Here is a 72,089-nt window from a genome sequence, read left to right as displayed (position 1 = left end):
TTCATTACTCACAGCAGTAAGGGTAAGGTTGTGTCTCCTCCGGAACTCCCACTTCAATTGCAAGATATCGTCCATCTTTAGATCGATGATCTCGGTTGGGTCATCAGTGCTGTTTGTAATGTACGTGCAGCACTTTACACCATACTGAGTTGCCAAAGTGACACAGTACCCGCCTGTCACCGCTGTGATGTAATTTAGAACCATCCTGTGCTGGATCAGTTCCGTTTTGTAAGCTTGCAATTCCCTTCCTGTATACCTGAAGGTGTCATCATACATCTTGGTGATATTATCTATCAGGTTCACTAGCGCATGAATATACCTAAAATGTATAATTCCTCTGGCGGTACGGGTGATATCTAATGCGAGTAGGAATTGAATCCCAGTGGATTCGTGGATCAAATCAGAGGCTGCGTGCTCTGTCCTATCTATAAGGTGTCTCTTAACGATGTGTTCATAGTGAGTGTGTGTTAGGCGCCGGGGTCCGCGTTGTCCTCGCGGGCCGGCGCCTAGCTACTAGGGACGCCGAGCGGGCTAGCCGCCGAGTTCCTAGCAACGCTGGGACGCCGTGCGTGCGTAGCCGCCGGCTCCCTAGCAACGCAGGGACGCCAGGCGTGCTTAGCCGCCTGGACCCTAGCAACGGGGACGCCACGGGTGGACCGCGTTCCCCGTTGCAGGGTCAATCAAATAAATCACACACACACTTGTCTTTGCTTGTGCAGCCTGGCAGCTGCAAGGCATGTTGATAATCTGGCTCTGAAACATCTGATTGGAGGACTCCTTGTTAAATACTTTCTCAGTGCTTCACACAGACGCCGGTAATAGCTTCCTGCATGCTGCTTAGGTTTGCTGAACGTCAGTTCCTGTCCTGCTGTGTCCGGTCATTCCTGTCTTCAGAGTTCCCGAATCTTGGAGTTATCATCTCATCCCAAGAAGTCTCTGGTCCTGTATTGTCCGCCACGGTCGCCAGAGAATCTCGTGTGGTGTTCATGAGTTGCGGCTCTGCCGTGTGCTGCGGCTCAGCCCGCTATATTTTTTGTATTCTGTTTCGGAGCATTTGCGGAGGGTTCCGCTTCCACAAGTCCTCTCCGGAACTCGGCGGTGCCGGGTAGGAGAGTGGACAAGTGGTATTTTGGTTGTCCTTTTCCCTGGCGGTATTTCCGCACATATTCTAGTTTTAAGTTACCTTGTAGCCCCTGGCCTTGTTGCTGAGTTAGAGGGCCCCTTGTTATCACCCTGTCTCGGATTTCCCTTTGTCTCCCATTAAGACCTGAGGGGGCATCGGAGTTGGGCAGACGTAATCCGCCCTTCAAACGCGGCTGCCATGGGCTCAAGCAACCATAGTCTCGCAAGGGATTTCTGACAGCACGGGCGAGACAACGGAGTTAGGGCGCCAGGGGCTATTTTCCATTCCCGCTTCCTTTCCCAGCATTACGTTCCAGTGCTCAGGTCCTTGTTATAAAATCTCCTCAGACCAGAGTGCTGGAATCATAACAGTGTGAGTGTAAGGAGCTTGAGCATTGCGGTGAATGTCTTTCATCTTATTATGGGTTATGGTCATAACTTCTGGCAACACTCTTCCAATGTAACACAATCCCTCTGAGTTTGGGGCAAGCCACTTATACGCCTTCCTCCCGCATATGAAATATGCATCATCGGGGAGAACATATGGGACAGAATATGACATTACCATATTGCAAACCTTCCAGGTGAAAAATCCTATCCCTAACTCTCTCATCTGTTCAGTACACGTATCAGGCTGTATGATATGCGCACAGTACCCTGGAGATACTTCTCCAACCCGCATGGTCCTACTTCCTAGCATATTCCTGTACCGAAAATACCTCCCACTGTCGGCTATTTGGCGTATAAGTTCTGTGTCTACGGGCATTCTGTCGGCTCTGTGTGAAAATGCCATGGTTTGGTTATTCCATGTCACTTCCCAATTTCCCGGCTTTCGGGGATTGGAAATGTTGAAACATACTAAGGATCTATCCACATGATATTGGTGGAGCTTCAAACTAGGGGGCCTAGAAATATTAAATTTCTTGTCCACCGGTCTCCCACCCATTAATTCAAGTACCTCCATCTATTGTTAAAGGATACGGTATTAGTCCTGACTTGCTCTGACCTTGAGGTACTTGTGAGCACACCCAGCATTCTTTTTGGTTTAAAACCTTACCCACTAATGAGTGATAGTCACTCAATGGATGACGGTCCATGTTGATATTAAGGCTGGACTGACATCTCTGGATGCACCCGTCCTCAACTATGTTTTCACAGTTTCTACAAATACAATTTTCCTCAGCCAATAAGCCTTCACAGTGCCTCCTAGTTTCTTGACTACCAGATCGTTTTCTGATACTCGCCTTTGCTCGGTGAATGTGTTGCTCTTGGAATTCTACAAATCCGTCCTTGCCATCAGAACCCATTCCAGATCCTTTCTCGACCTCTCTGGTTCTCTCACCGAAACAGACTGCTCTGGTCAACAACAGGGTCAACAGGAAAACCCGGAATGCAGTCTCTTGGGGTAAGTCCATCTTGCTAAGGGGAAGAGAAAAAGGAGCAAGGAAGGGGGGAAAGGAGGGTAATGGAGAAAATAATAAAAAGGAAAAAAGAACTTTGGTGCGACAATCGCCTCTGGTCTTGTAGTTCTCTGTGCTCAGGTGCCGTGACAACAGTCCTGCCTCTCAACCTTCCCGGAACAGACACTCCAGTGATACGATTTCCTCTACACTCTGTTCTCTGTCACGGGCTTTCTCTGGGTCAGCGACCTTCTTACAGTGGGACGAGTGGACACAAGTCTCTCTCTCGGCAACCTTCAATGCTGTCGTGCTGGTCAGTAAGACTTGGTACGGTCCTTCCCACCTGTCAATAAGGCAACCTGAGCATAGAAAATTTTGAATCATTACATAATCCCCAGGTTCAATGTCATGACAATTACTGTCTGGTAGGTCAGGAATCACCAGCTTTAAATTGCTGTTTTGATTGCTCAACTGCTTGCTCATCTTAACCAAATATTTCACAGTCACTTCATTATTGCATTTCAAATCATCCTGGGGGTCAATCATTACATGGGGTTGTCGACCAAAAAGAATCTCAGAGGGTGATAGATTAAGGGGGGACCTGGGAGTGGTTCTGATGCTGTACAATACAAGTGGCAAAGCTTCTGGCCATAACAATCCTGTTTCAACCATCACTTTGCTCAACTTGTTCTTAATAGTGCTGTTTACTCTTTCCACTTTCGCACTCGCCTGTGGGCGGTACGGAGTATGCAGCTTACTATTAATTCCCATTAATTTGCACATAACCTGAAAGACTTCACCTGTAAATGGGTACCCCTATCACTTTCAATCATCCTAGGGATACCATATCTGCACACAAATTCCTGCACGATCTTCTTTGCAGTGAACGTAGCAGTATTTGTGGCAGCGGGGAACGCTTCTACCCAATTTGAAAACTCGTCAATACAAACCAACACATACTTTAAATTTCTGCAGGGTGGCAACTGTATGAAATCAATTTGTATTACCTGAAAAGGGCTGTCTGTTGGCGGGATATGGGATGGTTCTGTTGGTATTGACTTTCCAATATTCTTCCTCAAGCACGTAAGACATGTCATTGCTCTCTTACGCGCATGAGAAGAGAATCCTGGCGCACACCAGTAGGCTCTTACCAGCTTACACATACCTTCTTTGCCCAGATGAGTCAGACCATGTGCCGCCTCAGCTAAACTTGGAAGGTATGCTCTGGGGGCTACTGGCTTACCCTGTCCATCTGTCCAGAGTCATGAGGACTCCTGGCCATATCCTTTTGACCTCCAGACTGCCTTTTCCTGTGGAGAACACAAATTTTGCATTTCACTTAAGTTTTGTGTGTTGACGGTATTGAATACCATCAGTTGTGTGATGTCTGTATGGGGGTGCTGGCTGCTGATTTAGCAGCTTCGTCTGCCCGGCTGTTACCAAATGACACTGGGTCTTGGCTGTAAGTGTGGGCTTTGCACTTGATAACAGCCACTCTGTCAGGTTCCTGTATCGCTGTTAGAAGCCTTTTTATATGGGATGCATGCGCTACCGGTGTGCCAGCTGCCGTCATGAAATTTCTGAGGCCCCATAGGGCCCCGAAATCATGCACTACTCCAAAGGCATACCTAGAATCTGTATAAATAGTGGCTGACTTACCCTTAGCCAATTCACACGCTCTGGTTAGGGCGACCAGCTCAGCAACTTGTGCTGAGTGCGGCGGGCCCAGGGGTTCAGCTTCTATGATACCTTTGTCATCTACGACTGCGTATCCAGTACACAAGTCTCCCGAGTCCGTCTGTCTGTGGCAACTACCGTCAGTGTAAAAAGTAAAATCTACGCCTTCCAGTGGGTTGTCACTAATGTCGGGTCTTGCAGTGAAAGTTTGGTTCAGATATTCCATACAATCATGTGTGTCAGTGTCTGTACTAAATCCTCCTTCACCATCACTCTCATCCTCCACCCTTTGTGCCTGTCCAGGCACACCTGGGAAATACGTTGCAGGATTTAGTGCGCTGCATCTCCTTATGGTGATGTTTACAGGGGCCATTAGTGCTAATTCCCACCTTGTAAACCGTGCTGATGAGACATGTCTGGTTTGGGCAGAATTCAGTAAGGCTGACACTGCATGAGGTGTATGGATGGTCAGGTTGTGTCCTAACACTACATCTTCGCTTTTACTCACTAGCAATGCTATCGCTGCAACACTTCGCAAGCATGTGGGGAGAGACCGTGCTACGGTGTCCAACTGTGCACTGTAGTAAGCTACCGGCCTGCTGGCATCACCATGTTTCTGGGTTAGAACACCTGCCGCACACCCAGCACTCTCTGTACCGTACAATTCAAAGGGTTTCCCATAATCTGGCATACCTAATGCAGGTGCCTGTGATAGGCACTGTTTGAGTCTCTCAAGTGCCAGTTCAGACTCATCTGTGTGCGAAATCCGATCTGGTTTGTTTGACGAGACCATCTCTTGCAAAGGTAAAGCCAGTATGGAGAACCCTGGGATCCAGTTTCGGCAGTACCCACACATTCCTAGGAAAGTGCGGATCTGTTGCTGGGTTTGTGGCAGAGTCATGTCGCGAATCGCCTGTATTCTATCAGCGGTGAGGTGTCTCAGTCCTTGTGTTAAGCAATGTCCAAAATATTTTACCTTGGTCTGGCATAACTGTAATTTATCCTTTGAAACCTTGTGTCCCGTATTAGAAAGGTGAAACAGAAGCTGTTTTGTGTCTTTCAAGGACGATTTGAGTGAGTCAGAACACAGCAGTAAGTCATCTACATACTGTATTAATACTGATCCGCTCTCAGGTTGAAAGGATTGTAAACAGTCATGCAAAGCCTGGGAGAAAATACTTGGGCTGTCAATGAAGCCTTGGGGTAAGCGAGTCCAGATGTACTGTATTCCTCTGTATGTAAATGCAAACAAGTATTGGCTGTCAGGGTGCAGAGGGACCGAAAAGAAAGCAGAACAGAGGTCAATGACAGTGAAAAATTTCGCAGTCGGAGGAATTTGCATGAGGATGACAGCTGGATTTGGAACTACTGGGAATTGGCTCTCAACTATCTTGTTTATCCCCCTTAGATCCTGCACTAGCCTGTAACCCCTCCCCCCACTCTTTTTCACAGGAAGATGGGACTATTGGCAGTGCTGGACGTCCTAACTAGGATGCCCTGTTGTAGCAAGCGCTCTATGACTGGGTACACTCCTAATTCCACCTCTGGCTTCAGAGGATACTGTGGGATTTTTGGAGCTATCCTACCATCTTTTACTTGCACCACTACAGGAGCTACATTTGCCATCAATCCAGTGTCTTGTCCATCTTTGGTCCAGAGGGATTCCGGTATCTGGGAGATCATTTCCTCTACCTTGGATGGACACCTGTCTATAACAGCAGAGTGTGACATTAACCTTTGTGGGGTGTCTAACATATCCTGCACTTCCTGAACATGATTCTCGGGTATATCTAAGAAGACACCCTCAGGAGTACAATATATGACATACCTCATCTTGCACAATAAATCTCTCCCAAGTAGATTAGTCGGAGCCGATGCAGCTAGCAAAAAGGAGTGCTTGGTCTGCAAAGGCCCTATCGTAATCTCTGCTGGTTTACTTAAAGGGTAGTGTTGCACTACTCCTGTTACCCCCATTGCTGAAATTGTTTTACCTGTTGTTTTCATACCTACCATTGAATTTAACACTGACCTGGCCGCCCCTGTATCTACAAGGAAAGGTAGTGATCTACCAGCTACATCAACTGTAACCTCGGGTTCATTTCCAAGGCTAGCAATCAACTTCACTGGCTGCAAACTACAGGTGTGGCCTAACCACTATTGTATGTTGTGACCCTCCCGCAGCGCGCTGGCAGCTACAATATGTGAGGGGGGTAGCTGAGAATTTCCAGAGGTCTGCCAGTCCCTTCTAGGTGGGTACCTCCTAGTTTCCCCTGCATGTGGCTCGTAATTCCTCCTATGCGGTCCCTGATCCCAATTACGTGTGTCATACTGTGAGTCATGTTCCGGTCTAGGGGGTCGATTTACCTTATGTGGGTCTTTAAAATTACAGTTCCGTGCGTAATGTCCTTCCCTCTGACATTTATAAAATTTTACCACATACGACTTACCATCAGGGGTCTGGGGTTTAGGCTGATGTGGCTTCGTTGTCAGGGCTTTTATACTTACTGTCATCAGCTTATCCCCCTGTGACTCCCTGTGCCTAATGATGTTCCGATCATGCTCAGTAGCGGACTCGCTTAATGCAGCCACCGAAATACCTCTCCAGTTAGGTTGAGTGGTCTGTACCCTTGTTCTCAACGTTTCCTTCAAGCCGTCCATTAATACGGACACAGCTACCTCCCTATGATGTACATTTTCCTTAATATCCTCGACCCCATTGTATCTAGCCATTTCCTGCAGTGCTCGATGGAAATATTCAGAAGCAGCTTCACCTTCTTTTTGTCTAATGAAGAAGATTTTATTCCACTTGACAACACTTGGGAAATATACTCCTAATTGCAGATTGATCTGTCGTACATTCTCCTGAGTGTATTCATCAGTGAGAGGTACCTCTGCGTCTAATTTACAATCAGCAATGAATTTCACAGGGTCAATATTAGAGGGCAAACATGCCCGTAGCACTGTCCGCCAATCTTTGTTTGTGGGTTCGGTGGCGTTACCTAGTTCTCTAATATACCTCTGACATGCTAGATCTTTTCTGGGATCGGGAAATTCAGACATAATTGTCCTCAATTCTGTCCGGGACCAGGGACAATGCATAGCAATGTTCCTGACGGGAGTGATTCCCTGAGCGTCAGTCTTCCCATTGGGGACTGCGATCACCCTGACAGGATTCAGTTCAATTACATCATTCTGGGTTGCTTCTACAATGTGAGGTGCAATTGATTCTGCATAATGTACTGTACCGTACTTACCTGTAGACACGACCTCACCTGTCCCTCCGCTAGGGGCCTTTGCTACTACTCTTACTGGTTGGGCCGTGCCCACTTGCGTCTCTTGTATGGTGGCTGCTAGAGAGAGTGCCGATATCGTGCTGGGCTCATCTTCTTGGTCGCAGTCCTGAGGGAAGTTTAAGATGGGATACAACTTGCACGGGTTAGCATTCATACATTTATCAAGTTCACTCTTATCATATATTAGTATGCCATTCTCTGTAGCTACTTTCTCTCCTGTAATGTACGGTGGTGGTGGTGCAGTTGCTATCAGTTTCCTGCTAGGGTTGGAACCAGCTGTTTGAGCTAATCCCCTTTGCATATCACCCTCCTGTTGCCATAAATGTAAACAATCATTATGTCTAATCCTTTGTTTTCTGGATCTAATTAGACATATCTTTCTCCTTAAATTTTGCAACACCTCTGGACTAAAACTGCCTATCTTCCGCAGTCATACGTTCCCATTCATTGCATAAAACCTCTGCATGTGATCCATATTTCTCACACATTATGTACCTCGCCGACCCTTTGGGCTGCGGAATATCAACCTGAACCCTGGTTGATCGTCCCTTACTTGAGCAACTGGCCCCCATTCTTTGCAGGTATTGCCTTCTCAGCTAATTCCTTCAAAAACCAAAATACTCAGTGGTAAGGCAACGGTGAAAGTTCTCAGAGCGCTCTCACCCACTTGGCCAATACACCTAAGCACTGTCCTCAGCACCGGTCGTACCCAACCTAGGGCCCTATGTAACCTCTATTTACTGAGAGTGTGCGGGAGTGACTTACCCTTCCCAGTAAATATTGGTCGTTGGAGATTTCCTGAGTGACCAGCGAAACTCCCTTAAAATAAAAAAACTGTTACACAAATCACGTTGCGTGTGCTACAATTAGCGTTTAGATCCTGCGATTTTACGCAAATGGCGTAATGGGTATCAAGTTGAACTAAATATTGCACACACTAACGCGCGGTACAATCGCACGGCGTATCAGTAACTGTTACTTATCCGCTATACGACCAATGGAATCGTTTTTCAGGCTGCAAAACCTTAGCCGGAGCTTTTCAGAAAAGCCCTATATGGGTACTACGCCAACCCCCGGGGCTGCGCTCTATATACAATTCACCGCTGACCTTTTAGGCCACGGTATTCAGAGCTTCGCGTGACTTTGTCAGCGGTTTTCTGACTTCGCTGACCTCTTGGTCTGCTGTTATACTAATTGCTCCTTTGTACCTTAATCAATGTTAACGTGAGAAAGCCACTCCCACGCCACCAAGTGTCCACTCACCTGATGTGGTCTCCTACGGGATCCCGAATTCTGGGTTCACAAAACCTTTATTTGCACACTCACGCTTGTTCACTCATATACACTTTGGTTTTTCTGTACAGAAAATTAACTTTCATTCAGATAAAACAGCCTAGTCCCAGAGGTGACACAGTAAGAGAAGGTCCTTTTAAACTAAATATTGGAAACTGAACAAATTTGTGCTATTATCGCGTGGCTACCGTCTCGCCTAAACTGAAACAATGCTATTGTGTGATTTGTATTCAGTGGGCGTACCTGTACGCACATTGCGTAAACACGCCACGTGTGTAGGCCTTTACGTTGCGTGCGCAGTCCCGTACGCTATTCAAGACACGTGTACAAAGGCCATACGTCCGCAGTACTACAAATCCTACACTTCTATAAATGTAAGCGATATTTAACTATAATCACTTACTTAACACACACACAGTTTCTACTGTATAAACCTTTACAACTAGGCCAGGCTGTGTGTGCGTCTTACTCTTACACCCTTAAATATTAACTCTATATGTTAACTAAATAGCAACAAATTTTTCAGTACAGGTCAAAATAAATGTAGTAATCAGTAATTATGGCAATAATGCGAGCAGATATGCAAAGTACAAAATACCGGTGTGTGCGTGTGTTGCGTGCGCATTTGGCGCCAAAACAGACATTTACAGATTTTAAAAAGAAAAATAGCTTTTGCGTTCTTACCTTACGGATCCCTCCAGCATCCCTTCAAACCGTGCAGGGCAGACGCTTATCTTATCAGCACTTATTGTATCCCCCAACCAAGAGAAGGTGTACAGGGGATACCCTTCCGCCCTTTGCTGATAGATAAAGTCTGCGAAAACTCTGCTAGGCTGCGGGTATGAGAAGGAACCGGACGAGCACTCAATTGATAATGTCGATATTATCTTAGACCGCAATGCTATACCTCTAAATACACCTTTACCGTTGAGCCGCTATGGCCCTTTAAACTAAAAGCACGTGCTATGCATTTTGTACGCTATTTGCGTACAGAGTCCTGCACGTGGTACGCACTTGGCGTACACACGCCGCGCTGAGTGTATGGAGTACACACAGCGAGCGCACACACAATTGATAACCTTTAAACCTTGTTAATGATACAATGTAATGATATGCTTATACTTTAAACCCTTAACAGCAAAGTACTGTAATGATGTTATACCTTTAAACCTTAAGTAGCGCTGACGGTACAAAGTACCCGCAGTGCGTACACCTTATCAATGCTATACACCTTATACAGATAAATCTACTTTAAAGCCCATGCAGGAAAGTGAAAACACAACACTGATTTGTAGTTGCAACCACAGGGTTCTAAGGCCTCCGTGGATTAATTCCAAAAGGTAAAAACAATACAAATCATACACTACAGGCTAACAAGTAAATCTAAACAGAATAATGGCTACAGAGAATATACATACGTGAGAATGTTCGCAAGCGCAACCCGGCTCGGTCCTCCGCTGGTCATACAGATAGCGTTTAGAGTCTTCTGACCGGCCAGGCAACAATGGTCTTTTTATACACAACAAGCATACGCAATACAATGGTCACTGTAATCTCATTGTTCATTGGACACAGGGATGTCTACATTACAGCAAAGGGCATAGGTGGATTTGAAAGGGTGGGCGATGTCTTTCCCCAACTGCTCTTGTGGGTGGTATCCTCTGGATTCCCGCCGCATACTTAAAATACAGTAAATACAGTTAATGTTCATATTCTACTTTTGTACATAACTATACGCAGGAACAAGCGATCTTTCTCTAACTAACACCGAAATGTTACCCTCAAAATACCCTACAGCTGGATACTAGACATCACCTTCCAACCTTTATCTGACCCTTCCTATCATGCAAAGGCGAATCTCTCTGTCCAGGAACTGTTTAAATTAATAATACTCGCTGACATGGTCTAGGGGAACTATATCTAAAATGTACGCTATATGGGTTAAATATGTAATGTTCTAATAACACGCTACACGCTCACAAACTCTACCGTAAATGCGCATACCACGCGATAAGGCGCATGGCCGTGAAAGCTCCGTTACGCAAATTGCGGATATGCGCACGCACGGCAGAGCGAGTGCACGCGCAGCTGGCATGTGCATGGGGTTAGTACAAGGCATAAGCATTACAATATTTTTCGACTTTGACAGTGTGGGCGCAGTCTTGTCCCAAGTGGGAACTGATGGTAAGACTCACCCTTGTGGGTTTTTCTCTCGTAGATTTTTGCCCGCTGCAATGAACTACGCCATCAGAGACCAGGAGCTGTTAGCAATTAAAATGGCCCTTGAAGAATGGAGGTATTTGTTGGAGGGTGCGAAATTCCCTATCACCATCTACACGGATCACAAGAACCTTCTCTACTTAAAGGCAGCGCAGTGTCTGAATCCTCGGCAAGCAGGGTGGGCCTTATTTTTCTCTCGATTTGACTTTAAGTTAATGTTTAGACCAGGCTCACAAATTGGTAAGGCAGATGCATTGTCTCGCTCTATGAGTTCAAGTGAGGAATTGTCAGAGCAGACTTCTCGACCAGTACTTAATCCTGTGGTATTTGCAGCAACAAGTGTGTGCCAAGATCCACCTCCAGGCAAGATGTTCGTCTCTCCTGAGCTTCGTCCAAATCTTTTGTCCTGGGCTCATACATCCAAATTTACCGGTCACCCTGGAGTCTTAAAGACTTTTAAGTTCTTATTTCAAACCTATTGGTGGCCCCATATGAAAGCAGATATTCAAGAATTTATAGCTTCTTGTCCAAAATGTGCTCAACACAAAGTTCCTCGTCAGGCTCCCGCGGGCCAACTTCTACCAAATTCTATTCCCAGTCGGCCTTGGTCTCATCTGTCGATGGACTTTATTTCGGACCTCCCTCCAAAGGGTATGATACCATCTGGGTAGTGGTCGACAGATTTTAAAAAATGGCTCACTTTGTACCACTCATGGCTTCTGCTCCAAAACTGGCACAGTTATTTCTTCGTGAAATCTTTAGATTACATGGACTTCCAACAGAAATAATATCTGATCGAGGAGTACAGTTTGTGGCAAAGTTTTGGAGAGCTCTATGTTCAGCGCTGCAAATTAAACTTAAATTCTCCACGGATTATCATCCTCAAACAAATGGTAAGACAGAGAGGGTGAACCAAGAGCTTGAGACCTATTTAAGACTCTATATCTCTTCCTCACAGGATGACTGGGTAGATTTATTAACTTGGGCGGAGTTTGCCCATAATTTTCGTTATCATACTTCTACAGACACTACTCCTTTTTTCGCAGTTTATGGTCAACATCCTAGAGTGCCAGATTATTAAGATTTGCCCATTATAGATGTGCCTGCAGCTTCTTCAGTTCTACAACAGTTTTCCCAGATTTGGAAAAAGATTAATTTGTCTCTTAAGAAAGTATCTCATCATTACAAAACCTTTGCTGACCGGAAAAGGCGAGCAGTTCCTAGTTTAAAGCTGGGTGACAAAGTCTGGCTATCTACCTGAAATCTTCGGCTTAGAGTTCCTTCAATGAAATTTGCTCCACGGTTTACTGGGCCATTTCCAGTAGAGTGTGTTATCAATCCAGTGGCTTATAAGTTAAAACTGCCTTCTTATCTGAAAGTTCCCAACTCATTTCATATTTCTCTCCTCAGACCATTAATTCTCAACCATTTCCAGAGAGTTCTCCCAGCCGCTCCTAAGGTCCAGACTCATCGGGGTGTGGAATATGAGGTGGAAAAGAACCTGGACTCCGGCATCGGTATGGTCGTTTGCAATATCTGATCGACTGGTCCGGGTATGGTCCTGAGGAGAGGAGTTGGATCAACGCTACAGATGTTCACGCTCCACGGTTGGTGCAAACTTTCCACACACTTTTCCCTGCCAAGCCTCGAGGGTGTTCGGTGTCCACCCATAAAGGAGGGGGTACTGTCAGGAATCGGCGTTAAGCAACGTCTCACCTAGCAGCGCTGGTGTGCAGGCTCCCGGAGGTCATGGCCCCAGTCGCGGTTGCATGGATGTGCTGACCGCAAGCGCCGTTTTCCGCATCGCTGAGTGCCCCTGATTCAAGTCCCAAGTATGCATTGCCGTGTACCGGTGTCCGGCCGTGTGGGTGCCGCCATGACACCTGCTCTCAACTGATCCAATCCAGTCCTGTGCTTACTCTCAGAGTTCAATAATCAATCACCACAGAGCAAGGGGTATAAAGTTGGGTCCGTGGCTCAGACACGTCGCCTCGGACGAGTCACATTGGTGCCTCAAGTTCTCCTGGTTCCCGTGTTCCTGTCTTCAGTGGTTCCCTGTGATTCTTCTCATCGCTTCTTTTCATCGTCCTGCATTTTCTTTCATTCAGCTACAGACTCCAGCCACAGCCAGCCGCAGCTCATCAGCAGTAAGACTCTCCTCAGGTGTTTGTTCCACTGCTTTACCTGTGCACCTCGTTAAGATCATACAACTCCTGCATGCTTGTTGTAATGGGACTGTCTCCTGCCTGAGCCCTGTGTGGTAATAAGAACAAAGCTATACAGAGACTGTGTGTTTTATCAATATTTCCGGAGTACTGTTTTCCAACTGCATTCAGTCATCAAGTTGTTTTTCATATATTTTCTGTTGCCTGAGACTTTATACCTTGGATTCAGTTACCGTTACTATTTCTTTTCTGCCAATATCAATGCTAAGTACCATCTGTTGTTACATCTCTCCTCTGTGACCTCTGTCTGCATTAAACATCAGCGCATATGCGCAGGACTTTTATTTTGCCTCCACATTTTATATATTGTACCAACACTGACCCACTAGTATCCCCTCCGGGGACAGACAAAATCAGAAACCTGACGTAGCCACAGCATAACCCTCCCCCCAACCACAGTCTAACCCTAGCCACAGCCTAACTCTCACCCTAACCACAGCCTAATAGTTTCCCAAATTACAGCCTAACCCTCACCCTAACCACAGCCTAACCATAACCACAATCTAACCCTCACCTAAAAAACAGCCTTACTCTTACCCTATCTGCAGCCTAATAGTCACCCTAATCACAGCATAACCCTCACCATAACCACAGCCTAACCATAACCACAATCTAACCCTCACCTAAAAAACAGCCTTACTCTTACCCTATTTGCAGCCTAATAGTCACCCTAATCACAGCCTAACCGTCACCCTAACCACAGCCTAACCATAACCACAATCTAACCCTCACCTAAAAAACAGCCTTACTCTTACCCTATCTGCAGCCTAATAGTCACCCTAATCATAGCCTAAACCTCACTCTAACCACAGAATAACCCTAGCCCTAACCACAGTCTAACCCTCACCCTATCTGCAGCCTAACCCTCACCCTAACCACAGCCTATCCCTAACTCTGTCTGCAGCCTAACCCTAACAACAGCTTAACACTCACCCTATCTGCAACCTAACCCTCACCCTATCCACAGCCTAACCCTCACCTTAACTGCAGCCTAAGCCTAACCCTCACTCTAGACACAGTCTAACCCAATCTGCAGCCTAGTGGGCCCTACACACTGGCTGATTGCACTGAAAGATATGAACAATCTCATTAATTAATGAACAAGATATCATTCATATCTTTCAGTGTGTATGCACCAACGATGAATGATGCACAGCCCTCATACCTCTCAATGGTTACAGAACTCAACTTAATTGTAATTTCCTTATATTTAATAGTAGAAGATACTTTATATTATTTGAATTATAAATGCCAATTCTGTAGTATCACTTTTTTATTTTAACAATAGTGGGGCTTATTCCAAGTTGGGAGTAAACCAAACAAAGAAAATTTACATCTGGAAAGAATTCTTTTGAATGCAGGGTAAATACTGTCTGCTTTTGCATGTAGCCCACAAATGCTGGACAGCTTTAATTATATACTGCAGTTTAAATTTACGTTTGGACATAACCCCTCTCAATTCTGAATCCCTCTGCACATGTTATATCTGGGGCCATACCTTCTGAGGAAGCATGTGATTGATGATTAAGGAGGGGAAACGCATTAAGGACTGATTTGTATGCTGGCATTGGTCTCCTTTTATAACTGCTATTCTTATGGACAATCATATGTGGTAACTCCGGATAGGGCTGCAAATTCTGGAAAGTACTAGCACCCGGAGATTCATGATCTGTCCTAGTGGAACAGAGGGCCCAGCCACTCTGCCTGTTTGGTACTTCTAAGTTCCTGATATAGCACATGTGGGGTTGGCTCTGCACTGGACTCGGGTGACAATGGGGTCAATTCATGAAGCACTGAAAAGTGTGGAGAAGTGAGCCAATGGAGAAGTTGTCCATGGCAACCAATCAGCATTGAAGTAAAATGTATAATTTGCATACTATACAACTGTACAGAGCAGCTGATTGTTTGCCATGGGCAGCTTCTCCACAGGCTCACTTCTTCACTCTTCTCACTGTTTCATGGACCCCATCTTCTTAGAGTTAGTGTCAAGATGACCTACGTTAACAGTTTGTTATTATACCCTCAGGGGTTGTGAGCAATTGCGCCTGTTGGTGGTGCTCCCACAGTCAGTAGTTTTGGTCAAAAAGCATGCCCCCAAAAAAGAGCCTTTCTTTCCTCTTTTTTCTTTTGACTTCAAAGTTACTGGCCAGGAACTAAAAACATTTAAATTACCTGTAGTATAACTTTATCTAATATTGGAGACAATCTATATGTCAGTTACTAACAGACGGTACTGTCTATTAACTGAGACTGCTTTATATTGCCTTCTTTATGACAGAATCATAACAACTAATGCTAAAAACAGAAACAATTTGCATCACAATGACTAACAGATGATACAGACTATTTCTACAATTGGGACTCTTTAATATTGCCCGGTTTGTGACAGAAATGTAACAATCGACTGTTACAAAGATAAAGTTGTGGAACGTGGACTGTAAAACAAAGTAACCCTTGTCTTTAGGATGGAATAGTAAGTGGATAGGGTTGCTGTTTTAAACTGTATTTGTATGTTGACACCGGTTGGTAATTTTTACTCATCTACCAGCACTGTCTTTCTTTTATAATATTGTTCTTCCATAGAGATGGTTTGCTGGGCCACGGTACTGTATGGGGTGCATGGCATAATTAGGGGCGTGACCATACCTTCCCCACCCCCCACAAAAAACAAAACATATATATATATATATATAACACAGAAACCTCGTAGACACATACAGCAACGCTGAGTGTATAGAAGTGATCAGCACAACCAGTAGCAAAAAACTTTGATTTTAATCCAAATGAAAAATTTCCATCAAATGCTCAAATGCACAAGTCAAATAGTATATAAAGAGCAGCAGCGTTTACAAGCATTTTACCACTCCTGGAGACATTCCTCCGTTACCCCTGACAGCCGTTTCGGTGTCTGCGCACCTTTCTCAAAGGATGTATAGAGATAGTGACCAAGACGAGCATTTAAATAGAACAATACATAATGCCTCACCTGTGTGTAATGTGTAATCTCCAAACCTCCGTTGCACCACGTCCTCCCGCCACTCCCGCCATCTCTCCCTGTTGCGGCTCCGGCGCCTCCGTCGTGACGTCAGCAGCCGGAACCAACATTCAGGGAAAGACGCCGTGGGAGCTGATCGGGGTTCCCGGGTGCCGGAAGTGACAAACCGGAAGTCGGAGTTACCATGACTCCCTATATACAACAGCGTTATGGTGGAAAATAAAGAATCATTATGAGATAACAATCCATCCTGTGTACAATGGCGCAATACAAAGTATATAAAATAGAAGCCATGTGGTGATTAAGTAATATGTTCACCACAATCGCCATATAGACAGGATATAAAGACGTGTTATGTTAAAAACACCAACATTAAACATGTAAACAAATAAATGAAGACAACAACATAAACACACACAATGGATCTAGAATATGGGAACAATTATTGTGTTAACATGTACCAATGTCCATACCTGGGTCCGATGGCTAGCCTAAGAAAACTGACATATTAAACTCTTCATTAAGACCTAACGGGGTCATAGATTTTAGGTCATAAATCCACTGACACTCCCGTTTAAGTAATAATTTGTGTCTGTCACCTCCTCTGCGTAAGGGGGGGATATGGTCGATCGGTATGAAGCTAAAGTCTTTGATAGTATGTCCTGCCATGGCAAAGTGTTTGGCAACTGGCGGTGTGTTTGTTTCCAATTTCACCAATGCTTTCTTTATTGAAGATCGGTGCATTCCGATTCTTTCTTTCAACATTCGAATTGTTTTGCCCACGTAGATGAATTTACATGGGCACTGGATCATATAGATCACGAATTTTGTCTCACAGTTCATTCGATGTTTTAGATAGTACGTACGGCCTGTCAGGGGGTGTTGAAAACTCGTTCCTGTCAGGATAAATCGGCAATTGACGCATCCAGAACACTTAAACGAGCCCTTGGTAGCGGTTAACCAATTTCTACCTTGTGCAACTTTAGGGCTGATGTCCGAGTACGTAACTTGTTGTTTTAGATTATTGCTCCTCTTGTAGCAAAATAGTGGTTTCTCTCCACACAGTTCACCAATAACTGGATCTGATCTAATAATATGCCAGTGATTCAAAATCGCTGATCTTAATGCACCCGATGTTATTGAGAAGGTCGTTCCAAACATCATTTTGCCATGACTTTTGTTAGTACTAACTCCCTTTGGAATTAGTAGATCTTCTATTTTCAGTTTCAAGCATTTTTGTTTGGCAGCTTCAATCTCTTTTGAGTCATAACCCCGGTCTAGGAAGTTATTCCCCATTCTGGTAAGTGACTGTTGTAATTCAGTTTGATTTGAAGTGATTCTCACCGCTCTAACAAGCTGTGAAAACGGAAGTCCCTTCTTCAACGGTTGGGGATGAAAGCTCGATGCAAGGAGCAAGCTATTTTTATCCGTCAATTTCCTAAATAAAGTGGTTTCAAAATGTCCATTGTTGCATGAAATAGATACATCTAAAAACTGTATCACTGTAAGGCTAGCTGAATAAGTAAACCTAATGGACCCAGGTATGTGGTTAAGGGAATGCACGAAGTCCCTCAGAGCTATATCTGTCCCAGTCCACACCAAAAACAAATCATCTATGAAACGAACGTAAAAAGCAATGTACTGAGAAAATTCCTGATTAGCCATAATATGCTTCCTTTCGTAATCATACATAAAAATATTTGCATACGATGGGGCCATGTTTGACCCCATCGCGGTCCCTTTAAGTTGTAAATAAAAAGTGTTATCAAAAAGAAAATAGTTTTTGTGCAAAATTAGCTCAATCAATAACATCAAAAATTCAGATGGTGGACCTTTGTAATGTGGACTGGAGCTAACAACTCGACGGACCGCCTGCATTCCCTCATCATGGTCAATATTTGTGTATAAACTGGCAACATCAAGTGTTACCAGATAACATCCAATAGGGGGAGGGCCAAAAGCAGATAATTTGTTAAGGAAATCAGTAGTATCTCTCAACCAGTAAGGAGTGTTTTGAACTACTGGCTGCAAATAATAATCTATATATTGAGATATGGGCTGGCATAGGGAGCCCATGGAGGAAATGATGGGCCTACCTGGTGGTGATGTCATCGATTTGTGAATTTTAGGTAGAATGTATAGTAATGGAATTTTCGGAAATTCCTGAGTCAGGAATTCTACAGTTTGTATGTCAACCCAGCCATTTGACAAACCCATCTGTACTATGTTATCAATTTCTCTTTTGTACTTGTCAGTTGGATCAAACAGCAGTTTCTTATAGCAGGCTGAGTCTGACAGTTGTCTCATAACCTCTCTGATATAGTCATCCCTGTTCAAAATCACAATCCCGCCGCCTTTATCGGCGGGTCTTATTATGATCTCTGTGTTCTCTCTCAGATTGTGTATAGCAACTCTTTCTTCATGTGTGATGTTTGAAAAACGCATTTTAGTGTTATGCATAATGGGGATAATATCTCTTTTGACCAACCTCATAAAGGTCTCAATCGAGGGATTATTAGAAGGTGGATCAAAGGAGCTTAATTTCTTAAATGGTGTGTCGGTTGTGGGGGCAATATCAGCTGGATGTTTAGAAAAAAAGTCTTTTAGACGTAACTGACGGTGAAACTTATACAATTCAACCTCGCAGTCGAACGGTCTTTGTTTGTAGGTTTGTACAAACGATAGACCTTTGTTAAGTACCGATAATTCTGAAGGTGTCGGTTTATAATCGGAAAGATTGAATACCACTATTTCTTGGTCTTGTTTGTCCCTTTCTGATAACTTCCTCCTGTTGCCCCCTCTCCTACAGGGTCTCTTCCCTTGTATCTGCTTCTTGTGGAAATTTTGTCCCCTAAAAAAGGACCCCTTCCTGATTGGTCAGAATCACTATGAGAGGTATTAGACTCAATGTCAGTAAAATGTATGTCCTGCCTTCTCCTATTCCCAGCACCACCTCTCCAGGGTCTCCTATTGGCCTGTCCTGTCAACCAGGGGTATACTCTGGATTCTCTATAATCTTCCTTAACTTTCCTGTATTTACTCTTCTTGAATGTCAAAAGGTCTGCTTTAAAAGTTTTGACTGATTCCTCTAATTTGGCTAACCACTCATTACTGGTGTCAGATCGTAAGATTTCAATGCCATTGGATTCACATAACACAATATCCTTTTTGACACTATCAATGTCCTGATTAACTTGTTGTATGACAAGGATCATTAAATCACGGCTACATTGATTCAAAATTAAACACCACTGTTTACAAAATTCCTTATTTGTCCGACCTATTGTAGGTTGGTTTTTGATACGAAACCCCCTAGGAATAAGGTTCTCTTTATGGTACTGGGAAAGTGTTAAGCCATGTAATTCAAGTTCGACCAGTCTCTTCCTTAATTTTAGAAGGTCCAAGTGTATTTCAGCTGGACTATCGACATCAAAAGCAAGTTGATCAGTATTTGTAAATAGAATTTTTGAAATGTCTTTCTCAGTGAATCTTTTCGTGCCAATAAGTTCCCCAGCATCCAGATCCATAAGTAACAGACAAAAAACGTAATAATGATTTTTTTAAAAAATTATTGCTTAATGAATGATGCAAAAATGTGGTGCTAGTTCCAATTCCAATAGTTATGGTATAATACAAATTTCATGAACTGCACACAATACTGGGTCAAAGTCCGGGTGCCAGATCCAAACAATCTGATAACACAGAAACCTCGTAGACACATACAGCAACGCTGAGTGTATAGAAGTGATCAGCACAACCAGTAGCAAAAAACTTTGATTTTAATCCAAATGAAAAATTTCCATCAAATGCTCAAATGCACAAGTCAAATAGTATATAAAGAGCAGCAGCGTTTACAAGCATTTTACCACTCCTGGAGACATTCCTCCGTTACCCCTGACAGCCGTTTCGGTGTCTGCGCACCTTTCTCAAAGGATGTATAGAGATAGTGACCAAGACGAGCATTTAAATAGAACAATACATAATGCCTCACAGGCTCGTCTTGGTCACTATCTCTATACATCCTTTGAGAAAGGTGCGCAGACACCGAAACGGCTGTCAGGGGTAACGGAGGAATGTCTCCAGGAGTGGTAAAATGCTTGTAAACGCTGCTGCTCTTTATATACTATTTGACTTGTGCATTTGAGCATTTGATGGAAATTTTTCATTTGGATTAAAATCAAAGTTTTTTGCTACTGGTTGTGCTGATCACTTCTATACACTCAGCGTTGCTGTATGTGTCTACGAGGTTTCTGTGTTATCAGATTGTTTGGATCTGGCACCCGGACTTTGACCCAGTATTGTGTGCAGTTCATGAAATTTGTATTATACCATAACTATTGGAATTGGAACTAGCACCACGTTTTTGCATCATTCATTAAGCAATAATTTTTTAAAAAAATCATTATTACGTTTTTTGTCTGTTACTTATGGATCTGGATGCTGGGGAACTTATTGGCACGAAAAGATTCACTGAGAAAGACATTTCAAAAATTCTATTTACAAATACTGATCAACTTGCTTTTGATGTCGATAGTCCAGCTGAAATACACTTGGACCTTCTAAAATTAAGGAAGAGACTGGTCGAACTTGAATTACATGGCTTAACACTTTCCCAGTACCATAAAGAGAACCTTATTCCTAGGGGGTTTCGTATCAAAAACCAACCTACAATAGGTCGGACAAATAAGGAATTTTGTAAACAGTGGTGTTTAATTTTGAATCAATGTAGCCGTGATTTAATGATCCTTGTCATACAACAAGTTAATCAGGACATTGATAGTGTCAAAAAGGATATTGTGTTATGTGAATCCAATGGCATTGAAATCTTACGATCTGACACCAGTAATGAGTGGTTAGCCAAATTAGAGGAATCAGTCAAAACTTTTAAAGCAGACCTTTTGACATTCAAGAAGAGTAAATACAGGAAAGTTAAGGAAGATTATAGAGAATCCAGAGTATACCCCTGGTTGACAGGACAGGCCAATAGGAGACCCTGGAGAGGTGGTGCTGGGAATAGGAGAAGGCAGGACATACATTTTACTGACATTGAGTCTAATACCTCTCATAGTGATTCTGACCAATCAGGAAGGGGTCCTTTTTTAGGGGACAAAATTTCCACAAGAAGCAGATACAAGGGAAGAGACCCTGTAGGAGAGGGGGCAACAGGAGGAAGTTATCAGAAAGGGACAAACAAGACCAAGAAATAGTGGTATTCAATCTTTCCGATTATAAACCGACACCTTCAGAATTATCGGTACTTAACAAAGGTCTATCGTTTGTACAAACCTACAAACAAAGACCGTTCGACTGCGAGGTTGAATTGTATAAGTTTCACCGTCAGTTACGTCTAAAAGACTTTTTTTCTAAACATCCAGCTGATATTGCCCCCACAACCGACACACCATTTAAGAAATTAAGCTCCTTTGATCCACCTTCTAATAATCCCTCGATTGAGACCTTTATGAGGTTGGTCAAAAGAGATATTATCCCCATTATGCATAACACTAAAATGCGTTTTTCAAACATCACACGTGAAGAAAGAGTTGCTATACACAATCTGAGAGAGAACACAGAGATCATAATAAGACCCGCCGATAAAGGCGGCGGGATTGTGATTTTGAACAGGGATGACTATATCAGAGAGGTTATGAGACAACTGTCAGACTCAGCCTGCTATAAGAAACTGCTGTTTGATCCAACTGACAAGTACAAAAGAGAAATTGATAACATAGTACAGATGGGTTTGTCAAATGGCTGGGTTGACATACAAACTGTAGAATTCCTGACTCAGGAATTTCCGAAAATTCCATTACTATACATTCTACCTAAAATTCACAAATCGATGACATCACCACCAGGTAGGCCCATCATTTCCTCCATGGGCTCCCTATGCCAGCCCATATCTCAATATATAGATTATTATTTGCAGCCAGTAGTTCAAAACACTCCTTACTGGTTGAGAGATACTACTGATTTCCTTAACAAATTATCTGCTTTTGGCCCTCCCCCTATTGGATGTTATCTGGTAACACTTGATGTTGCCAGTTTATACACAAATATTGACCATGATGAGGGAATGCAGGCGGTCCGTCGAGTTGTTAGCTCCAGTCCACATTACAAAGGTCCACCATCTGAATTTTTGATGTTATTGATTGAGCTAATTTTGCACAAAAACTATTTTCTTTTTGATAACACTTTTTATTTACAACTTAAAGGGACCGCGATGGGGTCAAACATGGCCCCATCGTATGCAAATATTTTTATGTATGATTACGAAAGGAAGCATATTATGGCTAATCAGGAATTTTCTCAGTACATTGCTTTTTACGTTCGTTTCATAGATGATTTGTTTTTGGTGTGGACTGGGACAGATATAGCTCTGAGGGACTTCGTGCATTCCCTTAACCACATACCTGGGTCCATTAGGTTTACTTATTCAGCTAGCCTTACAGTGATACAGTTTTTAGATGTATCTATTTCATGCAACAATGGACATTTTGAAACCACTTTATTTAGGAAATTGACGGATAAAAATAGCTTGCTCCTTGCATCGAGCTTTCATCCCCAACCGTTGAAGAAGGGACTTCCGTTTTCACAGCTTGTTAGAGCGGTGAGAATCACTTCAAATCAAACTGAATTACAACAGTCACTTACCAGAATGGGGAATAACTTCCTAGACCGGGGTTATGACTCAAAAGAGATTGAAGCTGCCAAACAAAAATGCTTGAAACTGAAAATAGAAGATCTACTAATTCCAAAGGGAGTTAGTACTAACAAAAGTCATGGCAAAATGATGTTTGGAACGACCTTCTCAATAACATCGGGTGCATTAAGATCAGCGATTTTGAATCACTGGCATATTATTAGATCAGATCCAGTTATTGGTGAACTGTGTGGAGAGAAACCACTATTTTGCTACAAGAGGAGCAATAATCTAAAACAACAAGTTACGTACTCGGACATCAGCCCTAAAGTTGCACAAGGTAGAAATTGGTTAACCGCTACCAAGGGCTCGTTTAAGTGTTCTGGATGCGTCAATTGCCGATTTATCCTGACAGGAACGAGTTTTCAACACCCCCTGACAGGCCGTACGTACTATCTAAAACATCGAATGAACTGTGAGACAAAATTCGTGATCTATATGATCCAGTGCCCATGTAAATTCATCTACGTGGGCAAAACAATTCGAATGTTGAAAGAAAGAATCGGAATGCACCGATCTTCAATAAAGAAAGCATTGGTGAAATTGGAAACAAACACACCGCCAGTTGCCAAACACTTTGCCATGGCAGGACATACTATCAAAGACTTTAGCTTCATACCGATCGACCATATCCCCCCCTTACGCAGAGGAGGTGACAGACACAAATTATTACTTAAACGGGAGTGTCAGTGGATTTATGACCTAAAATCTATGACCCCGTTAGGTCTTAATGAAGATTTTAATATGTCAGTTTTCTTAGGCTAGCCATCGGACCCAGGTATGGACATTGGTACATGTTAACACAATAATTGTTCCCATATTCTAGATCCATTGTGTGTGTTTATGTTGTTGTCTTCATTTATTTGTTTACATGTTTAATGTTGGTGTTTTTAACATAACACGTCTTTATATCCTGTCTATATGGCGATTGTGGTGAACATATTACTTAATCACCACATGGCTTCTATTTTATATACTTTGTATTGCGCCATTGTACACAGGATGGATTGTTATCTCATAATGATTCTTTATTTTCCACCATAACGCTGTTGTATATAGGGAGTCATGGTAACTCCGACTTCCGGTTTGTCACTTCCGGCACCCGGGAACCCCGATCAGCTCCCACGGCGTCTTTCCCTGAATGTTGGTTCCGGCTGCTGACGTCACGACGGAGGCGCCGGAGCCGCAACAGGGAGAGATGGCGGGAGTGGCGGGAGGACGTGGTGCAACGGAGGTTTGGAGATTACACATTACACACAGGTGAGGCATTATGTATTGTTCTATTTAAATGCTCGTCTTGGTCACTATCTCTATACATCCTTTGAGAAAGGTGCGCAGACACCGAAACGGCTGTCAGGGGTAACGGAGGAATGTCTCCAGGAGTGGTAAAATGCTTGTAAACGCTGCTGCTCTTTATATACTATTTGACTTGTGCATTTGAGCATTTGATGGAAATTTTTCATTTGGATTAAAATCAAAGTTTTTTGCTACTGGTTGTGCTGATCACTTCTATACACTCAGCGTTGCTGTATGTGTCTACGAGGTTTCTGTGTTATCAGATTGTTTGGATCTGGCACCCGGACTTTGACCCAGTATTGTGTGCAGTTCATGAAATTTGTATATATATATATATATATATATATATACATACATGCGACCCCATAAACTGCTCTGTACAGGGAGGGTGCTGTTTGCCCCTTAGCCAGGGGCAGATTTTTTGGGGAAAGGCGATCTTACCTGGCTCTGGCAGGCAGTACCCACCTCTCCAGCAGCACCATCTTACCAGTGATATTTGGGAAGATGACACATGTGCACTAAAGAGCAAAGTCTCTAGTGCCAGAGTCTTTGCTTATACTGTACAGCGCCATCCTCCCGAAGATGTCACTTAGAAGATGGCACCACAGAGGAGAGACATACTATACTTGCCGATGCAAGGTAAGTATACTCTGGGGAATGGGGGATTCCTCTTCAACAAGCCTGTGCCTGGGTAATTAGTGCCCCCCCTCCCCCTTTCCTCTCTTTGGCAATTCTCTACAACTGCCCCACCTGCAGTACAACATAGGGGGTCATTCCGACCTGATCGCATGCTAGCTATTTTTTGCTGCGATCAGGTCAAAACTCTGAAAAAATGCGCATGCGTATGCACTGCAATGCGCAGGCATGTCGTAAGGGTTCAAAGAGGATCGGTGCAGGCATGTCGTAAGGGTTCAAAGAGGATCGGTGCTGGGGGCTATGGATTTAACGAAGAATCCATTCGCACAGGCGATCGCAAGAAGATTGACAGGAAGAAGGCGTTTATGGGTGTCAACTGACCGTTCTCAGGGAGTGGTTGGGGAAATGCAGGCGTTTCCAAGTGTTTGCAGGGCGGGCGTCTGATGTCCATTCCGGGACCAGACAGGCTGAAGTGATCGCAAGGGCTGAGTATGTTCAAACCTACTCAGAAACTGCACAAAACTTTTTTGTACCGCTCGGCTGCACAAGCGTTCGCACACATGTAAAGCGAAAATACACTCCCCCATAGGCAGTGACTATCTGATCGCAGCACTGCAAAAAATATTTAGCGAGCGATCAACTCGGAATGACCCCCATAGTGTTTCAAGATGCAAAGTTACTTTCTTTTTTTGCTGTGCTTCCAACTCTGAATAAGCCCCAATATGGGTAACTACAGTACTTACCTGAAAATATTAAACTTGAAACAAAATGATAACATATACTATATAGCATTTTAAAAGTAGGTATGGAAAGTAAAATATAAATATTTAATGACGTTTTAATTTTTATAATAGGCACAACAGCATTTTTTTCACTAACAGAAATAGGTTTTATATTGAAAATGGAAAGTACCCCACAGTAACCTTTATATGTAAAAGTAAAAATATACTGTTTTTTGCTAAAAATGATACATGTATGTGTTATACAAAGATAATACTGAAACAATGACCTTTTGCCAAACATTACAGTATATTGTTAGAAGTTCAATTAGGCCGGACAGGCCACAACAGTAGTGAGTTACCTCCAGCTGAGTTCCTCCCAATTGCACAAATTTCCTTTATTTCATGTCATCAGCACGAGAGCTTTGAATTGGCAGCAAGCCAAATGATACAAAGTGCTCTATTTTTTTGCTAATAACACACAGTATAATTGCTTATGAAATATTTTGTAAATGTACAATACTGTAATTCCATACCCAAATGGATCACTTTATTATATTATATCTATTAATGTATTTAATAAATGTAGCTTATGATGACAGGGTGAATAAATACAGCAAGACAAAAAGCCCTGTTCCTGAGATACATATTTGTCTTTTGGTCTTAATAATTAGACCCTAAATTAGCTATCAAAAAATAAAACTCTAGCAAACTTTAGCCTACATTCATTTGGCCAATACATTTTTTTAAACCTGGTTGTTCTTTGGTGGTCATTCCGAGTTGATCGCTCGCTAGCAGTATTTAGCAGCCGTGCAAACGCTATGCCGCCTCCCACTGGGAGTGTATTTTAGCTTAGCAGAAGTGTGAATGAAAGGATCGCAGAGCGGCTACAAAGTTTTTTTGTGCAGTTTCAGAGTAGCTCAAAACCTACTCAGCGCTTGCGATCACATCAGACCATTCAGTTCCTGATTTGACGTCACAAACACGCCCTGTGTTCACACAGCCACGCCTGCATTTTTTCTGGCACGCCTGCGTTTTTCTGAACACTCCCTGAAAACGGTCAGTTGACACCCAGAAACGCCCATTTCGTGTCAATCACTCTGCGGCAACCAGTGCGACTGAAATGCATCGCTAAACCCTGTGTGAAACTACATCGTTCGTTGCAATAGTACGTCACGGGTGCACATTGCGCCACATATGCATGCGCAGAAGTGCTGTTTTTTTGCCTCATCGCTGTACCGCGAACGAATGCAGCTAGCGATCAACTCGGAATGACCACCCTTGTCTGCTTCCATATTCTGCAAACTGGCTAGTGTGATATGTAGGGTATACTGGCAGCCGAGCTCCCGGCGGCCAGCATACTGGCGCCGGAATCCCGACCGCCGGCATACTAACAGCTGGGCGAGCGCAAATGGTTCCCTTGAGGGCTCGCTGCACTCGCAATGTTGCAGGCACGGTGGCGCGACACTATCTATTCTCCCTCCAGGGGGGTCATGGAACCCCAAGACCACCCGATATGTAGACAAGAAGACTTGAAGCCTAATTGAGACCTGATCGCAGCAGCACATTTGTTAGCTAATGGGCAAAACCATGGGGTTAATTCAGATCTGATTGTTGCTTTGCATTATCGCACAGCGGGCGATCAGATCCTAACTGCGCATGCGTATGCACCGCAATGCATAAGCGCGTCGGACAACAGCAACAGGCATCAGCGGGCAGCGCCTGGATGGTACGAAAAAGCGTTCACAAGGTGATTGACAGGAGGAGGCCATTTGTGGGTGAAAACTGAGCGTTTATAGGGAGTGTCCAGAAAAATGCAGGCGTTTCCAAGCGTTTTCAGGGAGGGTGTCTTATGTCAGCTCTGGCCCCGATCAGCCTGTTCTTATCGCACTGGAGGAGGAAGTCCTGGGCTGCTCACAGACTGCACACACTGGGTTTTAGCAGCTCAGCTACACATGCGATCACACACTTGCACAGCGAAAATACACTCCCTCTGTACCCTGTAGGTGGCGACTATCTGATCTCAGGACAGCAAAAAACGCAGTCCAGCGATCAGATCTGAATTACCCCCTATGTGCACTGCAGGTGTGGCAGATATAACATTTGCAGAGAGAGTTAGATTTGGGTGGAATATATTGTTGCTGTGTAGGGTAAATACTGGCTGCTTTATTTTTACACTGCAATTTAGATTTCATGCGCACTGCACATGTGCAGCCAGTGAGATGCGAAAGCACCTCACTTTTTACGATCACCTCTGCCTGATTGACAGGCAGAGACTGTTGCGGGGCAGGAGGGGCATGCCAATGGTTAGAACGCCATTGGTGGGGCGCGGTCCGGACAATGGAAGCGTGTCCATACCGTTGGAGGGGCGGGCTGCAGCGGCTGCGTGACGTTACACTAGCCTTGTGCTGGACGTCCCCCCACATGTCAGAGAAACTAAATTTAGCACATCTACAATCAGGTCTGATTTATTTTACCCCCATGGTTTTGCCCATTAGCTAACAAATTTGCTGTTGCGATCAGGTCTGAATAAGGCCCTTGGTTTCCAATGCTTCTTCCATACTATAATACAAAGTACTGCCTGTAGGCAAATAGCAAGAATAGTCCCACATCATAATTGTAATGTTATGAGCAAACATCTAACACAGATCTCCCCAGAATATACCCAACGGGATCAGTACTAAATCCCGCTGGACGGGATCCTGGCCGTCGAAATACTGATGCCGGAATCCCGACCACACAATCCCGACAGGGGTGGCGAGTGGAACGCGACCCCTTGCGGGCTCGCTTCGCACGCCATGCTGCGGGCACGGTGCCTCGCTATGCTTGGCACACTATTATATTCTCCCTCTATGGGTGTCGTGGACACCCACGGAGGGAGACTATGTCGGGATTGTGCTGGTTGGGATTCCGGCGTCGGTATTCCGACCGCCAAGATCCCGTCCAGCGGGATCTTGACCGCCTCCCCACTCAACATGTGATTTACTTACTATAAGTACTATGTATACTGTATGCCTGTGTTTGTGGTAGGGGTATTAGGTCCTGCCACTCTGAGAGATAGGAATCTATTTTGTTTAGTTAGTGACGAGATGGGCTAGGATTTATTTTTAAGTTTTGTTTTATACTGCACAATAAAACTAGCCATGGCTTGATTGCACGACAACCCTGGACTGGTGTGCTATTTTCCTAGCTGCTGTGTGTTTGGAGGTGCCTATCTACTCTAGTAGAGGGCACCCCTACCCTGATCTCTTCACAATTGGTGAAAGCGAATGGGAGCAACACACTGAAAATTTAAAGTGGTAATTTGGACATCAGCTCATTTACTGTGAAATCCATGATGGCGATGTTGGCAGATGCTTAAGGAAGCCAGATATTGCTTCAAACCTATGCCCAAAGATAACATGGAGGACATTGTTAAGGCCTTGCTGCAGGCTACATCAGCTCAGCAGTAAACCAACAAAATTGAGCAAGAAGCTACCAGGGCTCAACAACAGGTGGTCATAGAGTAAAACCCCCAGGCCTTAAGAGTTAGCAGCCCAGTCTGTATATGCTTCTGCTGATGTTCTAACGAATACTAGCTCCATATGGGCAAGTCACTTTCTGCAAAAGATGACCCAGAGTGATGTTGTTGAAGCTTATCTTGCTACTTTTGAAAGAAAAGCTGAGAGAGAGAATTGGCCTAAAGATCAGTGGGCATGTCTTGTGGCACACCCTTCCTGTCTGAAGAATAGCAAAAAAAAAAATATTTTGACTTGTATCTGAATGATGCCAAGTACTATGATCAATTAAAACAATAAATCCTATTGGCAGTCATAATATTTGTTTGTGCCCGAATTCACCACTGGGAATACCAAAGAGAAACGTCTTCCCACTCTCAAATGCTTGATCTTGTCCATCTCACCACAAAAAGGCTACAGCCAGAGTCGCTACCAGGACCACAGATCATGGAAAGGGTTGTTATGGATCGATACCTACTACTCTGCGTAAGTGGGTGAGCTACACAGACTCTAAAACAGCAGAACATATGGTTCAAATGGTGGAGAGGTATGTGTCGGTTGAGGAACTATTAAGTGTACCAGACCATAGTCCAACAACGTCGATATCCAGTGACCATTGGTGTGACTGTTTTAGGGGAGAAGGGTGCTGGGCAGTTGAAAGAACACAAGACTGTTGGTTTGGAATTGACAAGTAGACCAGCGGTGCCAGGAAGGCTTCTACCCTGTAAAAGACTTGATAATAATTTGATACAATGTTTTTTTATGTGGTGGTTTGGACCATATTGCTGCTAATTGTTCACTTACTTCTGAACCTATGCAATGTGATACTGCTTATGTTAATCGCAGTGCGTCTTTCTTTACTCAGCTAGCCTGCACTGTAGACCAACAGGCTGAAATAAATAAGCAAATGTGTATAGTCACTATAGAAGGAAACCGGTTAGAGACTTTTTTAGATACTGGTAGGATGTTTACTCTTATGAAAACTGAATTGTTAAAACCCTTGAACATAGAAACTAGAGATGTGAGGTGGGAACTATTCATGTTTTGTGTTTTGGTTTTGTTTCTGGTTCCATGCTTGTGTTTTGGATCTGGAGTGGTTTTGCCAAAAGCACCCTTTCATATTTTGGTTTTGGATATGGATGATTTAAAAAAAAAAATCACAGCTAAAATCACAGAATTTGGGGGTAATTGTGATGCTACGGTATTAACCTCAATAATATTCATTTCCAGTCTATTCTGAACACCTCACACCTCACAATATTGTTTTTAGGCCAAAAGGTTGCACAAAGTGGCTGTTTGACTAAGCTATGCGACACAAGTGTGTGGCACAAACACCTGGCCCATCTAGGAGTGGCACTGCAGTGGCAGACAGGATGGCAGATTTAAAAAATAGGCCCCAAACAGCACCTCATGCAAAGAAGGTGCAATGAGGTAGCTGGATGGCTAAGCTAAGCAACACAATTGTGTGGCACAAACACCTGGCCCATCTAGCAGTGGCACTGCAATGGCAGACAGAATGGCACTATTCAAAAACTAGGCCCCAAACAGCACATCATGCAAAGAAGTAAAAGAGGTGCAATGAGGGAGCTGTATAACTAAGCTAAGCGAAACAAGTGTGTGGCACAAACAGCTGGCCAATCTAGGAGTGGCACTGCAGTGGCAGACAGATTGACACTTAAAAAAAAACTAGGCCCCAAACAGCACATCATGCAAAGAAGAAAAAGGAGTGCAATGAGGTTGCTGTATGACTAAGCTAAGCGACACAAGTGTGCGGCACAAACATAGGCGTGCACAGCTTATTTTATTAGGAGGTGCACCGCCTTTTGGACGTGCCTAGCACTATTTTACATGCAGTAAAATGACATTGCTTAATCTAATTTGTCCCTAGTTCCTAATAATACCGGTAGATATAATACACCCCAAAGAAATAAAACATAACGGTGTGACCACCGGCCGGTTCTGACTGTTCGCTGTGGCATATCCCTGAGACCTAGCTGCTGCTGAGACCTGCTTACTCTTTCTCAACCTATCCCTGACCCAGTGGCGGAACTAGAGAGTGATGGATCCAGGTGCATATGCATCCCACACACACAAACACGCCCCACCCCTTGAACCCTTTATTTTCAGTGGGCCACTCTGAAAAGTACGGGAGATTTAGGGGGACGAACATTTGAGTTTTAATATAACACAAGTAAAGTTTACATTTTATTCATGTGCCATCAGAGACACATTTGCCTCTTTTTATGCCATCAGACTCAGACTCTTTATATATGCAGGACACCAGCATTTGTCATACATGTCCCCATGCTCACCAGCTACTGCTCCTTATTCACATTACACCACACAGTATGAGCCGAAATTCACAATATGCAACACAGTATGAGCCAAATATACATTATGCCAAACGGTATAAGGCAAAGTTCACAATACGCTACATGGTATGAGACGAAATTCCCATTACACCGCACCATGGGGGTAATTCCAAGTTGATCGCAGCAGGAATTTAGTTAGCAGTTGGGCAAAACCATGTGCACTGCAGGGGAGGCAGATGTAACATGTGCAGAGAGAGTTAGATTCGGGTGGGTTATTTTATTTCTGTGCAGGGTAAATACTGGCTGCTTTATTTTTACACTGCAATCTAGATTGCAGATTGAACACACCCCACCCAAATCTAACTCTCTCTGCACATGTTATATCTGCCCCCCCTGCAGTGCACATGGTTTTGCCCAATTGCTAACTAAATTCCTGCTGCGATCAACGTGGAATTACCCCCCATATTGGCTAAATTTCAAATTACGCCACACTGTATGAGTCAAAATTCACATTACGCCACACGGTATGAGCCATAATTTACATTACGCTGCACAGAATGAGCCAAAATTCACATTATGCCACACAGTATGAGCCAAAATTCACATTACACCACACGGTATGAGCTAAAATACACATTACTCCACACTGCATGAGCCAAAAGTCACATTACGCCACACTGTATGAGTCAGATTTCACATTACGTCATACAATATGAGCCAAATTTCACATTACGCCACACAGTGTGAGCCAAAATTCACATTACGCCACACGATATTAGACAAATTTCACATTACGCCACATGGTATGAACCAAAATTCACATTACGCAACACAATATGAGCCAAATTTCACATTATGCTACACGGTATGAGCCAAAACTCACATTATTCCACACAGTATGAGTCAAAATTTGCATTACGCCGCATGATATGAGCGGAAATTCACATTACGCCACACAGTTTGAGCCATATTCACATTATTATGAGCCTACCCCTGTCGTCTCTCAGTCAAGCAGTAGGAGCTTTGCATCCCCTTTGCCTCTCTCAGCCACACCATAATCTCCTCCCTGCATTGCCTCTCAGCCATACCATCTCCCCCTGTGTCTCTCAGCCACATCATCATCTCCCCCAGTGCATCATCTCTCAGCCACAAAATCATCTCACGACTGTGGGGGTCATTCCGACCCGATCGCACGCTACACTTCTTCGCAGCTGTGCAATTGGGTCGGAACTGCGAATGCGCCGGCACATGGCAGTCATCGTTGCATAGCGATTGCCTCTGAAACAGAGGCGTGGCTAGGTGGGAGGTGGCTGAACGGCAGCGTTAAACCGCCATTTAGGGGGAGCGGTCCGGCTAACGCAGGCGTTGAGCAACGAGTAACTCCCGGCCAGCCGTAGGAGCTGCGCTGGCCGGGAGTTACTCCTCAAATACAAAAGCATTGCCTCTATGCAATACTTTTGTATTTGTGCGAGGGGGGGGGGCCGGCACTGACATGCGGGGCGGACTAGCCCTGTGCTGGGCTTCCCCCCGCATGTCTGAGTTATGATCAACTCGGAATGACCCCCTGTGTCTTTCTGCCAAACCATCATGTTTTGCCTGGGTCTCTTACTATCCCGATCCATTCACTCTGTGTCGAACAGCCTCCCCCCACTTCATTTTGTGTCACCCCCTTCATTTTATGTCTCTCTGTGTCATCGTCCCCCCTTCATACTGTTTCTCTGCTCCCCTTCAGTCTATGTTTCTCTGCCCCTCCCCCCTTCCTTCTATGTCTCTCCTCCCCATTACCGCCTTCTATGGCTCTGTGTGTGTCCCCTTCTATATCCCTGTGTCCTGCCAGCTACCCTCACCTTCTGGGAGCCAGAGGACAGTGAGGACATGCAGCAGCATTGGCATCGCGGTCGTACACCCGACAGCAGCACAAAGAGGGTGATGCTCTGCTGTAGTTAAGTCATGCCATCGGCGGCGCAATGGTGGGTGGGTGGGCAGTGCAGTGCCAGGGTGGTGGGCACTGCGGGAACAATGCCATTGCCAGAAAGCAACTGAGGGTCAGGGACATTTGGAATGACCCAATCCGCCCCTGCACACTGCACTAACGTGGTCAAACTGAAAGTAAACTTCAGCTTCAGCATCCGGCACGAAGGGCTGCTGGGAGCTGTAGTTTATATTCATCTTGATCACTGTGCTGGCTCCTACACAATTCAAGCAAGTCGCCTGGATCTAAGCCTCTGCTTTTGTGGCTTAGCGTTGTAAATTCGCTAATGGTGGGGGGGTGCCAGACATTAGGGGGTGCCTGGGTGCACCAGGCAGCCCCCATGCACATGTCTATGAGCACAAACAACATGGGACATGCTGGAATTTGCCCAGATGTAATACATGCACAATATTAGTGGCACAGGAGAGCATACCCCTAAACCACAAACACACGGCAAAGCATGTAAAATGAATTTGGATAATAACCCTTTTATTTGGAGCTATTATAATAATATGCAGCACAGGAGAGCGTACCCCTACACCACACAGGGCAAACCCTGTAAAAATTATTTGGATAATAATATAAGTAATGTATATAATCCTTTTATTTGGAGTAAATAATATACAGCAAAGGACACTACCTCTGGACTTATGGCAGCACAAGACACCACCACTGGACTGATGCAGCACCACTGGACTGGACTTATACGGTAGTACCCCTGGACTTATACGGCAGTACCCCTGGACTTGTACGGCACTGTCAGACAAGATGGCACTTTAAAAAACTAGTCTCCAAACAGCACATGATGCAAAGAAGAAAAAGAGGTGCAAGATGGAATTGTCCTTGGGCCCTCCCACCCACCCTTATGTTGTATAAACAGGACATGCACACTTTAACAAACCAATTATTTCAGCAACAGGGTCTGCCACACGACTGTGACTGAAATGAGTGGTTTGTTTGGGCCTCCACCAAAAAAGAAGCAATCAATCTCTCCTTGCACAAACTGGCTCTACAGAGGCAAGATGTTGACCTCATCATCATCCTCCGATTCCTCACCCCTTTCAGTGTGTACATCCTCTTTCTCACGGAGTATTAATTCGTCCCCACTGGAATACACCATCACAGGTCCCTGTGTACTTTCTGGAGGCAATTGCTGGTAAAGGCCTTGATGGAATTTATTTTGATGAACATCATCTACTCCACATTTTGTGGAAGTAACCTTCTATGCTGATCGCTGACAAGGTTACCGGCTGCACTAAACACTCTTTCAGAGTACACACTGGAGGGGGGGCAACTTAGGTAAAATAAAGCCAGTTTGTGTAAGGGCATCCAAATTGCCTCTTTTTCCTGCCAGTATACATACGGACTGTCCGACATGCCTACTTGGATGCTGTCACTCATATAATCCTCCACCATTCTTTCAATGGTGACAGAATCATATGCAGTGACAGTAGACATGTCACTAATCGTTGGCAGGTCCTTCAGTCCGGACCAGATGTCAGCACTCGCTCCTGACTGCCCTGCATCACCGCCAGCGGGTGGGCTAGGAAATTTTATCCTTTTCCTCGCAGCCCCAGATGCGGGAGAAAATGAAGGAGAAGCTGTTGAAGGGTCACATTCTTAACAATTTTCTCACCAGTAGGTCTTTGAACCTCTGCAGATTTGTGTCTGCCGGAAACAGAGATACAATGTAGGCTTTAAACCTAGGATCGAGCATGGTGGACAAAATGTAGTGCTCTGATTTCAACAGATTGACCACCCTTGAATACTGGCAAAGCTAATGAAGGGCTCTATCCACAAGTCTCACATACTTAGCGGAATCGCTCCGTCTTAGCTCCTCCTTCAATTTTTCCAGCTGCTTCTGCAAAAGCCTGATGAGGGGAATGACCTGACTCAAGCTGGCAGTGTCTGAACTGACTCCACGTGTGGCAAGTTTCGAAGGGTTGGAGAAACGTGCACAAGACGGAAATCATTCTACACTGCGCTTGAGTCAGGTGCATTCCCCCTCCTTTTGCCTATATCGTAGATGGATGTATAGGCTTTAATGACCTTTTGCTGCTCCTCCATCCTCTGAAGCATATAGAGGGTTGAATTCTACCTCTTTACCACCTCTTGCTTTAGGTGATGGCAGGGCAGGTTCAGGAGTGTTTCTTTGTGCTCCAGTCTTCGGCACGCAGTGGCTGAATGTCAAAAGTGGCCCGCAATTTTTTTGGCCACCGACACCATCTCCTGCACACCCCTGTCATTTTAAAAAAAATTCTGCACCACCAAATTAATTGTATGTGCAAAACATGGGACATGCTGGTATCGTAGCGTCTAGTTCCCTTCGTGGAGAGGACCTTTGCTGTGCGGTACGCGATGACGTCATCGCGCACCGCACAGTAAAGGACCTCTCCACGAAGGGAAACTCTAGTTTCCCTTCACAGCGGCCAGGGGCAGCGGGCAGTGGGGGGCACAGCAGCAGCGGATCTTGCCCTGGTGCGGTGCCCTCCGGATGGCGCCGGCGCCCTCCTGAAGGCGGTGCCCCAGGGAAAAGTCCTGCTTGCCCGTGGCAAGATCCGCTACTGATGAGGGGTTCCATTGTCATGTAAAGCTAAACCACTAGTCATGAACATAGGCCAGGGCCTTAGCCATTCCTTGCCACTCCATGTTATAAATGGCATATTGTCAAGTTTACGTTTCTCCTCAGACCATTTACATTTATTTTTTGGGGTCTTTTTACTGAACTTTGGCTTTTTGGATTTTGCATGCCCTCTACTATCACATTGGGCATAGGCCTTGGCAGACGACGATGATGGCATTACATTGTCTATGTCATGACTAATGGCAGCAGCTTCAGCACTAGGAGGAAGTGGTTCTTGATCTTTCCCTAATTTATCCTCCAAATTTTTGTTCTCCATTATATTTGGATTAAATGTTAATAACCCCTTTATTTGGAGTAAATAATATACAGCACAGGACAGTACCACTGGACTTATACAGCAGTACCACTGGACATATACGGCATTACCACTGGACATATACGGCAGTATCACTGGAATTATATGGCAGTACCACTGGACTGAACTTATATGGCAGTATCACTGGAATTATATGGCAGTACCACTGGATTTATATGGCAATACCACTAGGCTGGATTATACGGCAGTATCACTGGAATTATACAGCAGAACCACTGGACATATACGGCAGTATCATTGAAATTATATGGCAGTTTCACTGGACTGGACTTATACAGCAGTATCACTGGAATTATGCGGCAGTACCACTCGACTTATATGGCAGTACCACTGGACTGAATTTATACAGTAGTATAACTGGACTTATAAGGCAGTACCACTGGCCTTATACAGCAGTATCACTAGAATTATATGGCAGTACCACTGGACTGGACTTATATAGAAGTATCACTGGAATTATATGGCAGTACCACTGAACTTATTCAGCAGTACCACTGGACTTGATTTATACGGCAGTATAACTGGACTTATACGGCAGTATAACTGTACTTATGCGCAGTACCACTGGACTTATACGACAGTATCACTGGAATTATATGGCAGTACCACTGGACTTATACGTCAGTCTCACTGGATTTATACGGCAGTACCACTGGAATTATACAGCAGTACCACTGGACTGGATTTATACAGCAGTATCACTAGATTTATACGACAGTACCACTGGACTTATATGGCAGTATCATTTGGTATTATACGGCAGTACCACTGGACTTATATGGCAGTATCACTTGACTGGATTTATACGGCAGTATCACTGTACTTATACGGCAGTACCACTGGATTTATATGGCAGTACCACTGGACTTATACGGCAGTGTCACTTGAATTATTCGGCAGTACGACTGGACTTATACGGCAGTATCACTGGAATTATACGGCAGTACCACTGGACTTATACGGCAGTACCACTGGACTTATACGGCAGTTCCACTGGAATTATACAGCAGTACCACTAGACTTATACAGCTGTACCACTGGACTGGATTTATACAGCAGTACCACTGGACTTATATGGCAGTACCACTAGAATTATACAGCATTATCACTGGAATTATATGGCAGTACCACTGGACTTATACGGCAGTACCACTGGAATTATACAGCAGTACCACTGAACTTATACAGCAGTACCACTGGAATTATACAGCAGTACCACTGGACTGGATTTATACAGCAGTATCACTAGATTTATACGACAGTACCACTGGACTTATATGGCAGTATCACTTGACTGGATTTATACGGCAGTATCACTGTACTTATACGGCAGTACCACTGGATTTATATGGCAGTACCACTGGACTTATACGGCAGTGTCACTTGAATTATTCGGCAGTACGACTGGACTTATACGGCAGTACCACTGGACTTATACGGCAGTACCACTGGACTTATACGGCAGTACCACTGGACTTATACGGCAGTACCACTGGAATTATACAGCAGTACCACTGGACTTATACAGCAGTACCACTGGACTTATACAGCAGTACCACTGGACTGGATTTATACGGCAGTACCACTGGACTTATATGGCAATATGGCAGTACCACTGGACTTTTACGGCAGTACCACTGGACTTATATGGCAGTACCACTAGAATTATACAGCATTATCACTGGAATTATATGGCAGTAACACTGGATTTATACGGCAGTATAACTGGTCTTATACAGCAGTATCACTGGAGTTTTATGGCAGTACCACTGGACTGGACTTATATCACTAGTATCACTGGAATTATACGGCATTACCACTGGACTTATATGGCAGTACCACTGGACGGGATGCGGTCAAGATACCAACGGCAGAATCCCGACCGGCACAATCCCTACATATTCTCCCTCCGTGGGTGTCCACAACACCCATAGAGGGAGAATAAATTAGTGTGCCAGCGTAGCGAGGCACCGTGCCCGCAGCGTGGTGAGCGCAATGAACCCGCAAGGGGCTGCGTTCCGCTCGCCACCCCTGTCGGGGTTGTGTGGTCGGGATTCCGGCATCGGTATTTCAACCGCCGGGATCCCGTCCAGCGGGATTTAGTACTGATCCCCCACTGGACTTATATGACAGTATCACTGGAATTATATGGCAGTACCACTGGAATTATATGGCAGTACCACTGGACTGGATTTATACGGCAGTAACGCTGGATTTATACGGCAGTACCACTGGACTTATACGGCAGTATCATTGGAATTATACGGCATTACCACTGGACTTATATGGCAATTATACTGGACTGGATTTATACGGCACTATCACTGTATTTATATGGCAGTACCACTGGACTTATACGGCAGTACCAATGGAATTATACAGCAGTACCACTGGACTTATACAGCAGTACCACTGGAATTATACAGCAGTACCACTGGACTGGATTTATACAGCAGTATCACTAGATTTATACGACAGTACCACTGGACTTATATGGCAGTATCATTTGGTATTATACGGCAGTACCACTGGACTTATATGGCAGTATCACTTGACTGTATTTATATGGCAGTATCACTGTACTTATACGGCAGTACCACTGGATTTATATGGCAGTACCACTGGACTTATACGGCAGTGTCACTTGAATTATTCGGCAGTACGACTGGACTTATACGGCAGTATCACTGGAATTATACGGCAGTACCACTGGACTTATACGGCAGTACCACTGGACTTATACGGCAGTACCACTGGACTTATACGGCAGTACCACTGGACTTATACGGCAGTACCACTGGAATTATACAGCAGTACCACTGGACTTATACAGCAGTACCACTGGACTTATACAGCAGTACCACTGGACTGGATTTATACGGCAGTACCACTGGACTTATATGGCAATATGGCAGTACCACTGGACTTTTACGGCAGTACCACTGGACTTATATGGCAGTACCACTAGAATTATACAGCATTATCACTGGAATTATATGGCAGCAACACTGGATTTATACGGCAGTATAACTGGACTTATACAGCAGTATCACTGGAGTTTTATGGCAGTACCACTGGACTGGACTTATACAGTAGTATCACTGGAATTATACGGCATTACCACTGGACTTATATGGCAGTACCACTGGACGGGATGCGGTCAAGATACCAACGGCAGAATCCCGACCGGCACAATCCCTACATATTCTCCCTCCGTTGGTGTCCACAACACCCATAGAGGGAGAATAAATTAGTGTGCCAGCGTAGCGAGGCACCGTGCCCGCAGCGTGGTGAGCGCAATGAACCTGCAAGGGGCTGCGTTCCGCTCGCCACCCCTGTCGGGGTTGTGTGGTCGGGATTCCGGCATCGGTATTTCGACCGCCGGGATCCCGTCCAGCGGGATTTAGTACTGATCCCCCACTGGATTTATACGACAGTATCACTGGAATTATATGGCAGTACCACTGGAATTATATGGCAGTACCACTGGACTGGATTTATACGGCAGTATCGCTGGATTTATACGGCAGTACCACTGGATTTATACGGCAGTATCATTGGAATTATACGGCATTACCACTGGACTTATATGGCAGTTATACTGGACTGGATTTATACGGCACTATCACTGTATTTATACGGCAGTACCACTGGACTTATATGGCAGTACCACTGGACTTATATGGCAGTATAACTGGAATTATACGGCAGTACCACTGGAATTATACCGCAGTACCACTGGACTTATATGGCAGTATCACTGGAACTATACGGTAATACCACTGGACTTATACGGCAGTACTACTGGATTTATACGGCAGTACCACTGGACATATGTGGCAGTACCACTGGACTGGATTTATACGGCAGTATCACTGGACATATACGGCAGTACCACTGGACTTATACGGCAGTACCACTGGAATTATACGACAGTATCACTTGACTTATAAGGCAGTATCACTGGAATTATGCGGCAGTACCGCAGGACTTATACAGAAGTTTCACTTTAATTATATAGCAGTACCACTGGACTGGATTTATACGGCAGTATCACTGGACTTATACGGCAGTACCATTGGACATATATGGCAGTATCACTGGACTGGATTTATATGCCAGTATCACTGGACTTATACGGCAGTATCACTGGAATTTTATGGCAGTACCACTGGATAAATGCGGTAGTATCACTGGACTGTATTTATATGGCAGTACCACTGGACATATTCGGCAGTATCATTGGACTGGATTTATACGGCAGTACACTTGACATATATGACAGATTCACTGGACTGGATTTATACGGAAGTACCACTGGACATATACAGCAGTATCACTGGAATAATATGGCAGCACCACTGGACATATACGGCAGTACCACTGGACTGGATTTATATGGCAGTACCACTAGACATATATGGCAGTACCACTGGATTTATGCGGCAGTACCACTGGACATATATACGACAGTATCACTGGACTTATATGGCAGTTTCACTGTACTAGATTTTATCGGCAGTATCACTGGACATATACGGTATTATCACTGGACTTATACTGCAGTATCACTGGACAAATACGGCAGTATCACTGGACATATATGGCAGTATCACTGGACATATATACGGCAGTACCTCTGGACTTATAGAGCAGCACAGGGACACCACCACTGGACTGATGCAGGACAACACACCCCTACTGCAATGGACTGGACTTATACAGCAGCACTAGGCATATGGCAGCAGAAGACACCACCAGTGTGACTGGACTGATGCAGCACAATTCACCACCACTGGACTGATGCAGCACAACACAGCACCACTGGATTGGACTTATACAGCAGCACCGGACATATGGCATCAGAGGACACCCCCACTGTGACTGGACTGATGCAGCATAAGACACTACACTGGACTGAGCAGCACAAGACAGCACTGGAATTGCCACCCTACTTTCCCTCCCGCACAGACACTGAGGACAGAGACACATCCTCTCGCTACACTTTCCAATGCTGGAGTGAAAAAGACGTCGATGCTCGGCTCCTTATATGGAATCCAAAACCTGCGAGAATCCGACAGCGGGATGATGACGTTTTGCCTCGTTCTGGTTTCCGAGTCAGGCGGGAAAACCCGAGCCGGGCTCTGATCCGGGCTCGGGTAGTGAAGTAAGGTAGGGTTCGGTTCTCAGGGAACCGAACCCGCTCATCTCTAATAGAAACAGAGTATGTTTCCACTGTAGTCTCTTTTGGTTTGGTTTACCTTGATGCATGATGTGATATTGGGCAAAGACTTTGTCCACTTCTGGAAGCTGTGGGAAAGCGAATTGTTACGGAAGTAAATAACCAGACCCGTTTGAGAATGTTACTGATATAGTGGCAGTGGGAGTGCCTTCCAAGTCTGAAATGTGTCCTTTCTCGAGCATGACTGGGGAACCAGACAATGGTGAAAACAGTAGAATGATATATCTCCTACTGAAATAAAAAATATTGCTGAACCAGTTGATCGTCTGCCTGATCTTGAAGGCAGAAAAGAGATCTTTGCCTTAGAGCATTTAAATGACTCTACTCTGTTAAAAGCTAGAGAGAATGTAAAAGTGATTGACGGAAACCCTGTAGACTCTGATATTAGGTTGTCATAAGAAAGTGACTAAGAAAGGGGAAGATATTGGTAGTCCCCAATGCATATAGAAGAACAGTGTTAGACCTAGCTCATGGTCCCATAACTGCAGTTAATCCAGGAGTAGAAAAAAAACACTAAGAAAATTTCACTGAGGTTTTTCTGGCCCGGGATCTATAAAGAGGTATATGAATATTGTGCATCATGTCCTGAATATCAGTATCATGCTCCAAGGCCACATTTTAAAAGTTTGCTTGTCCTATTACACATTATTGAGGTTCACTTTGAAAGAATAGCTATGGATTTGGTTGGGCCTCTAATAAAATCCACCCAGGGCTATCAATATATTTTGGTGATAATTGATTAAGCTGCCAGATACCCAGAAGCAATACCATTGTGCAATACATCAACAAAGACCATTGCTAGAAAACTAGTACATGTTTTTAGCAGATTGGGAATACCCAAGGAAAATCCTGGCTGATCAGGGTAATCTTGAAAGAGCTATGGGGGTAATTCTGAGTTGATCGCAGCAGGAACTTTGTTAGCAGTTGGGCAAAACCATGGGGGTCATTCCGAGTTGTTCGCTCGGTAAAAATCTTCGCATCGCAGCGATTTTCCGCTTAATGCGCATGCGCAATGTCCGCACTGTGACTGCGCCAAGTAAATTTGCTATGCAGTTAGGATTTTTACTCACGGCTTTTTCTTCGTTCTGGCGATCGTAATGTGATTGACAGGAAATGGGTGTTACTGGGCGGAAACAGGCCGTTTTATGGGCGTGTGGGAAAAAACGCTACCGTTTCCGGAGAAAACGCAGGAGTGGCCGGAGAAACGGGGGAGTGTCTGGGCGAACGCTGGGTGTGTTTGTGACGTCAAACCAGGAACGACAAGCACTGAACTGATCGCAGAAGCCGAGTAAGTCTGGAGCTACTCAGAAACTGCTACGAGGTGTGTAATCGCAATATTGCGAATACATCGTTCGCAATTTTAAGATGCTAAGATTCACTCCCAGTAGGCGGCGGCTTAGCATGAGCAAATCTGCTAAAATCCGCATGCGAGCGAACAACTCGGAATGACCCCCCATGTGCACTGCAGGGGAGGCAGATTTAACATGTGCAGAGAGAGTTAGATTTGGGTGTGGTGTGTTCAATCTGCAATCTAATTTGCAGTGTAAAATAAAGCTGCCAGTATTTACCCTGCACAGAAACAAAATAACCCACCCAAATCTAACTCTCTCTGCACATGTTATATCTGCCTCCCCTGCAGTGCACATGGTTTTGCCAAACTGCTAACAAAAATCCTGCTGCGATCAACTCAGAATTACCCCCTATGCCACCTATTTACAATTACTTAGGGGCTAATTCAGACTGGATCGCTGCAGGGGCATCGATCGCAGTCTGAATCCCCATATGGAGTGCGCACGCGCACCACGGGAGCCCAATGAGATGCTAAAAGCATCTTAGGGCTGCAATTGCCTCTGCCTGATTGACAGGCAGAGGTGGTTGCGGGGTGGGAGGGGGCATGCCAATGGCATTAGAACGCTGTTGGCGGGGTGCTGTCTGGACATCGGGGGCATGTCCAGACCGTTGGGAGAGAGGGGGGTGGTCCACAGCGGCTGCGTGACTGCACATGCAGCCGCTGTGATCCGGGACATGGAAGGTAGCGGCCTGCCAGTGTGCAGGAGCTGCACTGGCAGGGAACTACTCGCCAGGTGCAAAAGCATCACCGCTGTGCAATGCTTTTGCACCTGTGCAGCGGGTAGGGCCTGAAATGCAAGGCAGACTAGCCCTGTGCTGGGCGTCCCCCTGCCTGTCAGAGTAAATGATCGTAGATGGGCTAAATTTAGCACATCTACAATCAGATCTGAATCACCCCTTTAGTTAAAATACTCCATTTATCACCCCCAGACTGATGGGTTAGTGGAGAGGTTTAACAAAACTTTAAAACACATGTTAAAGAAAATGGTGGATACAGATGGAAGAGATTGGGACTAGCGTGATGCTTGAAAGTTTGTGAACCCTTCAGAATTTTCAATAGTTCTGCTGAAATTTGGCCTAAATCTACTTCAGATTTTCGCACAAATCCTAAAAGTAGATAAAGAGAACCAAATCAAACAAATGAGACAAAAAAGTTGACATGCTATTTTTTTTTATTGATGAAAATGATCCAATATCACATATCTGTGAGTGGCATAAGTTTGTGAACCTTTGCTTTCAGTATCTGATATTACCCCCTTGTGCAGCAATAACTGCATGTAAACATTCCCGGTAATTGTTGATTAGTCCTGAACATTGGTTTGGAGGAATTTTACCCCATTCCTCCATAGAAAACAGCTTCAGCTGTTTTATGTTGGTGGTTTCCTTCCATGAACTGCTCATTGGAGATCCTTCCACAACATTTTGATTGGATAAAGGTCAGGACTTTGACTTGGCCATTCCAAAACTTTAAATTTATTATTCATTAATCATTCTTTGGTTGAATTACTTGTGTGGTTTATGTTGTTGTTTTGCTGCATGACTCACATTATCTTGGGATGCAGCTCAAGGACTGATGTGCCAAGACTTTCCTTTAGAATATTTTGGTATATATCAGAATTCATTGTCCCATCAATGATGGCAAGTTATCCTGGACCAGATGCAGCAAAACAGGCCCAAACCATGATACCACCACCACTGTAGTTCACAGATGCTATGAGGTACTCTTCTCATTTAAAGGAAAAAGCTATATTTTGGATTCATCTGTCCACAAAACATTGTTCCAATAGCCATCTGGCTTGTTCAGGAGATCTTTAGCAAACTGCAGATGGGCAACAATGTTGTTTTTGGAGAGCAGCGGCTCTCTCCTTGCAATCCCAGCATGCACACCATTGATGTTCAGTGTCCTCCTGATGGTGTACTCATGAACATTAACATTAGCTAATTAGCTTGGCATGATCTTTGTTGGTCGACCATTCCTGGGGAGGGTTATAATGGTCTGTAATTTCCTCCATTTGTACATAATCTGTCTGTACTGTTGATTGGTGGAGTGCAAACTTTAGAGATGGTTTTGTAACCTTTTCCAGCCTGATGAGCATCAACAACTCTTCTTCTTCTTCCTCAGAAATCTCATTTTGTCCAGGAATGATACACTTTCACAAACATGTGCTGTGAACAATAGACTTTGAAAGATTCCTGTTCTATTAAAAAGACAGGTTGTCCATTCACACCTGATTGTCATCCCATAGATTGAAAATACCTGACTGTAATTCACATTCAAAATATCTACTAAGCTTAAAGATTCACTTACTTTTGCCACTCACAGATATGAGATATTGGATAATTTTCCTCAATAAAAAATTTGCATGTCTAAGTTTTTTTGTCGCATTTTTTTTTTTTGGTTCTCTTTATCTACTTTTAGGACTCGTGTGAAAGTCTGAGGTAGTTTTAGGCCAAATTTCACATGAAATATATAAAATTTTGAAGGGTTCACAAACTTTCAAGCACCACTGTATTTACTACAGTACCTTATTTAGTGCTGACCGTAAAAATGGTTCCCCAGTCCTCCACACGGTTTTCACCTTTTGATTTGTTGTATGGGAGACATCCAAAGGGATTACTGGACACTGCCAAAGAGATATGGGAGAGGCAATCCAGTCCATATTAAACTGTTATTGAGCATCTGTCTCAGATGGAGTAGAGGATTGTTGCAGTGGTGCCAACTTAAAACAGGCTCCACAGGCACAGCAGCGGGTTTACAATCACAATGCCCAGTTGCACACCTTTGCTCCTGGGGATAGAGTGCTTGTTTTAGCTTCCACAGTGGAAAGTAAATTTTTAGCTAGTAGCAAGGACCCTTTGAAATCCTAGCAAAAGTGTGGGAGGTTAATAATAAAGTGTACCAGTCTGGGAAAAGAAAGCCAGAACAGATTTGCCAACTACTGTAAATCTTATAAAGCCCTGGAAGGATAGAGCAGGTATGTCAGCCATCCCAGCCCCTCCAGTAAACCCAGTGCATTTGGTTCCAAAGTAACAATAGCTAAAACCCTCTGAACTGTTCTATAGCAGAAGGCTAAAGAATTTCTCATAAGAAATAGAGTTTTGTTCTCAGACATACCGAATAAAACAACTAACAATTAACAATGACATAATCACTGACCAAGGGGTTAAGGTTAACCTAAAGCCCTACAGAATTCCATAAAGCCCAATGGGAAGTAGTGTCTAAAGAAATTTTAAAAAGTTGGAGTTGAGGGTAATTGAATAATAACATAGTGAGTAGTCAAGTCCCATTGTGCTTATTCCGGAAGCCAGATGGGAAGTTGAACTTCTGCAATGATTTCCATATGTAGAATAATGTGTCAAAGTTTGATGCCTACCTCAGGTGGATAAACTTATTGAAAGGTTAGGAACGGCAAGGTACTTGACCACTCTTGACTTCACCAAAGAGTATTAGCAAGTGCCGTTAACAAAGAATGCCCTTTTTTTCTGCTCCAGAGGGGTTGTTCCAATTCAAGATGTTGCCATTTGGGTTACATGGGGCACCTACTAACTTTCAGAGGATGATGGATAGAATTCTAAGACCCCACAGACAGTATGCTGCTGCTTATCTGTATGATGTAATTATATATAGTCCTGATTGGCAGTCTCACTTACCCAGAGTACAAGCAGTGTTGGACTCCATCTGTAAGGCAGGATTGACAGCCAACCACAAAAAATGTTGTCTAGGGATGGAAGAAGTAAACTATCTTGGATACACCATTGGCAGAGGTTTGAAAAAGCACCAACTGAATAAAATTGTGGCCATACAAAATTGGCCACAACCCCTAAATAAAAAGGTGAGAGCTATCTTAGGAATTACGGGGTATTATAGAAGGTTTATATCCAATTTTGCCACTATTGCAGAACCACTGACAGACCATACCAAGGGCAAACAGAAAGTGATGGTTACATTTAGTCCTGAAGCATAACAGGCTTTTTAGGAGAGAAAGATAGCATTGTGTACCCAACCAGTTCTGATGACGCCTGATTTTCAAAGGGAATTTGTGGTGCAAACGGATGCATCAAATTTAGGATAGGTGTGGTCCTGTCCCAGAACAAAGAGGGTAAAGAACATACTATTATTTACTTAGGCAGTAAGTTAAATGTACATGAGAGAAACTATGCCACTGTTAAGAAAGAAGCTTGGGCAATAAAGTGGTATTAGAAACTCTAAGGTACTACTTGCTGGGAAGAAAATTCAAATTGATCCATTGAAATGGATGTCTGAGAATGAAGAAAGCAATGGGAAAATAACAAGGTGGTTCTTGGTATTGCAAAACTGTACATTTGTCAGTAATGCATAGGCCAGGAAGACAACTGGCCAATGCAGATGCTTTGTTTTGAGTGTTTTGTTTGGGGGCTACAGTTGTTCCGCCCATAAACAGAAGATATGTTTGTCCAAAATTTCTGGCCAATGTATTTTAAATGCCCAGGAAATGTCTGTTTTGCTAAAAATACTTGATGAGACTGTTGGCTTTTAGTAAAAGCCAAATATAGGTCCTGGGGGTATGAATGGTGATATAGAAGGGAGGGCTCCAACCACAAAGCCCATTTAGGGTCTTTAAGCCTTCAGCCCAAGAGCAGGAATATTAGAGCCTGCACCTGTAGGAGGATTATATAAGCTCTGTCAGGGCTTGGCTCAGAGCTCACTACCTGGGGAAACAGGCAGCAAGTTTGTTGTGAAACACTATGTTTTACTGACTGTAAGTACTCTGCATATGCCTATGTTTGTGGTAGGGGCATTCTATCATTCTGAGAGAGGGAATCTATTTTGTTTAGTTAGTGCCCAGACGGGCTAGGATTATTTTTATGTTTTGTTTTATACTGCACAATATAACTATCCATGGCTAGATTGCATGAAAACCCTGGACTGGTGTGATATTTTCCTAGTTGCTGTGTTTGGAGGTGACCTTCTACCCTAGAAGAGATCACAACTATCCTCATCTCCTTACAATATATATATTATATGTACATACTAATGTATCAGTGGACACAATAAAAACAAAGCAACAAAGTATATGGCGATCAGCTGGATTTCAGATTGAGTTGTGCCAAGCTCTCTTTTATGTACACTATATCTGCGGATCAATTGAAAAACAACAAAGTATGTAATGATAGAAACTTTCAAATGTATGAAGGGTTTTAACATGATACAGGAGGGAGACATTCTTCAAATGAAGAGGAGCATTAGAACACAATGACATACATTGACACTGGAAGTGAGGTAGCTTCAGTGGAAATTTGAGGAAAAATGAGGTGGAATAGCCTCCCATCAGAGATGTAGAAGCTAATACAGTAGAGCAATTTATACATGCTTGGGATAAACATAAGGATGTCCTCACAAAAAACTAAGGATCAAATAGGGGTTGAGATTATAATAAGGTTAATAAGTCTATGAATCTTATAAGCCCCAGGTCTTCATCAGTGATCACTGCAAAGGAACATGGGCTTTTCTGCAGGAAGCTTAGCAGGTTACTGCCCTCTGCCATGCTCATAGGTGTGCCCTGTTGATGTAAAGTATAAAACGTGGTCAGCAAGCCTGGTCTGGTACCCAAGCAGATTGCATCTAAGCCAAAAATATAGTAAGTATAAAATATCAAGACAAGGCAAGCCAGAACCAAACATAGCAGGAATCGGAGCCAAATCAGCAGACAAGAGACATGTCAGTAATAAGTCAGGTGAAATACATTGGATACAGTCCAGTCAGGATCAATGATACAAACAAGCTGCCTTCTATATATGCCAGGAATACTAGAGCACAGGTAGTGAGCCTAATACGCTCACTGGTTTGTGCCCAGAACTGTTTAAAATATATGGAGTAATGGCAAATCTGTTGCCTAAGATAACATTAGTGGTCATGTGACCACGCCTTTATATTACCAGGTTCTTACCTGCTAAGAAGAAAAGGAAGCCACATTAGAAACAAGGGTACAAATAGGACTCCAGTAGCTGAACTGATAATAGATCTTTGCACCAGTTCTGGTGGTGCCTGATAGTCAGCCTTTCAAAATACTTCTGTGAACAATAAAATCTCATGCTAATAATGCCTAAACACAGGAATGTTAGAACAAACTGCACAAAACAGGATTCTCAGGCACTTCACATAAAATGGCCCATTTCCTTAAACTCTCGTTCATTGGTTCCACATAAGAATTTTGTACATAATCCATGGAGTAATGAATAATACAGGGCCATGGCAATCAGGGAATCCAGCTACAGTATAATAGAATATAAAACAAGGTAAGCCTTACATAAAGGACTGTGCAAACAAAATGTGGTCAGAAGACAAGCCAAGTCATTGCACTGTAGTATCAAGTGCCAGTAACATATCAAAAAAAGAGGTTAGAGTAGGTAACTAACAAATGTAGTCAACGTTACTATGGAAAGTTGAGGTTGTCTGCTAAATGTTGTAGCCAAGAATCCAAGCAAAAGGTCAGCACAGGTTGAAATAAGAGCAAAGTTAATAACATGCTGAGTCAGTACATGGAAAATCAGCCAAGAACATAACTAAGGCACAGTAAACTAAGGTTTACTGCGCCAATAACGTGACGAGAGTGATTGAACTAGTCTTAGTGGAGTAGAGGTAGGTCACAAATCATCAGTCGGCGATGAAGTACTTACTGTACATATGGTATCTTTGTAATAGGTAGAAAGTGCTAAATCAATTTTAGGGTGTGTCTCACCAGATGCATATGCCATGTGTAAAAAATGCACCCCTTAAATGTAGTATAAGTGGGCAAAATATGAAGTTAAGCAAAAATCAAGATGTTTGAACTGTATACAATTCCCTGATATGAACACTTAGGGCCCCATTGTGAAGTAACTTAGCACATTGGAATAACCATGTTGCACTGCAGGTGGGACAGATTTAAAATGTGCAGAGAGATTTAAATTGCTGTGTGAAAATAAAGTTGCCTGGTATTTGTGGGCTGCATGCAAAAGCAGCCAGTATTTACCATGCACGCAAAACATAAATGTACGAGGGTGGTTCAATAAGTAAGATAACCATACCTCTCACTTGTGTAATGTTCTCTATTTCATTGTAATTTCCCACCAGGCAAGAGCAGGTAAACCACTCCTTCCCCTCACAGTCATTAGACTGTACCTCATATCAGTAAAACTGTCATAACATTATTTGTAAGATGGCAGGGCTGGCGGAAACATGGTCAAACTTTGAGGTGCGTAATGTGATCAGATTTCTGTATCTGAAGGGCACATTAGCACAGGGCAGGCCTACCACTGGTGCAGCAGGGGCCCACTGCTGCCCAGACCAGCAATGAGCTATCCCTTGATTATCTCCCCACCCCCCCCCATCCCCACAGACCATTTTGAGCAATGTTGGATGAATGGCCCAAAGCAAAGAGCAGGGAGGGTCCCACTTTTTCGTGAGGCAGGGCTGACCTTGTGTGTGCCGGACTGATAGAGGAGTCCTGCCACCTATCAGCACTGTTGATCGCAGCCACATACTGCCTCTATTTAACAAACAGCTGTACATTATTTCTGATTTACTGCTGTCTGTGAAATAAAGGCAGCTCAACCTATGTAACTGGCACTGTCAGAGTCTGACTTAGTGCTAAACTGAGGAAAGCACAAGGGATGGGGGCTTCTGTGTTTCTGTCACCACCAAGGTACATGCCCCCTGTTCTCTGCACCACACAGGACATTGTGCTTGTACCCCTATCACCCACTGTATTTCCCTGTCACCCACTGCTTCCACCTGTCACCCTCTGCCTCCCCCTGAATTCCACTGTCATCCTCTGCCTCCCCTTGCGTTCTATTGTTACATTCTGCAGTTCTGTGGCAACCTCTCCCTGTCACTCACTGCCATGTGGCATATTGTAAACATAGATTGGGGTGGAAGAGAGGAGCCAAAATTATATTTTTGCACCTGGCCCACCACTCTCACGTTCTGCCACTGCATCAGCAGCTGAAATTCATCACCAACTTGTCGAGGTGTACGGTGATAGTGTGATGTCACAGAAACAGGTTTGGTGAACTGCCTTTAATAAAAGGCAGGACAGACATTCAAGATGACCAGTGATCTGGCCGGGCAAGCATGTCCACCACAGATGACAATTTGTGCCACATTGAAGGTCTGATGCAGGAGGACAGACGCATTAATGATATTGCTGACGAACTCAATATCTCAGTGGGTGCTGTACATGACACTGATTTCTTCTATACCAGGACAGATGTCTTGGTGTACCGTTGGGAAAAATGCTTAGACAAGTATGGGGACTACCTGGAAAATGTACCAAGGTCATACTATTAATTATATGTATATGTACAGGTGAATAAATTTACCCAATGAGAGGTCTTGTTAACTTATTTATTGAACCAACTTCATATTTACACACCTTGCATTGCAAAATGGATGGTCCAGGTGCACAGTTGCTTGCACCGTTTTGCATTAATACTAGAGATGTGCAGGTCCGGATTTACCCGGATTTACTCGGATTTACCCAGATGTCAAAACGGCATTTTGTTGGCTCTTGGATGCCACGTGTTTTGGTTAGCCAATAAGAAAAATCTAGATAAATCAGAACTTTCGTTAAATCTGGCGTAAAGAACCGAATAAATCCAAACCCGCACATTTCTAATTAATACCACCTCAGAATTAGACCCATACTGTAGGTTGTGGAGGTATTTTCATGCCACATGAGAGGTTTTTAAATGTTTGGATCTTCTGTAATTACTTAATGGAAGGAGAAAATCTGTGGACAGGTTGCTCATTTAAAGACCAAAGGTACACAATGGCTTTAATTGATTATCATTATATGCCCCATGTGATATACCTATTTGGAAAATACAGAATGAGAAAGAAGATAACCCTTAGAGGGAGCACTCTTAGTCCGGAAACAAAGCTATAATAGCATTAATAATTTACATTTAAATTCAGTAAAATGTAACTTTTATTAGATATACCTTAAAATCATAAAGTACACATGAAACATAACATTGCTATGTTTATGTTTTAGTGATCAGAGTGAAATATATAAGAAAATTAGTATAATGTTCTCAGCTATTATGCTGGAATGTTTAGAGGTCCGTCAGCAAGACACAGAAAGAAGGAGGGGAAATAGAAGAATGAGGGTTTTTCTCTTGAATAGGATTATTAGAGGTCTATGATCTACAACATTTGGTATTCCCTGGTGGTCACCCACCAGGTACTATCCAAGCCCAACACTGGTTCGCTCCCAAGATCAGACGAGATTGGGCCCCTACAGTGTGGAATGATTGTAGAAGTGGTTTCCAAGACCAAGGTAAGATAAGTACAAATTCAACTGAGGAAAATACACTTGCTTGTAAAAAGATGTGACCCTCATCCATTAAATAATTGCCCATATATCGTGGGTATATTGTATATTTGAATCACTGGTCACAATGTTATGTTGTTTTATGGCACTATCAGGTGCCTATATTAAATTAAAGATAAATAGCAAGTGTATATGTGTTTACCGGAGGTATAGTTGCCTGCAATAGTTATATATATAGATCATATAGTGCTGTGATAGATCGCAGAAATGTTTAGAGTAATTACCTGCTATTGTGCAAGATTGGTATATACAGTCACTTCATATGCAAAATAATATCTACGAGAAAATATATGAAAAAAGGCTGGGATACAAAAATAACCCCCCCCCCCCCCCCCTCTGCTGTTCAGACGTCTTGCTACAAGGGTATAGGACGAAGAATGAGAGAGGGTGGGCACCCTAACTCAGCCTGAAGGAAGATAAGTGAGGTATCAAGCTTTCAGGTCTTGTGTCAGGTATCCCCTGATGCCTATGCAGTGGCAGTGCAAGGGAGAAACCCGACCTGCAACCTTCATGCGGTACACTCTTAAAAATGGAGAGAAGAGTAAATGTACTACAGCAAGCTATATCACAGGTTATAATACCTATATATTTTTCACATGGCCGCTCCCAGTATATATTCAGAGAGTTGTACCCAATGAAACTAGTGCAAAAAAATAATTTTCAGTGTGGCAAGTGTGACTTAGTTATGATTATACTTTTGTATTCTAGGAACAGAAAAATGTAAGTATATAGGTCGCAATAAAGACTATCCTTCTCTCTGCGGAAACATATGATGATGGTTGTTTAAATCTACTTGTATAAATTGCAATAGTGGCAGTCTGTCTCTTTAAAAAGAAACACATTTGCAATATATAGTTTCAATATGACACACTGCTAACACAATAATAATTATACTTTTGTGTTCTAGGAACAAATATATGTAGATATATAGATCGCAATAAGAACTATCCTTCTTTTAGAAGAGACATGGGGTATATTTAATTAGGGTCGAAATCTGCCGTCTGTCGAAAAGACGGCAGTTTTCGACTTTTTAAGGTCGAATAGTGATACGACCTATTCGATCCCTGCAGTTTTTATTCGACAAGTCGTGGAATTCGACTTGTCGAATAGTACGTGAATCGACGGTATAGTTGCCGATTCACGTACTTTTGAGTGAAATGGGCCCAAATTCAACAGGATTTGGCTCCGTTTCCGATCATCTCAGTCAGACATAAAAAAATGTCGGACTGAGATGTGGGACCCAGAGGAAGAGAGGGAGGAGGAGCAGCGGGGAGACGGGGGACAGCCGCGGGCAGACAGGGAAGATCAGCGCTACAGCACAGCGCTGCAGCAGGATGTCACGCAGCCGCGACGCTCACAACAGCGTCCACCCGGCTCCAGCAAGTGAGGTCACGCTTGCTGGAGCCGGGTGGACACTGCCGTGAGGTCGGGCGGCTTTGTGACATCCTCCTGCAGCGCTACTGCAGCGCTGATCTCCTCTGTCTGCCCGCGGCTGTCCCCGCTGGTCTCCCCGCGCCCCCCCCCCCCCCTTGCCTCCTATGGGTCCCTCATCTCAATTCGACTTGAAAAAGTCGAATTGAGATGAGATTGAATAGGGGTTGTCGGATCCATTCCGACAAATGCATGTCGGAATGGATCAGACCCTAACTGAATATACCCCATAAAATTATATCTATTTAAATTTGCTCACATAGATTACAGGGAATAGCAATCTGTCCTTTAAGAAAGACACATTCATATAAATGGTTATTCAAATCAACTAGCATTGCATTGTCACTTTTCCATGTGATATACCTGTAAACAAGAGGTATATGTCATTTGGAGAAACTCACACTTTTTTTTTTCAAGTGGAAACCTACATTTTTTCTTGGACAAACTTCTGAGGAAATCCATTGAAATACACATACATATAAATTCCTAAGAATCTTAAAATAAATATTCTGGGTGTGTCTACTTTTATAATAGAGTTACTTAAGGAAGTGCTATGATTCTTTTCACACTGAGTCCAAGGAAAACACGACACAAAATATTACTATTATAGCTTTGTTTCAAGAATATATAACTCTATTAGACATTTTGAAAACAGCATATATCTGGTGCAAGACACAGGATGTAGCTAATACCTGTACATTTATTTTCAGTTGCATTAACAATGGTACATAAATGTAAATGACAAACCCTTTCTGCCTCCTTAAAAACGATATACTCATTATATTGTATATAGGGGGTAATTCCAAGTTGATCGCAGCAGGAAAATTTTTTAGCAGTTGGGCATAACCATGTGCACTGCAGGGGAGGCAGATATAACATTTGCAGAGAGAGTTAGATTTGGGTGGGTTATTTTGTTTCTGTGCAGGGTAAATACTGGCTGCTTTATTTTTACACTGCAATTTAGATTGCAGATTGAACTCACCACACCCAAATCTCTCTCTCTCTCTGCACATGTTACATCTGCCTCCCCTGCAGTGCACATGGTTTTGCCCAACTGCTAAAAATATTCCTGCTGCGATCAACTCAGAATTACCCCCATAGCTGGATATCCATAGCAGAACAGGTAAGACTTAATTTAGGCATAGACTAGCTCAGTCAGCAGAGCTCAGTCACTGGAGACTCTTCAGAGGCAGTTGATCGGTTCCAATACTGACAAATACAGGAGCATCAATCAAAAATCAGGGAATCATCCATAAGATCTATTTGGAGCCATAATCACACAACCAATGAGGAAAATGAAGCTGTGAATGAGAGCTAATGAAAAAAACCATCAGTATACAGTAAACTAAGTAAAATGCGTATCAGTTTCAGGGATGGATTACCAGGACTCATGGGGACACCTAGAGGATGCTTGTTGCATTTTAAACTTGGGTTTCTTCTTCCAATAGATAGGTTGTGTTGCTTTTGGGGGTGCTGTTCTGTGGCACTTTACCCATACACAGTCAATAACAAAAGTAACACTTACCACAGGTCTGGGATAGGGATCCAAACATCAATGCTTGCAGAATCGCAGCAGACAATGAGATTAGATCTATAACGGAAACAACTGATCTTATAGGCAAGAGTGCTTCTGCAGGCACTGACTGGCTTCCCAGCCTGGAGCTGTGGCTGTTGTGACTGCCCTGTATTTAGAGCAGACAAATGTCAGCAAATAAGGATGAAGGGAGAATCAGGGGGTGAATATCAGAGATGCAATGGGAGAGATCTGTAAGAGCATAAACAGTTGGAGAAGGGAAGGAAAAAAATAGAGGATGATAGTAGAAGGAGAGGGTGGGTGTGGGTGGATTGGTTCCAATATATAGCTGAAGAGGAAAAGTGTACTTGAAGGGAGAAATGTGGTTTGGTTATGGTGGAAGTGGACCCGCAGACCTAGCACACCAAAAGAAGAAGAAATTGGATTCAGTGACAGTATTGTGTGTTTATGTGATTGTGTTAAACCCCATAATGTAAGTTGTTTTGTTGTGATGAACTCTACATTGCATGTCAGGATGCTTTCTCTATTGTGTGGCATTCACTAGGATGCTCTTTGTTTGTATGGTGGTCACTAGGATAATCTCTATATTTTATGGCGGTCACAAGGATGCTCTCTATTGTACAATATAAAAACAACCCTGAAGAGCTCATTTAAACTTACTGTATTGAGCAGAAACAATTTATTTGAAAGCATAACAACAATTAAACTGTGATATTGTCAGATAAAAAACTCCAATGAATAATTAGACCTGCAGAAAATTTGACAAGCAGAATAAGTAATACTTCCTGGAACATATATATGTTATTTACAAAGTATATTAGTCCCTCTGCGTCCAGATGGAGGAAGGTCTATTTTAAGTATTTGGACCTTTGCCGCTTGGAGCCGGACAACTGTGTGACCTGGGTATCTCTGTCTGCCACAATGTTTTTGTCCTCATTACCCGGGATTTGGACCACTCAGTTGGCTTTTTCCATCTGGATGCAGAGGGATTCCTGGTTCTTTCAATTGCGGGACACCAAGCCAGACACACAATTGTGTGGTGATATAAGCTTTTTATGTTTTGTTATATGTGACTGCATTTGGATATTAAATTTGTCTTTTGTCAAGTCAGTATTGCACCATTGACTTCTTTTAAGTTTCCAGTGCCTGATGAATACCTCTCCTGTTGAATGAAGTACATTCGTTATGAGGTTGATATGCCTAATTTATTCCTATTTATGTGAGTGGAACCAATAAAAGAACCTTTTTCATATGATATTATCTTTTATTGCACCATTGGTCTTTGTATTTTATTGTAGAAATTTGAATATGTTTTAAAAATTGAAAGATCTCTACACGTCTTCCCCATTTAAATGTGAGCAATTCCCTCTACTGCTAAGTGTGTGTGCTTTTGGTTACGGTAGCGCGCGTCTTTTCACGTATTTTGTTCGTGTAAGGTGGATAAAGGGTTAAACACTTAGATGTTGCGATGCTACCTGACATTTTTGTCACTTTGTGGCATCACCTTGACACTTTAAAACACGCTGCCCCAGGTGTCACACTTATTTGTATGATAGAAAGTATCACTCTCCCCCTCTGGTACTCATGTAGATGTATGGAGGTCATTGTATGTCTAATGAAGCTTTCCACACATGCTCCGGCCCCACACATATTCTTCTGAGCATGTGCCATTCTACGGAGGTCTTACCTCTGTGTCTTACAAAATTACTAGAAGTAAACATGTAACACTGGGCGACTGGGCATAACCAGTGCAATACAAGAAAAATGTACATGATTGAGCTCTTTGGCAAAGATATTCTAATCTAAACCACTATGTATGACGATGGATTGCAGGAAAAATATATGTTTCCATCTTTGTTGGGTTATTGGTAATCAACTTTGGATTCTGACTTTTATCACTTAGTCTATTGGTTTCTTTTTTTATGACTGATATATAACATATTTTTGAAAAGAAAACATAAATGTACCATAATCATAAACTGTTTAGTTTATTTATAGATTACTAATATATACACATTGACTGTTTTACTTCAGTTATAATATACTAAGCTGTCCATAGTCATATAGATCATTGATTCATATGCCTGTTTGGGGGCTGGTAGTGCTTCTACGGCGGGTGGCCGGTCTTCGCTCTTGGTGAGTGACGGAATGCTGCGCTGAGGCAGGCAGTTGTCTGGAGCTCTGGGATTGGGGACAACACCTTACAGGTGGGTGCTTCCTTGTGTTCCTGCAATTCAGGGCGTTGCCATGTTGAAGACCAATAATGCATTATCAGCCAATGGTGGTTCAGCCAATCTCTGCTTCCCGTTTCTTTTAAAAGGGTTTGGGATTTTGCGGCCAGTGCTTTAATCTGCTGCCCAAGGCCAGATGTCTCGGCTCTGTGCTCCCACAGGTGTTCCTGTTTTGCTTTCTTATTATTGTCATAAGTGCCTCGCTGTGCCTCTGCTGAGCTCAGTGGAGTCGGTGCGCCTACCTGCAGTCACTTGCATACCAGGCAGGTTTACTTTGTGATACAGCATCGCTGGTAGTGCCATTGACTTCATGCACAGCTATCTTGTATTCTGTATTCTGCAGTCCATGTTTTCCATCCGCAGTTTCCAGTATTCAGTCTTCTGCAGTCTGTGTTTTCCAGCTGCAATATCCAGTATTCAATCTTCTGCAGTCTGTGTTTTCCAGCTGCAATATCCAGTATTCAATCTTCTGCAGTCTGTGTTTTCCAGCCACAGTATTCAGTGTTCAGTATTCTGCAGTCCATGTTTTCAAGCTGCAGTATCCAGTGTACAGTCTTCTGCAGTATGTGTCTTTAAGCCACAGTATCTAGTTTTCTTCAGTTCGTTTTTTCAAGTTACAGTTATCAAATATCCAATCTTCTGCATTCCGTGTCTTCAATTCATTTATTTCAATACCCAGTTTCTTCAGTCAAGTTCTTCCTAGCCAAAGTCACTCAAGCCTTCACGTACTTTCTGGACACTTGTGGTCCACGAGTAAGTACTATATCTGGCCTTCTCATTTCCATCTTCCCAAGAAGAAAAATCCTCGTAATGCCGTGAGTAAAATACCTAACTTTTGAGTAAAATAACGAAGCGCATGCACTCTGCGAACATTGCGCATGCGCAGTAAGTGACTAATCGCAAAATAGCGAAATTCGGCAACGAGCGAACAACTCGGAATGACCCCCAGACTACTATACTTACCACATTGTAAAGCCTAGAAGATCTGGTCAGTTCATCAGTAGAAAGAATGAGACCCGTGAACCAGCAAAACTGTAAAATCATATTACCACTTTTAAAGCTACGCCCCCCCCCCAAAAAAAATAAAAATAAAAATAAAATAAAATAAAATAATAATATCTGATTTTCTCTGCCAATTTAGTCATAAGAGTGTGTGAGTATCGCAAGTCATAGATTTTATATATATATGTTTTGGGTTCGACCGCGTTTTGGCAAAACCTCACCAAATTTTTTTTGTCGGATTCGGGAGTGTTTTGGATTCGGGTGTTTTTTTTCAAAAAACAGCTTAAATCATAGAATTTGGGGGTCATTTTGACCCCAAAGTATTATTAACCTCAAAAACCATAATTTCCACTCATTTTTAGTCTATTCTGAATACCTCACACCTCACAATATTATTTTCAGTCCTAAAATTTGCACCGAGGTCGCTGGATGACTAAGCTAAGCGACCCTAGTGGCCGACACAAACACCTGGCCCATCTAGGAGTGGCACTGCAGTGTCACGCAGGATGGCCCTTCCAAAAAACACTCCCCAAACAGCACATGACGCAAAGAAAAAAGAGGCGCAATGAGGTAGCTGTGTGAGTAAGCTAAGCGACCCTAGTGGCCGACACAAACACCTGGCCCATCTAGGAGTGGCACTGCAGTGTCACGCAGGATGGCCCTTCCAAAAAACACTCCCCAAACAGCACATGACGCAAAGAAGAAAAAAAGAGGCGCAATGAGGTAGCTGTGTGAGTAAGCTAAGCGACCCTAGTGGCCGACACAAACACCTGGCCCATCTAGGAGTGGCACTGCAGTGTCACACAGGATGGCCCTTCCAAAAAACACTCCCCAAACAGCACATGACGCAAAGAAGAAAAAAAGAGGCGCAATGAGGTAGCTGTGTGAGTAAGCTAAGCGACCCTAGTGGCCGACACAAACACCTGGCCCATCTAGGAGTGGCACTGCAGTGTCACGCAGGATGGCCCTTCCAAAAAACACTCCCCAAACAGCACATGACGCAAAGAAGAAAAAAAGAGGCGCAATGAGGTAGCTGTGTGAGTAAGCTAAGCGACCCTAGTGGCCGACACAAACACCTGGCCCATCTAGGAGTGGCACTGCAGTGTCACGCAGGATGGCCCTTCCAAAAAACACTCCCCAAACAGCACATGACGCAAATAAAAATGAAAGAAAAAAGAGGTGCAAGATGGAATTGTCCTTGGGCCCTCCCACCCACCCTTATGTTGTATAAACAGGACATGCACACTTTAACCAACCCATCATTTCAGTGACAGGGTCTGCCACACGACTGTGACTGAAATGACGGGTTGGTTTGGACCCCCACCGAAAAAGAAGCAATTAATCTCTCCTTGCACAAACTGGCTCTACAGAGGCAAGATGTCCACCTCATCATCATCCTCCGATATATCACCGTGTACATCCCGCTCCTCACAGATTATCAATTCGTCCCCACTGGAATCCACCATCTCAGCTCCCTGTGTACTTTGTGGAGGCAATTGCTGCTGGTCAATGTCTCCACGGAGGAATTGATTATAATTCATTTTAATGAACATCATCTTCTCCACATTTTCTGGAAGTAACCTCGTACGCCGATTGCTGACAAGGTGAGCGGCGGCACTAAACACTCTTTCGGAGTACACACTTGTGGGAGGGCAACTTAGGTAGAATAAAGCCAGTTTGTGCAAGGGCCTCCAAATTGCCTCTTTTTCCTGCCAGTATAAGTACGGATTGTCTGACATGCCTACTTGGATGCGGTCACTCATATAATCCTCCACCATTCTTTCAATGGTGAGAGAATCATATGCAGTGACAGTAGACGACATGTCCGTAATCGTTGTCAGGTCCTTCAGTCCGGACCAGATGTCAGCATCAGCAGTCGCTCCAGACTGCCCTGCATCACCGCCAGCGGGTGGGCTCGGAATTCTGAGCCTTTTCCTCGCACCCCCAGTTGCGGGAGAATGTGAAGGAGGAGATGTTGACAGGTCGCGTTCCGCTTGACTTGACAATTTTGTCACCAGCAGGTCTTTGAACCTCTGCAGACTTGTGTCTGCCGGAAAGAGAGATCCAAGGTAGGTTTTAAATCTAGGATCGAGCACGGTGGCCAAAATGTAGTGCTCTGATTTCAACAGATTGACCACCCGTGAATCCTTGTTAAGCGAATTAAGGGCTCCATCCACAAGTCCCACATGCCTAGCGGAATCGCTCCCTTTTAGCTCCTCCTTCAATGCCTCCAGCTTCTTCTGCAAAAGCCTGATGAGGGGAATGACCTGACTCAGGCTGGCAGTGTCTGAACTGACTTCACGTGTGGCAAGTTCAAAAGGTTGCAGAACCTTGCACAACGTTGAAATCATTCTCCACTGCGCTTGAGACAGGTACATTCCACCTCCTATATCGTGCTCAATTGTATAGGCTTGAATGGCCTTTTGTTGCTCCTCCAACCTCTGAAGCATATATAGGGTTGAATTCCACCTCGTTACCACTTCTTGCTTCAGATGATGGCAGGGCAGGTTCAGGCGTTTTTGGTGGTGCTCCAGTCTTCTGTACGTGGTGCCTGTACGCCGAAAGTGTCCCGCAATTCTTCTGGCCACCGACAGCATCTCTTGCACGCCCCTGTCGTTTTTTAAAAAATTCTGCACCACCAAATTCAAGGTATGTGCAAAACATGGGACGTGCTGGAATTTGCCCATATTTAATGCACACACAATATTGCTGGCGTTGTCCGATGCCACAAATCCACAGGAGAGTCCAATTGGGGTAAGCCATTCCGCGATGATCTTCCTCAGTTGCCGTAAGAGGTTTTCAGCTGTGTGCGTATTCTGGAAACCGGTGATACAAAGCGTAGCCTGCCTAGGAAAGAGTTGGCGTTTGCGAGATGCTGCTACTGGTGCCGCCGCTGCTGTTCTTGCGGCGGGAGTCCATACATCTACCCAGTGGGCTGTCACAGTCATATAGTCCTGACCCTGCCCTGCTCCACTTGTCCACATGTCCGTGGTTAAGTGGACATTGGGTACAACTGCATTTTTTAGGACACTGGTGAGTCTTTTTCTGACGTCCGTGTACATTCTCGGAATCGCCTGCCTAGAGAAGTGGAACCTAGATGGTATTTGGTAACGGGGGCACACTACCTCAAGAAATTGTCTAGTTCCCTGTGAACTAACGGCGGATACCGGACGCACGTCTAACACCAACATAGTTGTCAAGGCCTCAGTTATCCGCTTTGCAACAGGATGACTGCTGTGATATTTCATCTTCCTCGCAAAGGACTGTTGGACAGTCAATTGCTTGGTGGAAGTAGTAAAAGTGGGCTTACGACTTCCCCTCTGGGATGACCATCGACTCCCAGCAGCAACAACAGCAGCGCCAGCAGCAGTAGGCGTTACACGCAAGGATGCATCGGAGGAATCCCAGGCAGGAGAGGACTCGTCAGAATTGCCAGTGACATGGCCTGCAGGACTATTGGCATTCCTGGGGAAGGAGGAAATTGACACTGAGGGAGTTGGTGGGGTGGTTTGCGTGAGCTTGGTTACAAGAGGAAGGGATTTACTGGTCAGTGGACTGCTTCCGCTGTCGCCCAAAGTTTTTGAACTTGTCACTGACTTATTATGAATGCGCTGCAGGTGACGTATAAGGGAGGATGTTCCGAGGTGGTTAACGTCCTTACCCCTACTTATTACAGCTTGACAAAGGCAACACACGGCTTGACAAATGTTGTCCGCATTTCTGTTGAAATACTTCCACACCGAAGAGCTGATTTTTTTGGTATTTTCACCAGGCATGTCAACGGACATATTCCTCCCACGGACAACAGGTGTCTCCCCAGGTGCCTGACTTAAACAAACCACCTCACCATCAGAATCCTCCTGGTCAATTTCCTCCCCAGCGCCAGCAACACCCATATCCTCCTCATCCTGGTGTACTTCAACACTGACATCTTCAATCTGACTATCAGGAACTGGACTGCGGGTGCTCCTTCCAGCACTTGCAGGGGGCGTGCAAATGGTGGAAGGCGCATGCTCTTCACGTCCAGTGTTGGGAAGGTCAGGCATCGCAACCGACACAATTGGACTCTCCTTGTGGATTTGGGATTTCGAAGAACGCACAGTTCTTTGCGGTGCTTTTGCCAGCTTGAGTCTTTTCATTTTTCTAGCGAGAGGCTGAGTGCTTCCATCCTCATGTGAAGCTGAACCACTAGCCATGAACATAGGCCAGGGCCTCAGCCGTTCCTTGCCACTCCGTGTGGTAAATGGCATATTGGCAAGTTTACGCTTCTCCTCCGACAATTTTATTTTAGATTTTGGAGTCCTTTTTTTACTGATATTTGGTGTTTTGGATTTTACATGCTCTGTACTATGACATTGGGCATCGGCCTTGGCAGACGACGTTGCTGGCATTTCATCATCTCGGCCATGACTAGTGGCAGCAGCTTCAGCACGAGGTGGAAGTGGATCTTGATCTTTCCCTAATTTTGGAACCTCAACATTTTTGTTCTCCATATTTTAATAGGCACAACTAAAAGGCACCTCAGGTAAACAATGGAGATGGATGGATACTAGTATACTTATGGATGGACGAGCGACTGCCGACACAGAGGTAGCTACAGCCGTGGACTACCGTACTGTTTCTGCTGCTAATATAGACTGGATGATGAGATGAAATTAATATATATATATATAATATCACTAGTACTGCAGCCGGACAGGTATATATATTTATTATGTAATGACTGATGACGGACCTGCTGGACACTGTCAGCTCAGCAGCACCGCAGACTGCTACAGTAAGCTACTATAGTAGTATGTATCAAGAAGAAAGAAAAAAAAACCACGGGTAGGTGGTATACAATTATGGATGGACGAGCGACTGCCGACACAGAGGTAGCTACAGCCGTGGACTACCGTACTGTGTCTGCTGCTAATATAGACTGGATGATAATGAGATGAAATTAATATATATATATATATATATAATATCACTAGTACTGCAGCCGGACAGGTATATATATTTATTATGTAATGACTGATGACGGACCTGCTGGACACTGTCAGCTCAGCAGCACCGCAGACTGCTACAGTAAGCTACTATAGTAGTATGTATCAAGAAGAAAGAAAAATAAAAAAACCACGGGTAGGTGGTATACAATTATGGATGGACGAGCGACTGCCGACACAGAGGTAGCTACAGCCGTGGACTACCGTACTGTGTCTGCTGCTAATATAGACTGGATGATAATGAGATGAAATTAATATATATATATAATATCACTAGTACTGCAGCCGGACAGGTATATATATTTATTATGTAATGACTGATGACGGACCTGCTGGACACTGTCAGCTCAGCAGCACCGCAGACTGCTACAGTAAGCTACTATAGTAGTATGTATCAAGAAGAAAGAAAAAAAAAAACACGGGTAGGTGGTATACAATTATGGATGGACGAGCGACTGCCGACACAGAGGTAGCTACAGCCGTGGACTACCGTACTGTGTCTGCTGCTAATATAGACTGGATGATAATGAGATGAAATTAATATATATATATATATAATATCACTAGTACTGCAGCCGGACAGGTATATATATTTATTATGTAATGACTGATGACGGACCTGCTGGACACTGTCAGCTCAGCAGCACCGCAGACTGCTACAGTAAGCTACTATAGTAGTATGTATCAAGAAGAAAAAAAAAAAAAAAACACGGGTAGGTGGTATACAATTATGGATGGACGAGCGACTGCCGACATAGAGGTAGCTACAGCCGTGGACTACCGTACTGTGTCTGTGCTAATATAGACTGGATGATAATGAGATGAAATTAATATATATATATATAATATCACTAGTACTGCAGCCGGACAGGTATATATATTTATTATGTAATGACTGATGACGGACCTGCTGGACACTGTCAGCTCAGCAGCACTGCAGACTGCTACAGTAAGCTACTATAGTAGTATGTATCAAGAAGAAAGAAAAAAAAAAAACACGGGTAGGTGGTATACAATTATGGATGGACGAGCGACTGCCGACACAGAGGTAGCTACAGCCGTGGACTACCGTACTGTGTCTGCTGCTAATATAGACTGGATGATAATGAGATGAAATTAATATATATATATATATATATATAATATCACTAGTACTGCAGCCGGACAGGTATATATATATTTATTATGTAATGACTGATGACGGACCTGCTGGACACTGTCAGCTCAGCAGCACCGCAGACTGCTACAGTAAGCTACTATAGTAGTATGTATCAAGAAGAAAGAAAAAAAAAAAAAAAACACGGGTAGGTGGTATACAATTATGGATGGACGAGCGACTGCCGACACAGAGGTAGCTACAGCCGTGGACTACCGTACTGTGTCTTCTGCTAATATAGACTGGATGATAATGAGATGAAATTAATATATATATATATATATATAATATCACTAGTACTGCAGCCGGACAGGTATATATATTTATTATGTAATGACTGATGACGGACCTGCTGGACACTGTCAGCTCAGCAGCACCGCAGACTGCTACAGTAAGCTACTATAGTAGTATGTATCAAGAAGAAAGAAAAAAAAAAAAACACGGGTAGGTGGTATACAATTATATATATATTATATACAATTATATATATATATATATATATATAGGCAAAAGAAAGAGGCGGCACTCCCAGCACTTTTCAATGGTGAAAAAATACTTTATAGTGACACACGACGTTTCGGGGGGTCTCACCCCGTCATCAGGATAAAAGTGCAATGTACAGAGAAAAATATTTATACTTACCCGCTGTCCTTGTCACGCCTGACGCCGGCTGCAGCCCACGGTCACCCGCGCCCGCTTCCGGATCCAGGGCTCTGACGTCACCGGAACCCGCGAGGTCACGTGGGTCCACGCCAGGCAGTCTGGGGGAGACGGACAGCAAGTATTTACATGTTACCTTGGTAACCACATACAAAACAGTGAGCAATACTTAAGATGTGAGGAAATAAACCCCACAATGGAACAGTGAAAATAATCAAATACAGTGTAATTACAGACAACATAATGAAGCACAAACTGCGGGCTGTACAGACCATAAATCTCTAAAATAAAAACTTTTTTTTAGAATAAAGGGAAATTCTTTGCTCTAAATAAGACATCCGGAACCTACAGCTGCACTAAAATACATAAATGAAATATTGCACGAATCGGACTGTCACTGATCTTTAATAAATGGGCACAGAATTATACCTGCAGAATAAAGACTGCTCTTAAATAAGAGACATTAGGCATGGGGTAAAAATAGAAAATCGTTGGAGTAAATATCGATGCAGTTAAACTGGAATGCTTATACCAATTACCAAGCATTCAGCATTGCCTATGCGTCATTTAAATACATGCAGCATTTAAATAAATGCAGATAAACTTAACGATTCATTCAATCCCTTAGGGTTCACTGTATCCAGGGTATAGATCCACCAAGCCTCTAATTGAAGTAGCTTCTTGCCTCTATCCCCTCCTCGTAGAGACTTGGGCACCTGTGCAATCATTCTATATCTTAATGCCGCCAGACTATGCTTGGCCTGCGCAAAGTGCCTAGACACCGCTTGATCGCTGGTGCCGGATACCAGTGCTGCCCTAATAGCAGTTCTATGTTGGGCAATCCTTTCTTTAAATTGCCTTTCTGTCTTGCCCACGTAGTGCAATCCACATGGGCAAGACAGGAGGTACACCACAAATTTAGAGGTACAGGATAGAGCTGGCTTGATGAAAAATACCTTCCCAGAAAATGGGTGATTAAACTTATCACCTACAATGAGTGCACTGCATGTAGTGCACCCTGTGCATCTAAAACACCCTCCTTTCCTAGATAGAAAGTGCTGCTGTTTGGGTGGCCCCATCCCCGTTATATCTGTGCGAACTACACGGTCTTTTATATTGGGGCCTCTAGTAAAACTGGGAAGGAGCCGTGAATTATGCAGTGATGGTAATTCTGGCTCTGAGTTTATGATGGGCCACAGTTGTTTGGCCCTTTTACAAGTGTATTTACTTTTGCTGGTGTACCGATTAACCCAGGGGATTGATAAAGTGGTATCTGTGCTTGATTCTTTTTGTTTCAATAATGTCGAGCGATCCATTGACAGAGCCCTCAATTTGGCTTGTTTAAGCAATTTATATGGATATCCTCGTTCAAGGAATTTAGAGGTCATTTTGTCTATTTGCACCTCTCTATCCTTGACATCACTGGAGATCCGACAAGCTCTAATGAATTGAGAAAAGGGTAAACTGTCAATGGTCGCAGCAGGGTGAAAACTGTTGTGTTGTAGGAGGGTGTTACGGTCCGTAGGTTTTACAAACAGACTAGTGCGTAAACATCCCTGAACAATGCTGATGTCAACATCAAGAAAATAAACCCTCTCAGTACTGATGTTAGCTGTCAACTTGGCTGGACAGGAGGAAGCATTATGGACTGATATAATCTCCTGTAAACGCTCAATGCTACCTGTCCAGAATAGCAAAATATCATCTATGTATCTAAAATACTTAAATACATAGTTTTGAACGGAGGGCTCTGAAAAAAACAATTTGTTTTCAACAACATGCATGAATAAATTAGCATACGAGGGGGCCACCCGGCTCCCCATAGCACACCCTGCTTGCTGCAAAAAGAAATTACCATCAAATAGGAAAAAATTGTGCCTTAATGTAAACTCCAATAATTTCATAAAGAAGCCTATTTCAGGTCCCTCATATAATGGGTTATCAACAATCAATTCATGCACAGCCGCCAACCCCAAATTATGAGGAATGCAAGTATATAAACTTGTAACATCAATACTGGCTAAAATCATATCTGTTGGTAATGGGCCAATGTCCTCAAATGCTCTTAAAAGTGACGATGTATCTTTAAGGTGCGTTCTAGTGCCCTGAACTACTGGCTGCAGAAAGAAATCCAAAAAACTGGCTACAGGTTCACACAGCGACCCCCTGGCTGATATGATCGGTCTGCCCGGGGGGTGCTGTGGATCCTTGTGTAGCTTAGGGATAATATAAAAAATTGGAACCACAGGAAACGCTTTACACAGAAATGCCTTGGTATCCGCATCTATTATACCATCCTGTAGTCCAATCTGTATAATACCCAACAATTCCTTCTTAAATCTCTCAGTTGGATCTACCGACAGTTTGGAGTACGTCTTGGCATCGTCCAACAGCCTGAGACATTCCTGTTTGTAAAAGCTGAGGTCCATAACCACAACGGCACCCCCCTTATCCGCTCCCCTGATGATGATATCTTGACGTTTACTTAAGTCATTGAGAGCGGACCTCTCCTCTCTTGAGAGATTATGATGGATGTAGGGGGCCATTGCAGAGGGTTCCTGGCTGCAGGTATCCAGCAACCTGTGGAATGTACGGACTGAAGGGTTGAATGACTGTGGGTCAAACGTTGAAGCAGGTTTAAATTTCTTGACTGTCTGTAAGTCATCAAAGGTTCCTGTCACACCACCGTCAGTTGTTCCACCAAGTCCTTTATTTTTATTTTTATTTTTGTCAAAAAATTCTCTAATTTTAAGTTTTCTGTGAAACCTAAAATTGTCCACCTTCCACTGGAAATCTTGGTGGAAGTGTGTAGGCACAAAGCTGAGACCTTTGGCCAGCACCTGTGTCTCAGCTTTGGTCAGAGGCTGGCTGGATAAATTGAAGATTAGGTCCTGCGACCCCTCGGTGGCTTGTTTGCGCCTCTGCCTTTCCGCCTGCTTCCCCCTTCTCGTGCGTTTATTCTTGACCCGGCCTTGTAGGCTCGGGTATCCACACCTAAAGGGGCACTCTTTGAAGCCTGTGTTGCCTCATTGTCACTGGCTGAAGTGCTGGAATAGGTGGTAACTCTCTGTGCTCTGGTTTTGGTAAAGTGCGTTGTGCCTCTTGGTGGTCTGTTGGTGGTGTGCAACCAGTTGTAAACTCTGTGTTCCGTGTAGTCCTGTTGGACTTTAATAAGTTTTTCTTTTTTGAACTTGAGGAGATCCTTCTGGTAAGTATCCAGCTGCTGTTGTAGTTGATTAATCCAATTCGTCTTGTCGTCTTGTCTTAAAGAAGTCAGATGCTCCTGCTCAAACCCTGTAATTTTTTCTTTTACAGCGTTAAGTTCTTTAGTGGATTCCTCAATCACAAGAAGTATGAGATCCATAGAACACTTGTTGAGGATCGCAATCCACTTAGAGCAGAATGGGATGCTGTATCGGCCAATCGTCGGGATGTTGTGAAGTCTGAAACCCCTGGGGATCTGTTTATTTCTGTAGTATTCTGAGAGGGTCAAACCATGGTATTTAAAGTCCATTTCACGTTTTTTCAATTTAAACCACTCTCTGTAGAGATCCTCATTTGAGCCACTGGCTTGTAGATCAAACTGGGGTTCTGTCCTTAAAATATCGTTGGCCTCAGCATCAGAAAAGCTAAATGTGTCTGTGGTATCACACACGAGCATCTGGTTAATAAGTTCCGTTGCTGTGCTATCTGAGCCAGTCATATTGCCCACACAGTGCTTCAAAGTGACGTGCAGAATAAAGTGCAAGTGCTGTTATAAAGAGACCAATGCTGGTTTAAAGTGCTAAGTGCCAAATTCAGTGCTGCAAGTCCTGAGAGTATAAATAATGCTGATTACTGGTGCCTTGGTAGCTAATCAGGTTCCTAAACAGGGCCACCTGTAGCCATACATACCACTGTGCAACCCGGCACTCAGAGGGACAGCGACACCTTGGGATAACTGGCTGGGGTGCCCTCCATGAGACGAAGAATCTCCAATGTAGGCAAAAGAAAGAGGCGGCACTCCCAACACTTTTCAATGGTGAAAAAATACTTTATAGTGACACACAACGTTTCGGGGGGTCTCACCCCGTCATCAGGATAAAAGTGCAATGTACAGAGAAAAATATTTATACTTACCCGCTGTCCTTGTCACGCCTGACGCCGGCTGCAGCCCACGGTCACCCGCGCCCGCTTCCGGATCCAGGGCTCTGACGTCACCGGAACCCGCGAGGTCACGTGGGTCCACGCCAGGCAGTCTGGGGGAGACGGACAGCAAGTATTTACATGTTACCTTGGTAACCACATACAAAACAGTGAGCAATACTTAAGATGTGAGGAAATAAACCCCACAATGGAACAGTGAAAATAATCAAATACAGTGTAATTACAGACAACATAATGAAGCACAAACTGCGGGCTGTACAGACCATAAATCTCTAAAATAAAAACTTTTTTTTAGAATAAAGGGAAATTCTTTGCTCTAAATAAGACATCCGGAACCTACAGCATGCGTAACTTGGTAGCTGATTCCAGCGTTTTTATTGGAGACGTGGTATAATGTATATTGCACTCTTGTTGTTTATAGATGGTCCCTATGGCAACCGGGACGTCGACGGGGAGGAGCGTCTGGGAGAGTGGTGCAGGTTGATGACGTCATCCGTCCCCCGCCGGCGTGGACGAGCCTGGGATACAGTGCACGGGTGATGGTGAAGGGTATAAAGGTACGTGGATTATTGTGTATATGCTGTTCTGACGAAAGATATAAATCTGAAACGTTAACTAAGTTAAGAGCGTTGTCTCTGCTTTATTGATTTGCTGTACAAGTCCTGAGTGAGTGCCGCCGGAGTACAAATTTGATTACATGCACGAAAGTGACGGAGGGCACCCGGGCGTATTACATTTAAGACAGTGAGTGCCGGTAATTTGTCTTAACTGCATTTTGTCCTGAAGTCGGATACTGACACTCTGAGTGAGAGTATCTGATCTGGATTATACAAGGCACCGTCAACGTTTTTCTGACTTTCTATCTTCAATCAGTCATCTGGTGTTGGTGTTTCACAGTAAAGGTTTGCTGTTTAAGGTGACCATGGCACATGGTACGGATCCAGGAGAACCTGGAGGTTACCGGCATATCGATGTTGCCGCATGCGACATATGGTCTTTTTCAGATGCTGACGCGGAAAATATCAGATTTAAAGAAGATTTGGCCACGTCAGGTGGCCTGGAAAGCAATGATATTATTTATCAGAAATTATTGCGTTTACATAAGAAACAAACGGACTTTTTTATGCATGGTGTAACGTTATCGGATTATCACCGAAACCGCCAGATTCCACGGGGTTTCAGGGTGCGTAACATTCCTACGATAGGAAAGTACAATATTGAATTTTGCCGGAAATGGATAGGCATTCTCAATAAGTGTAGTCTCGATCTGATTCTTCTAGTAATAGAGGAATCGGCACGTGAAATGAATCTGTTGAAAGAGATGACTGTGGCATTTGAGGAGAAACACCTGACTGCACTTAGGGCTGATCCAGAAGTAAAATGGATGGATAAATTAACAGAGCAATTGGAAGCATACAAACAGGAGCTAGTACAGTTCAAAAGGCGTAAATTACTTACGGTACAGAAGGACTATCAGGAAGGTACCGTTTACAGCTGGGTTAATAACCCGGACGGCCGACGCCAACAACAACGACGTGGATTCAAGCAGAGACCCCGTAGGGGATATGGGACAGACACATCTAGTGGTGAACAGTCCACTTTTAGTGAAAATGAGTCAGCTGGCCGATCACAGAGAAATAAGCCCCCTTTGGGGGTCAATACAAGAGCCATGCGAGGCGCCAAAGCAGATACATCACAAGGCGCAGTAAGCAAAACCAAAGAATCAGTAAAAAAAACAACCACCAAAACGAAGAAAACAACATAATTTTCAATCTATCAGGACGGGTGTTGACCACAGATGAACTCTCAGTATTAGGTAAAGGCCTGTCATTCATACCTACTACGGAGTTTAATGATTTCCAGTGGAAAATTGATTCTTATAACGTCAATAGAAGGCTAAGGTTAAAAGAACATTTCTCAATACAACCACAATTGACAAAGAGGTCGGACATTCCCAGCTCATTGAAAAAACGCTCGAACTTTGACCCTGTTACATCTAATACTTCACTCAAGTGCTTTGCGAGGGTCTTAGACTCTAAAGTAGGGGAATCAGCTAAATCCCATCAGAAGCAGAGGTCTAATTTATCGAAAGGGGAAAGGGAAGCATTGGTCAATCTGAGTAATGATCAGAGCATAGTTATATGCCCTGCAGATAAGGGGGGTGGTATCGTTGTACAGAGTCTATGCCAATATAAGAAGGAAGCGTACAAACAATTATTAGATACTTCGGTATATAGAAGTTTGTTGATAGATCCGACAGACATATATAATTGTGAACTTAAAGACATGTTAGAGGAAGCAGTGCAGGAGGGTTTAATTACTACAGCTCTGCGGGAGGCACTGGTACAGGACTTCCCGGTGGCTCCTGTCTTCTATACAATACCTAAAATTCATAAAAATATGACAGAGCCACCGGGTCGTCCGATCATTTCAGCCCGCAACTCTGTCTTTTACAAGGTGTCGCAATATTTAGATCATTATTTCCAGCCTGTAATTCAGGCACAGTCTACATACCTTAAGGACACAACATCATTAATTAGTAAATTACAATCATTGCCCAATCTGCCTGCTGAGACCATATTGTGTACGCTGGATGTGGTCAGCCTCTATACCAACATCCCACATGATAGGGGTATAGAGGCGGCAAGACGTCTGTTATCCAGTCACGCATTGTAT

At 43.7% G+C, this 72,089-nt stretch overlaps 1 pseudogene; it reads right to left on the bottom strand.

Annotated features, from left to right (window-relative positions):
* Positions 1 to 52,075: 52,075 nt before the first annotated feature.
* LOC135052005 (5S ribosomal RNA) lies at positions 52,076 to 52,193 on the bottom strand (annotated as a pseudogene).
* Positions 52,194 to 72,089: the final 19,896 nt, after the last annotated feature.

Source organism: Pseudophryne corroboree, chromosome 2 (genome assembly GCF_028390025.1).
Source record: "Pseudophryne corroboree isolate aPseCor3 chromosome 2, aPseCor3.hap2, whole genome shotgun sequence".
Lineage (NCBI taxonomy): Eukaryota > Metazoa > Chordata > Amphibia > Anura > Myobatrachidae > Pseudophryne > Pseudophryne corroboree.
This window is presented reverse-complemented; position numbering and strand designations above follow the sequence as displayed.